This window comes from Zalophus californianus, chromosome 3 (genome assembly GCF_009762305.2).
Source record: "Zalophus californianus isolate mZalCal1 chromosome 3, mZalCal1.pri.v2, whole genome shotgun sequence".
NCBI classification, from domain to species: domain Eukaryota; kingdom Metazoa; phylum Chordata; class Mammalia; order Carnivora; family Otariidae; genus Zalophus; species Zalophus californianus.
In genome coordinates this window covers 163,350,342-163,422,430 of record NC_045597.1, presented here as the reverse complement: position 1 = coordinate 163,422,430, position 72,089 = coordinate 163,350,342, and the positions used below count along the sequence as shown (strand labels likewise).

The window sequence follows — 72,089 nt, the reverse complement described above, 5'->3', positions numbered from 1 at the left end:
AAGTGGCACTCCAGTTCCTTATTTGGGGCATGAAAAAGTTCCAGCACACTGTCAAAGTCACAAATTTGCTATCCTATATGTGTGCATTCATATCTGCCTAAATAGCACGCATCTTCCCCTTCTCTCAAATGTTTTCATGCTTCTGTGAGTCAGATCATAAGTTCTTGGGCCAGACCCAACTCCCCTGCCCCTCTTTTTTTTTCCTTTTATATTATATGTAGTACTTGTAATCCTTCCCAAACACCCAGAGGCCACCCAGGTGTAACATATTTGTGACTGTGGTAGTTGTCTTTCAACTCACCTCCCCCAGCATGACCCCAACACTCCTACAGACCCTCATGGCTCATTCTCTCCACTCCAGCTAGGGCAAACAGGCACAAGCTCTACCTAATTTATAAATGACTACACTCTGCAAAGACCCATCTACAGTCAGAAAACAACCTTGGGTTTGATTTGAGTGTGAAAACCACATATTCACTTGTTTGTTAAAAGAGTTATGAAGATGTATTAATCACTTCAATTTCTGGACTACTCCCCCCACCCAGAAAAATGAAGAAAAGAAAAACAAGTGGGAAGGAAACCTCATACAGTATTATTTCATGCCTTGACACCAAAGCTCATAGACTTGTAGAATCTCTGAATTAGAAGAGATCTGAAGGTCACGATGGTTTAAGCTCCTAGCCCACAGTGAGACAGACATGAGCACTAGTGAAAAGAGAGGATGCTTTGAAGTTGGATGAAATGGTTGGCTTTGGCACTTCTTGAAACCTGGGCTTAGATAAGTTACTTAACTTCCCTGGGTCTCAGTTCCCTCAACTGAAAAATGCTGAAAATAGACAGTGTTCAGGTTTATCATGAACACAGAAGGTTATATATTTAAGATGTTTAACATTGTGCCTAACACCAAACAGATGGTAGCTATGATCTTATTTATTTACTTAATTAGTTCCTATATATTTGACAAATCATCTTCACTTTAGAGATGAGAAACTCCTTGCTTGCCTAGTCAGCCCTTTCCATCTTTGGAAAATTGTCTAGGAGTTAGTTACAAAGTATGTCCTTAATGTTGGGGTTGCCAACTGCCCAAGGAGGAAGACACTGGGGCTGGATGGTAGCAAGGACTATATTAAGGACTAATAGAGGAGACTATGGATTCAGATAAATAGGAAGAGAATATAAAAATTCAGGCTCAGTCAGGTCAGCATGTGCTCATTAGTCCTCCTACACATGCATACCCTACCCTCAAGTCTCCTAGGCTTATTCACAGAAGGTTGAGAGAATTTGACTATGTAGTCGCTAGCAAAAATGTGAAGGGGCTGGCAATGGTAAGCACTTTGGAACCTGCAATATCCAAGCAATTCCTAGCACAACTCATTCTCTTAGGTAAGTGACTTGCCTCCACAGGTAAACCTCATGGGGAAAAAGTTTCAGATTCACATCTAAGAAATTACCACAAGTCATAGGCACCGATGACTTGCAACAAGTTGAAAGGGACCACATAAAGCAAAATGATGTAGAATGTGATCCTGGAAATAAATTCCCTGGGTCTGAATCCTTGACAACCCACTTAAAATTTCTAAGCCTTAGTTTCATTGTGTCTAAAAGGAACAAAATAATAAAGCCAATCACATAGAAAAGCTGTGAAGATTGGATAAAACCATGTATATAATGCAGGTGCTACAGTGCTTGGTGCTTGTAAGCATTCTTTAAGCATTAACCACACATTACTATTCAAGATTCAAATATTAACTTCTTGAATGCCAATATATGGAAAGCTACACATATATACATGGCATTTGGAAAGAATTTAGAGGTAATACAGGCTACAGAGATACTGAATGCAGATGAAGGATTCCCAGCAAACACTGATATTATATTTTGATATCTTCATCAGCAAGCTTAAGAGAATATAGTGTTATAGTGATCTTACATAGCAAACTATCCACCAAGTCAAGTTTCCTGATTCCAAATGTTATACCCTTTCCACTTTGCCATTCTCTGTTTCACTGCCCCTCCTCCCACCTTGAGATAGAATTTAATTCTCTTTCCTTTGAAAATGGGTTGGTCCCAGTGACTCACTTCTAACCTCTAAGGCAAATTGCTTCTGCTCAATCTCTCAAGGGATCCTTGCCCTGGGCCTCCAGCTGCCATACTATTAGGAATCCTAGGTCAAATGGAGAGGGTCCATGTAGGCCAACAGCCTCCAGCTAATAGCATCCCCCAAAATCCTAGCCAGATACCAACATCAGCTGCCAGACTATATGAGGAAACCTTCAAGATGGAAAGCCTTGGGAAACTTTGGAAAGTCTGGAAGCTTTCAAGCTTTCAAGAAGCTCCAGAGGCCCAAATGAGGATCACCAATTTGATCCCAGTCAACCCTCAAACTATAAGAAATAATAATAATATATTATTGTTGTTGTGTGACATTAAGTTTGGGATGGTTTTTTACATACCAGTAGATAACAGAATGAAAACAGGGGTACAGAGTGAGTAATACCACCTTTTGGTACTATTGGTAAGTGTAGGCAACAACCCTCAAAGGACCAGTTGATCCTATGTAGGAAATAGCTCTGTCCACACATAAAAGGAATACAGTGCAAGCTCTGATTATTTGTCTCTGCCCCTCTGATATGAAGTCATCCTGTGCATTTTGCACTGAGAGAAGAATCGAAGAGCTTGCTTTGCAGAAAACAAATCCTGTTTAGTGCATTCCTTTCTATTCAGCACATAGTGCAGCAAAAAGTCAGAATTGGACGGTTGAAATGACCTTTCTCCATACTCTAAAAATAATGAATGCTCAGGGCACTCTGTACACATCCGTATGTGTGAAAGGCGACCAGAATCACTCTCCAAGCCAAGATTCACTGCTCTACCCAGCCCTAGATCCCCTTCCTCAGCACTACCATCCCACCTCATTGCTTAAGGATCTTTCACCATCTATGATGTTCTCTTATTCCTTCAGCTTCCATTTCTCCCTTTCTACTACTTGCCCTGTTGTCTTAAACAGCTTAAATCTTTGCCTTCTTACAAGAACAACAACAACCAAACTTTCCTTTATCTAGTTATTTTCCTCTTGTTCACCAATCAACAAACATTTGAGGGTCTGCCATGAACCAGTTAGTACATAGTGTGCTGAACTTTGGAGATACCATCAAAGAGCTCCCAGACCAATAAAGGAGCTCAAGTGTCAAAATGCTGCTCTTCAGAAGGAAATTTCTTGCCAGAGGTTCCACTCTCTTGATTTCCCATTTTTCCCTGCCTGATCACAATTTTTCTTGCTAGGATTTCACTTCCAGCCCCACTGTTTCACTGTAAGTAGTCTTACCAAGGCCCCAATTGCTAAATCCAAAGAGCTGATCCCATCCCTCATCTTACCTAATGAACACTGCTGACCACACTGTCAGACTTAGAACTCTCTTCTCCTTTAGAGTAAATGTAATCCTTTCTCTTCTTTACACTGAAATGTATGAAGTACCTGTATTTTTAGCTCAAAAAATAGTCAAATAGCCAAGAAAGAAAAGGATGATAGTAGAATACAGGGAATTATTTTAGCACAGTGAAACTATTCTGTATATTATAACGATGAATACACATCACTATATATTTGTCAAAACCCATGGAATGTACAACATCAAGAGTGAATCCTCATGTGAACTCTGGATTTGATTGACAATGATGCATCAATGGTGATTCATTGATTGTAATAAATGTGCCAGTCTGGTGGGAAATTTGACTTTTTGGGTTTGGAACTCTCCCCAGATATATGTATATGAAATCTCTCTCTACCTTTTCACCTCATTTTGCAGTGAGCCTAAAACTACTCTTTTAACAAATTGTATATTAATTTTTTAAAAGTCAAATATCAACAATTTCACATGGTTCAACCTAACAGTTCTACTCTCTTCCTCTCCAGAAGTTCCTTTAGGTCTCTGCAGGTTTTCTCCCTCAGTCTTTTTCTTAGCTATTGGCATTCTCCAGGGTCCTGTGTTTTCCTTCTCACTCTGAAAACACCACAGGAAAAAGTCTTATGTCCTGAGGATCCTGTATATCAGGCTGCAGGAAATCCTTTTCCACATCTCTTGTCCTATGACCACAAAATGCTGGATGAATGCCATGAAAGGTTGTAGGTTGCACCTCTGCCCATTTTAGATGCAGACACTGCTTCCAAGTTTTGAGGAGGATTGAATGCCAGAAACTTTCATCAAAGGAAAGAAAAGATCATCCTTTAAATTTTTCCTCTCAGTATAAATTCAATAGACCCTTTTACAAAATATCACTTCCCACTACTACTAAACATCCTTTTTCTTATTTCTCCTTCACTTCCAATTTGTGATTCCAGAGGTGTTCACAAATTAGCACATATTTGTAATAAGTTCACATAATATTTTGGAATGTTTTGCAATATTAAACAATTTAAAAGACTCCAAAATTTGTATATCTGTAAGCCTAGACAACATGCATGAAGATTTAGGTTGACTCTTCATGATCATAGGTTAGGTTTCCTGGGACCAAACTCTGAGACTCTGAAATTATTAGAGTTTTTACAGGGGAAAAAAGAAATACTCAGTAGGGAAGAGCAATGAAGGAATCAGGATTGAACAGGGAGAAACTGAACTGTGATGTAGTTGTAGTTAAAACAGAAGCCTCAGTCAATATTATTAGAAGTTCTGGAGCAGAGATGGTTGGCCCTTCTGAACTGTTCAAATGGTGGAAACTTCAAATTGACCCACCACTAACAAAGGCTGTTTTAGGGGAGAAGGTGTAACTTTGGGTAAAACAATTGCCTTCAGCAGAGAGCAATTCCTAGAGAGGGCACCAACAGAAGCAAGCACTCCAGTCACTCAGAAGTGAAGGGTTGGTCCTGCAGAGAATCTGGATGGCACATTTTAGCACCCACCACATTTACATGGACAACTAAATGGACATTACGTGGTAGAATTGCAAAGTATACAATATTTATAAAAACATCAAACCATTTATTTAAATCTTCAAAAGAAATAAATAAAATAATTTTATTTTGATAATTTTTTTAATTGTCAAAAGAAAGCCTACAAGAATGAGGCCAACATGATTGGAAAGAAAAATGTATGCAAGCCAGAATTTTGGCCCAAAACACAAAAGTCATATATGACTCATTGTTTGTATTTGGCACTATATGAGATATGACTTCAAATATGTTGTGGGTGATAACTTTCTTTGAAAAAATTGAAAGATTATACAAATATTTTATGAATTTGCCAGAAGACAGAAACCTTCATGAAACAGTAAATTTGACTTTACAACTGCTTTTGAGCACATGATGGGAATGCCAACTAGATACTGTTAAAGTAATTAGACTTACCTTAGACCTTAGAATCCATTAGAAGAATGAAGTGAAATAACAGAAGATCCTCGAATAAAAAACAAATTGTGGTCTTGTTAAAAAAATGAAATTACTTCCATACTTGTTCTGGCTACAGTTATTTGGTATGGACTATTACTTGTTATATATTACAAAAAGAAATAGATTTAAGTGTAGATGTTTTCTTTTTAAAAGAATTTAAAGTATTTTTATATAAATTATTTTTCTAAATGAGAAATAACTACATGTGAAAAACACAACAAAAGTGACATTTTTAAAAATATAAAGAGGGCGCCTGGGTGGCTCAGTTGGTTAGGCGACTGCCTTCGGCTCAGGTCATGATCCTGGAGTCCCAGGATCGAGTCCCGCATCGGGCTCCCTGCTCAGCAGGGAGTCTGCTTCTCCCTCTGACCCTCCCCCCTCTCATGTGCTCTCTCTCTCTCATTCTTTCTCTCAAATAAATAAATAAAATCTTTAAAAAAAATAAAATAAAAATATAAAGAAATGGATATGAAGAAGATCCACCCATAAGTTATCCTGAAACTAATTTCTCTACAGACTATTTTCTGATTATTTGAGATCAAGGCACAATCTCAATTTAGACAAAGAATTACAATGAATTACAATGACTATAGATAAGTTGTCTCATTCAACATTACAGTCAACGATACAAAAATTGTGTTTAAAATCTTGATTATAACCCTTATGATTTGTGCTGAAATAAAAACAAGAAGAATAAATTTTATGACATTAGTATATGATAAATTTATAAAACTCTTTGCTAAGGTATAACAATACAGAAAAGTGCACAAATCATATGTGTACAGCTCAATGAAGTTTCAGAGCAAATAATAACCAGCACCCAGTTCAAGAAACAGAACATGATATGCGTCTTAATTTTATTGCTCATCCAGACATCTCAACCCATTAACAGAAGACCCAGCCATGTGTGACAAATTCAGTTGCCATTGACCAATGCTAACTCTTGGTCTTTACACATATTTTTCTATTTTATCATCATGAAGGTATATTTGTACCAGTAGGGGAATAGAACATATTTATTAACACTTTGTTGTCTTGATTTATGATGTTTAGGTATTTAGTGGGGCCTCCATCAGCTGGTACTTTATCCCGAGCTCCATGAAGATTAGGGCTTGGTCTGCCCATGACTTCTAATTTTAAAGGCCCTCTGTTTAAGACCTCCTTAATGCTCTGTACCCTGCAGGTCCAGGTGCAGAGAAGATTTACCTATCCACATACTTCTCCCCCTGCTGCCCCATTTAAATTTGTTTTATGTTGTTATTCTATCTCATAAATTGTATTCTTTTCTTCATGGCACCTACCTCAATCTGTAATTATGCATATTTTTGTAAGTTTATGTGTTACTGTCTATCTCCCACCTCTCTGAAAGCTCCATGAGGTAAAGCAACTTGTCTGCTGTTACTATTTTATACCAAACATGTAGCTCATAGAAGACAATAAATACGTGTTGCAAGAATAAGTGAGAAAATTAATAAACTATAGATTGATGCCTGACTCAAAAATCTATCTCTGCCAGCCCAGGTCTGACTCCTGAGTGCTACAATTCTGTGTCCAGCTGCCTCAGAAGGCATCTCTACCTGGATTCCCAAAAACATGTCAAACTCAACATATCCAAAGTGAAATTCATCATCTTCCTTCCCCGCGAAAATTACTGTCCCCTCCCGCATCCCTATCTCAGAGTGTAAATACCACCTGGTGTAGCACCTGTTAGCACTCAAAGAGCACCCTCTCCCTCCCTCTAATAACCCTAGTCAGCTGCCATCCTAACCTTTCCAAGTACGTTCCACTAACCCCACGCCCCATCCCACCTTCTTGCCCCAATTACTACAACAGCTACCAGAGCACCCTTCACATGTTAGCAAAATTATCTTTCTAAAATTCTAATCTAATTAGGTCCCTCACACGCTTAAAATTCTTCCAAAAAATTGGGAGGGTGGGAGTTAGTGGAAATGAGCTAAATTCTTCATCTTTCACTGTGGAGAGTCCATAAGTACTGTTAAGTTTGATAAATCAAGATATATGAACATAAACATATTTATTATGAAAATAAATATAAACTAAAAACTGAAGACTAGAACTGTAGGGGAGGGGACAAGGAAGTGGAAGACTTTTAGTTTTCATTTTGTGGCTTTCCATAATGTAAAGTTATTAACTATAAATTATAATAATTTAAAGTGAAGATATATAGATATTTTTATTAGCTTTCCAGTGCCTTTGAGATAAACTCCAAATTTCTTGGCATGAGTTTGTCATAATATGATGTCAGCCCTGCTGCTACTCTCAGCTCTTACACTCTCTCACTTTTAACCTGCTCTCCAGCCACTCTGAATTCACATGCTGAATTCCTCAAAGGCACTGTGCTTGTGTTTTTCTACAAGTTGGTCTCTCTACCTGAATGTAAATCTCCTCTCTGTGTTCTGGCTATCTCCCTTGTCCTCTATGATTCAGTTGTGTCATGTGCTCCACAAATACTTTCCTGCGTCTCCCCAACTCTTCCCATGGGTTAAATGGTGCTGCACCCTTGAGCTCCAATAACTCCCTATACCTTGTTTATAATAGATCAAAAGACATGGGAAAGGTACTGTATCTCCCATAGCCTGGAAGCTTCCTGAAGACAGGGGCTATATCTAACTCCTGTGCCAAGTTCAGTGCAGGCACCAAATGAGTGTTTCATAGATACTGATGAATGAACAATGAAACAACAGCTTACATCTTTCATCACTAAAATGAAGGAGTTACAAGCAAAGGGCTAGTTTCCTTAAAGGGGTCTTACATTAAAAGACAATAGTCCAGCTGAAAGAAATGAACAAAAAATATGAGTTGACAGTTCACAGAAAATGAGATATAAATTACTCTTAACCGTATGAAAAGATAATGAATCGGATTCATAAAAAAGGAAATCCAAATTAATTCAGTGATGAGATATTATTTTTAAACTATCAAATTGGCAAAGATCGAAAGTGTTGATAACACTGTATTATTGAGAATAAATAGGATGATAGCCTCTCTCGAACATCGGTATGACGTCTCTGCAAAGCAAGTTGATAATAAAAGTTAAAAATGCAAATACTCTTCTTCAAAGCAATTCTACTTCACATGAGTTTGAAAAGATGAGTATAAAATAATATTCATTCCAGTCCAGAGCCAGATCTGAAGCTCCAGTCACAATCATCTTTCACTTCTGAATTTGAATTCTGTATCACTTAATTAGAGCTTAGTATTTACTGTTTATGACCAGTTATTTCCCCAACCAGATAGTAAATTTCTGAGGTCAGGACAATGTGTTAAACCTCTCTGTCCGTCTCAGTGTCTATCACTATAATGAACACATGTGTCTTCAGTTTGCATTCTTTTCACAGGACACAAGACTTCCTCCAGGAAATCCCAAAGCCACTCTAGAAGTTAATGTGTCATCCCAAGGAAGATCAGTCTTACCTGAGTAGCCACTGCCAGAAGCTAAAAGAGACTGAAACAATCAGGGCCAAGCCCAGTAAATCTACTTTGACCTTCTGAAAAGATTTCATTAAAAGAAAGAGGGTTTTTTTTTTCCCCTAATTTTAAGCCACTGGTCTAAATTAATAATGTAATTTTTTAGTTTATATTTTTAATAAAGTATATTTTGATTTTTTTAATTTAATATATTTTTTAAATATTTATTGTTTTACACCTACTATGACCTCCCTCTCCTACTCGTCCCTGGAATTTAAGGAACATTAAGAAGTACAAGAATAGAACGAGACTACTCAGCTAGAAGAATCTTGAAAGACTGTTGTGTAGTATCCTATACTGCAAGGAAGTAAGCCAATGTTCCTGTTCTTCACATATATATTTATATATGTGAAATATATATATATATCTGAATATATATATATAGTATATATGTGTATGTGAAAATAACTACAAATTTCCCAGACTCCTTCCAAGAGGGGCTCCTTCTCATCAGCTCATATAAGAGAAGGAAGAGAAGGAGTACGTCTTACTGATCTCCTGTGGGGGTCTTGTATCTTCTGCTATTCTATAATCTATAACCCCCCAATAGGCAGTGTGTTCATGGAAGCAAGCTTCCCAAGTTTCACATGTCAGCAGATCTAACTACTATCCTGAGTGTGGTAGTAACATTTAGTTATTCAGAGTTATCAGAGACTAATTATTGAGCAGATCAACAAGATAAATTGAGTCAAGTTCTGGGTATCCACAAGTAATACAATCTATGAGTATTTATGAACATCAGTAAGCATGAAAATGGAGTTACTTGTTAAATGCTTTAAGCTTCACACAATAGAAAATCCGACTCAAATACCTTAAATAATACAGCTATTTATTGTCTCACATGACAAGAAGTTGAAGATAGAAGAGCTTTAGTGTTGGTTCCATCTGCAGCTCAATAATGTCATCAGAACCCGGGTTCCGTCCCTCTTCCTGCTCTGTCTACCTCATCATGTTCTTCTCAGGCTAACTCCTCTCACAGTCCTAAAATGACTGTTCCAGATGCCGCATACAGACACAACACTCTGTAGCAGAAAAAATACTTTTTATTGCCACAGACCTCTTTTTAAGAGCAAGGAAAAACTTTCACAGAGGGCCCTTAGAACATACTACCATGGTTATTGGTCAGAATGTTGTCACATGTCCCTGCTTATAACAGTCACTAATGAGAAGATAGGACCACTATTACAGCTTAAACCAATCATTATCCACTCCCTGGAACTCCCCAGAAGCACATGGTGGGTGCTTCTGAACACAATTAGAGTTCTGTTTGTTGCCAAGGAAGGGGAAATGGGTATTGCTTCTGAATGTCTGAACAATGTCTGAAAATGTATACACTAATAGAATACATTTCACCAATTTAAGAAATGCAAAATCTTTATCAGTAGTCTCCAATCTTCCCAAGGCTTTTCACAGTAGCTAGTTCATCTAATCTGTCAAAGACCAAACCAAAAACAAAACAAAACAAAAAAGACGAAAACAGGTTGCAGATATTTATGAAATGAAAGATATTCATTCATCCATCCATTTATTCATTCAATTAAGAGCACCTGAGCACCTATCATATTCAAGATAGAGTTCACCATGGGAGACTAAATAATATAAATTTTATATCATCAAGAAATTTATTATTTCAGGGATGCCTGGGTGGCTCTGTCTGCTAAGCCCCCGACTACTGATTCTGACTCAGGTCATGATCTCAGGGTTGTGAGACTAAGCCCGGCACCAGGGCTCCATACTGAGCATGGAGCCTGCTTAAGATTCTCTCTCTCCCTCTCCCTTTGCCCATCTCCACTGCTCACACTTTCAAAAAAAAAAAAGAATTTTATTATTTGGAAAATGACAAACTCTAAAAATGATGTAATAGTTTCTTATGTTATAATGTGAAAGTTCTTTTTAAATTAAACTCACACAAAAAGCCCACAAGTTCCAAAAATTTTTCATGATTGCTAGCCTAAACTTATGAATAAAATTCATTATTTTCTTAAGAGAAAGTGATGGAAATTTTTGTGATAAATTGTTGAATTTAAGAGTTATAGGAAACTGTAGGTTTATTCAAGTAATCCTTATTGACAAATATCAAACATAAAATATTTATATCTATAAAACAAGAATGTGATGATGGGCAAAAACTCAAAACAATGGCATTTATTTGGGGAAGATTATCCTGGCAGAATTATAATAAGGAATATGAAAGCTATTATAAGTATCAGACTTGAGGTTATTTAGTCTAAACCCCTCATGTACTGATAACTATAAAATAAGAGTAGTTTCTGCCATTAACTAAAAAGTTCCAAGGACATCCCAAGAACTAAATCCAAACCTAGTGTTCTCCAGGTCACAGATTTTTTTCTTCAGAGATCTGAGCCAGGAAGTTTCTTCTCACATTACTCCTAAAAAACAATCTCCTCCTCAACCCCACCAAGATGTATTTCAGGAAAAATCAACCAACTGAATTAAACTGTGCAGAAAAGACTAAAGGAGGGACCCAGGAGAGAAATTTTTATGGTATTAAGAATCATTCCACTTGTTTGGTTGATTTTTAACTCTTGCTCATCCTAGATAATTCCTGTTTTGAGAATGAGGATCTAATCTTTTTTATAAAGAGCTCAGTAACCAAGTGGCAGAGAAGTAAGCATTCTGTCAGCACCTTGGTAGCCCCTATGTGTGGGCATTAGAGAAAGGTGCCCTCTCCCAGTGGACATAGCTCTTGCAAGTGAGTAGCTTAAGGGGATCCTACTGGATTTTGGCCCCCTCCAGCCCCTTGGCTCGGGGCCCTTGTGAGCGGCATACAACACGTAAGTGTACACAGTAGTCCTGCATGATGGAGAAGAAAATTCTACTTAGAATTCCTGAGGCTGTTCATGCAGACCCAAACTTGAATGTCATAAACAAAGTCAGGATAAATTCATTCTGCCAGAATCTTTATTCATTACTGACATCCTAGACTGTTGGCACAATGATCTTAATCATCTGACCTTTTAGAGGCAATTTCCTGATCTTGGCTGGACCAATCAAGCTAAATGCTACATTTGACCCTATTTTTAAATTGCTCAGATGGTGTGAATGGGTGTGTGGCTTGGGGTGCCCACATATGCTGGACTGCTTCCAGGAACTATTTGTACCTTGGGTGTAACCAGCAGCTGTAGACGGGAGTCAGGAGTGGGGATGAGGGAATGGTAAGGGGTGGGTCAGTGCCCTTCTTATCTGAGTAAAACTGATTTCACCAGTTACCTGTGAAAGTCTGGATTCCAGGGAGGTCACCCTTGGTCACCCATAAAATGGCAGCCAAGTGCAAACTGAAAGCACAGGTGATGGGCAGAAAGTAGGAGGCTAATTCTGAGACAGCTGTTTCTGACCTCTGCTGCGCCCAGCCCATGTTGGATATGACTGTGCAATGTCTGGAAGGGTTCACAGGGAGAGTAGTCCTGTCCATTACATAAGACGAGGCCATGTTTTTTGCCCTCTGCCTGCTGTGACTCAAAATTTACTTTGTTTCCTTGGAGATGAAGAGGATTTGATGCTTAGAAAAGAGCAGAAAAGCAAACATGACTTGAGAGAAGAGTAATCACAATTCCCAAGATCTGTAGGCTTTTAGCAATAATGTGCAGGGTCTCCATCATTCTGAAACAGCTTCTCCTCTTCTTTACTTATAATCTCCCTTTCCTTCCACCTAAAATGCCTTTCCCTCCGATGAAGTTTCTTCTTCCTTCTTCTCGAATGATCCATGCCCTTCTTTCAAAACGGATATTTAACATTCACCACTCCCAAGATGCCTTTACACACATCCAAACTTGATGGCTTCCAGCCCTAAAAATGCAGATGGTGGCTGGAACTCAAAGACACGCTTGTAGCTAAAATGGTGGCTTGGGTCTAAGTCAGCAAACTGCAGCCTGCAGACCAAATCCAGCCCACAGGCTGCCTTTGAACAGCCCATGAGCTCAGAATGGATTTTATGTGATAAATGGCTGTGGGGCGGGGGGGGGGGAATCAAAAGAATACTCATATTGTGTGACCTATGCAAGTTATATGAAACCCAGATATCAATGTCTACAAATAAAAGTTTGCAGGAAGGCAGACGTGCTAATTTGTTTACGTATTGTCTACGCAGCTTTCACACTCCAGTGGCAGGAGTTCAGTAGCCACACAAGACTGTGTGTTTGCAAAGCCTAAGCTAGTTCCTCTCTGGTCTCCTCCAGAAAAAACCTTGTCAATCCCTGATCTAAGACATTAACTGTGCTAAGAAGGTTAAATAAGAACATCTCAAAGAAATAAATTTCAGGCAAACCAACCAACCAAAGCTATCAAACAGTCACATGAAGGTGTGAGCCCATAAAGAATAAGTGGTTATCCAGAGGAAGAGCAGAGTGTTTAAAGAGAAGAAGGAGAAGGAGAAGGGCTAGACGAAGTCTACATTTTACACTTGGCAAAGGAGGAGATAGTAATGCCCGTGTTACTCGCTGTCACGTCCCCAGGACCCCACCTACTTCTTGGAGCTGAGCAGGTGCTCATGAAGGAGTTACTGAGTGAATGAAGGTGAAGAGAGGAGGAAGCAGCATTAAACAAGTGAAACAAGAGTTGCGTGGGGTTGGGAGTGGAAAAGGGTCCCCAACAGCAAGCACAAATGTGTCTACCCTTGTATAATATGCCACAGGTTCTCAAGAGTTCAGAGCTAACACACCATTTGGAAGCTAATGTATCAGATGTTAAGTATGTGCCCAGGAGACATGAAAGAAATGACTTCATTATAGTAACGGCCATGATGCCCATTCGAGTCCACCTTTTCCACTCCTTCCTCCATCACCAGACAGTCACATATTTAGTCCGGAGACTAAATTGAGACTTGGAGATTAACAAGGGAAGGAAATCGAATATAAAGCTCATGAAATAAACAGCACCACTTGTTGATCTTTGATTAACTGGCTCTTCTTTCCGAAACAGGGCCTCTTTTTTTTTCCTCTCTTTGCTTGCAGGTGACACCCACACATATCCTTCAGTGTTGGCAGAGATGCTCACTTAGATAACAACAGGAGTTCATGCTGCACATTTTCATCTTCATGTGTCATCATCACCAAGTAAAACCACAACTATAGGAAAACAAAGCTGTTTGCTGCTCTTTTGTCTCAACTGACATTTCCAGCCAGCTCTCACAACTTGCTCTCTGGAGCCAGAGAAGCATTTAAGTCTGTCATTGAGATAGAACTGTCAGATGCAGTGTGAGGAGAAGGCAGGCCACCCTTGCTCTGGGATAAATTCCTTCTTCTGTGACTTTTTGTCCCCTCGAATTCCTGGCACCCCAAAACCTTTCACAGTTTCAGCTGGCAAATAGGATAGGAAACGGGGCTTGGAAAGCATACAGTCCTGCCTTCAGAGTGGCCTCCAATACCTGGGTCAGCTTAGAAAAGACAAAATATTCTTGGATCACCCATATTTCATCCCAAGCATTTTTCAATTATGGATCCCAAGTGTCCACACACCCTGAAAAGAACAAAAGAAGCCCTGAGAAAATGTGCTCTGGACAGTGGTCTGGGTTTTTAAGTACTGAGAGCCTGTGAATCTTTGAAGGGAAAGCACAGACTCCTTTGGGACGCCAAATCAGAGAAAGTTGTGAGATTCACCCACTCAGATTTGTTCCTGAAGAACCAAACTTCTTTTGAGGACCAGGAAAACTGATAAAAAGTCAAGAGTTAGGCAGTGCCTCAGTTTAGGAGACACAGATAAGTTACCAAACAAGGGTCTGTTATGACTCCCAGACCATCATTTTTGCTGCTGCTTAGTGTGATGGTTAAGCGTCCATTATGATAGATCCAGAAGTTTCTTTGATTTTTCTCACTCATCCATTATCTTGGTTACCGGCAAGATGAGAGAGGAGAAAAGGTACTGCTTTAAAAGAAATCCCTATGTTTTATCAGACTGGAGAAAAAAACGTTAATTCAGGGCTGCAAGCAATTACAGCATTCACATAGTTACATAGCTAGAACATGGTGGGAGGTCTGTTAGGTGAAGTTATGAAGTTTGAATTTATTTCTCTTTGAACTTGGGTTTCAAGGTACTAGAACTTTTTTGCAGATCTAGGTTACACTATTTTTATTAGCCCAACAAAGGAGTGCTTATTGAGCAGATTCATTTAATGGCTAATTTTGATCAATCTTGTCCCTTTCCGATTGAATTGTTTTGTCCAGTTGAATTCATGTGTGACTAGCTAAGTTCAGTCTTTCTTGGAGTAGAATGACACATATAAGCTCATCTTTTTCAAGTTTACCTTTATTTAACTTAATGAGCTCCATTTAACACAGAAGAGTCGCTTTGGAGAAGTCCTCATGGCACACCTACTTGACTTCAGGCCACCTTCAAAGCACAGTTTGCAATGAAATAAATAGGAGCTGCTATGTAAATTATCAGACCAGCTCTCTGTCTCTTACTCAAGGGCCTTCCCCTACCCACAAGCTCTGTGTATGTGTGTCTGTCTGTGTGTGGTAATTAACGTGTCTGATTTGAATTTTCAACTTACTCCAAGTGCCACAATTTTGTTCACTGTTGTTCTTTTATTTTTAAATTATTGCAAGCCATTAGAGTGTTCAGTTATGAGCATGACAGATAAAGAAGCTGAAATTGTCTGTCCCCAGCATTCTCATCTTTGAGCTCTTTTTGAATCACAGCCAGGCAAGGCATTTATAGAATTTGTTGGGGCCAAAAAAAAAAAAAAAGAGAGAGAGAGAGAAATGAGTAGCAGTTCAGTAGTAAGATAGGATGTAAACTACAAAGGCAACATTTTTAGAAGTCTTAGTCTAAAGTAATGTTTAAAACATAGTCAATATTCCATTAAGAGTAGATTTGAGGACTTCAGTGGAAAATCAACTTAGTCTTGACTGTGGCTTATTTAGCATGACTTTTCAAGATGTTTCTTTCTAACAGTATTGGTTTTCCTCACTGCACAAAAATTTCTAAAATGTGAATGAACTTCCATCCGTCAGTTTTCTTTCATCAATTTTGGTTGTATATATATGTATTACCTCCTGTTTCACTGATAAAATGGATTTTGGTACTTATTAATAGGAAACTAGAAAACAGAACTGTCTCTCTCCTTCTCAGAGTGTGATTAGTACATTTAAACTGACCATTAATCCATACGGTATATGAAATTCATTCATTCAATCAATAAATATTTATTTCATGCCAGGTACTATTCTAGGCACTGGGGATATGGCAATCAACAAAGCAGACAAAGTTTCATCTCTCATGGAGCTTACACTCTAGTTCGGGGAAACAAATAATAAACAAATAAATAAGTAAAAAATCTAGTGTAAGAGAGGGTGAAACGCTATGGAAAAAAAGGCAAGCCAGGAAAGCATATAGGGTTTGGTGGGGCAGGGCAGGGAGGTGGTTAACTAAGGTAGATGGTGACATTTGAGCAAGGGCCTAAAGGAAATGAGGGAGCAAGCCAGGTAGATATCTGGGGAAGAACGTTCCAGACAGAGGAAACAGTATGTGCAAAAAAAAGCCCTGAGGTGGGAACATGTCTGTGATGTTTGAGGAGGAATATGTCAGAAAGTATGCACATAACTATAAAGATTTCCTGAGCCTCAAATCTCAAGAAGTCACTCAGTCCAAGACTTGAGAAAGTCCTTGCCACGGTCCTTGACTTGGGTTAATTAACAGGTCTAAGGCAGTGATGACCCTGGTTCTGGGTCCATCACTGCCACCATCTCCAACCTCCAGCATGTACCTGAATTTAACACTTTGGCATCAATCCCCGGATAGGCTGTGGTTCCTATCCAGCATTGCAAAAAACTGGAATGAGGGATCTGACATCCATTTAACCATCAACATCCCCATTAAATTAGCCATGAGAACTAGTGGTTTGGTTAGTGAACCCAAGGGAATGATGGGGTCAAGACTGAAGTCTGATCTCTCTCATAGAGCATTCACATCACACAGAATGCACACATCCTAGAGCTATAAACCGTTGGTTTGATGAGAAATTGTGATTGAAAGAAAGTAAACAAACCAGGAGTGAACCTTGCTTGAAATAAAATTAATATATGAAAGTTTGCTTTCTTTTTTAAAAAGCTAAACTGGAGATTTATGGGAAAAAAAAAGATTTATCCCACACCATTTTTAAATAGCAAATTTTCTCCAGATTCATGACCAAAAGTCAAGTATACTTGCTCTGAAGGACAAATACTGAAGCACAAATTAAAAATAGGCACATGGTAGTTCAGTAATTTTACCACTGAATACACAGAATATAATGTACACTTGGTCTCTTTAACTTGGCATGCTCAGCCCAAAATAAGTGAGCTCACAATCAAAAATTATAGAAATACTATTAATTATCAGACTCTTACAATAATAGCAGCAAATGACATTGTTTTCTTCATGATTATCACATCTGAAACTGTAAAAGCATTGCTCCAACCACTGTTTTTAAACCATTTCTTGGCTCATACTAATAGTGAAAATGGACTTCCCTATTAACATTTCTACTTTGGTTCTGTTCAGAGTGAGTAAGAGAAATCTAAAGTGTGATTCATCTTTAGTAAACTTATTTTTCCCATCAGAAAATAAAACCATTTTTTTACCAAAGATCAAATTTTTCCATTTTTTAAATTTATTTTTTGCCATTGCTCTTCATAAAATTCTCTAGCTCTATCATTATCAAATCCAATCTAGTAACTTGGATTAAAGAACTCTGTGTGCCAAGAGGCTGGTGATGCAGCACATGAGCCAGTATAAATTCAAGAGTTCTTTGTCACCCAAGTTCTAATGAGTTTGACCTTCTTTGGATTAATTATATTCATAGAATGGAAGCCCATTTCAAAGTCGACCAAAGTACAATATTTTCTGTCTGGAATCATAGGATTCCCCTCCCCACATCACAAAAAAAATTAAAGAAGACTTCTTTCTATACATAAAAGTGGGAGGCAGAACACTGTACATTTCATTACAAGCTAAAATATTCCAAAACAGGAAAATGGTGGAAGTTAGAAGGCTCTCAAATTTTATAGCACCTTATCCCCGGGTAGTGGGTCTAAATTTGTGTTACAGTATTCTCTCCCTTCTTGGGGCATTTTTTTTTTAATTTTTATTTATTTACTTGAGAGAGGGCAAGAGAGAGAGAGCACAGAGGGAGAGGGAGAAGCAGACTCCCCACTGAGCAGAAAGCCCAATGTGGGACTTGATCCCAGGACCCAGAGATCATGACCTGAGTTGAAGGCAGATGCTTAACCCACTGAGCCACCCAGGCACCCCCCAGTTTAATCTTTATACATTATTTATAAGGCAATAAACATCATTTGTCAGGTATGGTACTAGTGCCAGGGACAAGCAGAAAAAAACAAAAGACACACTTGGGCCATGCCCTGATGGAGTTTATACCATAGCGACAAACAATTATGATCATTACCGCCATTTTATAGTTGAAGAGTAGAGTCTTAGAAAGTCAGTGATTTGCCTAAGGCCAACTAGAAATGGGACTTGAACCAGATCTATTTTAACTGCTTCTAAAACCTATACTCCTCTAACATCGGAGTAAATTGAAGCACTGAACAAATTGTAAAGGCAGCAGTAAAGCTGTTCTTCAAGGTCCCCAGGCATATGCCAGTGGACCCCAACTGGAGGCAGAAAAATATCCATGGTCATGACAAGATCAGGTCTTACAGGGTCAGGCTTTGCAGGGTATCTTGAGAACTTTGATGCTGTCTTAAAAGACACACTCCAAAATAGTTTTCCATGTCACTGGACCTCCAGGGTAAACATACAGCTGAACCCACAGAGTTCTGGAGCTCTGAGCCCAAAGTATATAAAGTTGCTGTAAAGGAATTTTCACCATGTCTCCTTCTGTCTTCTGGAAATCTTCCACCAGATGTTGGCCCCTGCCCCTCAGTACATTAGCAAGAGTCACATGATTCCCTTCTCTTCTCCTCCTCCAGAAGAAGTTTCTTGGGACTCATCCCCCATGCCCTCATGAACACCCACACCCCATTTTCACAGTATCATCACTGCTCTGGATGCGCTTTCAGTGTCCACACGGACAACAAAGAGACCAACCAGCCAAACCTGAAATAGAGGGAACAGAAAAGCCCCCTATATGATTTAACTGGAATGATCTGCTAAAGAAGTAACCCTTCATTTCCTGACACATCCTTGGTTTGGGAGGACTATTTTATTCTTTTCAAATTATATTGTGAATACTACATTGAATTCCCATCCCAAGGAGTAAGGAGGGCGATACTGTTTGCCTCAAGTTGCTTCGAAGGAATTCCATTGGTCAAAATGACTAAATATGACCAGAGTTCATCAAAAAAAAAAAAAAAAAACATGTCTATATCTTTTTAAACTAAAACAGTATTAAATAGGAACTAAGTGGCTCATTTCATGAATGAGAGACAGTGTTTTAATGATTTTTCATTAAGTAAGTCTCCCTCCCCTCTCCCCCACTCTAACCTATTCCCACCCTAAACCCCCATTTAACTAAAAGGAATGAGTTCCTAGCCTTTCTTCTCCATCTAAAGAGTCCCTCCATATCACACTTCACTTGACCACAATGTTCAGGTGAGTGAGAAAGGAGTGAAATGGAAAGCAGATTTCAAGGGTAATAGAATCCACGGCTCTTTTGTTTTCTACTGCAACCTCTTAAGTCAATAAATACATGGCAAGTTGGAATTTGGGTCATGGCACGACAAGACAGAGCCTGCCACAGTAATATTCTTTAACTTCATTTCAGAGTCTCAAAATAATGTTATTTGGTCTAGTCATTCAAGAAAAATTGGCATTGGGAGCTTAATAAGAGCCCATAAAAGGAGCCCGTGGCCGGCTGAAGACGAGGCAGGTTTTTCCTATCCAGAGCAGTTGTGTTGGGCAGATGAAGAGCTGCCAGCCGGCTCGCATCTGGATAGGCGTCCATGTCAGGAGCGGTATGCTGCAAAGTCGCGTGCTGGGGCATAGGGTTGGTAGTGCCTTCGGGTGGGCCCGGGCCTCCGGGGGGTCATGTTCATGTAGTCACTCTGAAGGATCCTGCTTCTCTTATTCTTCATCTGCAGAAAAGAGAAGGGTCACTGTGAAGGGGGTCAGGGAACAGAGAGACATAGAGTGGGAGGAGTTCTAAGACTTGCGGGAACAACTACTCAGAACATAGACCGTCAAATGAAGCTGAATACACCTGAATTCATTGAGCGCCTTGGACCCGGATAGTGCCTAATCAAACCTAACTACTTTGAACTCCTCTAAATTAACATGCAAAATCTGAATCAAAGAAAGTTTTTTAGATAATGTACCAATGTTATCCTCAATGCAGTCATTTGAATTCCAAAAGCATATCTAATTAACATATCCACTGTTGATATGTAAATACTCTTGAAGGCCCTTCCTCCTTTGAAAAAGTTAAGCATCCCCACTGCAATCTTCTTACATCTGTCATTTGCTTAACAAGCCATTTTTCCATCATTAATCCAAGAGGACCTTCACCCCTCTAGAGTCTGAAATAATCATAAATTCATAGCCCTGGAGTCCAAATTAGTGGAGAGGTATAATTCAAGACAACTAGTTACATTCGTATTCTCTGACGTGTATGTACGTTTCCATAAAGACCATAGTGTCACTCAATCTCTGTTCCTCAGATTCAGCTCCTTCTGGATGAATTTCTATCAGGGGTGAGGGAAGTAGCGGCAATACTAAAACCCAGAGCAAGAGTTACACGCACCATGAATCTTAGCATAGTTTTGACTGGAGGTTAGGAGCATCTTTCCTGAACCAAAGTGATGGTAAAATTTACATGTTTGATAAAAGACCCATGAAAATTCTAAAAAATAGCTACCCAGGTTTCTGAATTCAGAATTCCCTTTAGGGAAAAAAAAATGTCTATTTCTTAACACCTGGCCTGATGCATAAGTAGATACATGCCACTTGAATGACATGAACCCTTGAACAGGTAAGTGAGCAGGTGACTTTTGCCCTGGCCTTATTTTCATGCACTCCTCCCTGAGCCCTTCACACCTTCCTTGTCAAATGAACATGCGCAAGTGTTAAAGAAAGGCTTGAAAAACACTGGCCTCCACATTACTAAATCCAACTAACATGTTTTCAGTCCTTATCTTTTGAATTCTTGGCGGCATTCTCTATTAATGATTACTCTCGCCTTTTTGAGACACTGTTCCACTTTGCCTTCCATGAGATGGTACCATACTGGTTTTCATCCTACCCGTCTGGCTACTCCTTCCCTGCCTCCTTTGCAAGCTCATCCTTCTCTAAGTAGCCATTCAGTGTTAGAGCTCCTCACAGGCCTTCTCCTCTATTCACTCCATTCTCTCTAGGCAAACTCATCCCCATTTGCAGTTTCAATTACCACCTATTCACCCAAATTTATATCTCTGGATGAGACCTCAAAGGTACTTCAAACTCAACATGTCCAAAACGAAACTCAGATCCTCCCCTAACGTCTGGTCCTCTCCCGGTGTTTCTATTTCAGTGAGTGCCACTGCCATATATACAGTTGCCCAAGACTTCCTAAGTCTCATCCTTGACACCACCAGCTCCCTATCCCTTGTCCCAGGCAATGTCTGAAGGCATTTTGTGTTGTCACAACTGGGAAGAATGTTATGGCATCCAGTGTGTAGAGGCCAGAGCTGCTGCTAAACACCCTATGGTACACAGGGCAGTCCCCATCAACAAAGACCTACCCAGCCCAAAATGTCAATAATGCCAAGACTGAGAAATCCTGATCTAAGAAGTCTGATCATGAAAAGGAATGGAATGAAAAGAAAGTAATGGATACAAAATATGGGACCAAATTTAGAATGAATATTGTTGGATTGCTTGACCCTTCCTTCTTGCTCATCCCCAGAGATGACCAATAATTTGAGCCTGGGAGACTGGAAGGAAGCTGTTCCATCCATAGATATAAGGCAGGACAGTAGGAGAAGTAGATTTGTAAGAGAAGTTTACAAATCCAGCTTTGGTCATTTGGGATTTGAATGATGGATGGATAATCCAGCTGAAACTAAGAAGAGGACAGTATTAAATAGACATAACTGGGAGATTCATTCAAGAGAGGTAGCCATGGAAACACAGTGGATGAGGGAAGTTGCTCTCCAAACATCGTGGCTCTACATCCTTTCCATAAATAAGGACTAGAGTTCTCTTGGGCACAGGGTTATGCCAGAGCAGGAGAAACTTCTGCCCCCAAATAAATGTGGAAAGCTGCTGCTGATACCCTGGCAAGCATTTTAGTACTTACTCCACCTCTGAGGACTCCCCTTGCCAGACTCCCAAATGGCAGTCTTTGCCTCCGGACACCGAAATACAACTATAGCTGGTAGAGAAGCCCCAATAACGAAGATGTCGTGGGTCTGAGACTCTCCGGGTTGCCCAAAGACTCTGAAAGATCTGCTCATTCAGCTCCCATGCTTTCCCTCATGCTGTTTTCAGATGGTGGATTTAGTCCACTAAGCTGTAAACCCAACAGTGGGATGGAAATGACACATGCATGGCTGGGAACACAATCCAGAACCCACAGTGTCTGTGTGCACCTGCATATATGTGTGGAGAGGACTCGCCTTATGTGTCTGTGCGACTGGGTGCTCTATTCTGCCCCTTCCCCATTCTGCTATGTCTGCTAAAGATGTGGGATTTCAGGACCACTCCTCCTTTGCCCTTCCTCCACCCCCACCCTCACCCGCCTGTTTCCTGGAAGCAGCAACAAGACACAATTCACTTCAAGGCACAGTCTTCAAGAGCACACTGGATTTAAAGGCAGATACCACCTATCCACACACTGTCCACGTTCCCCACATTGTGACTGATAGTGGAGAAGATCGTGTTTTCAAAAAGGCTCCTTGAGACTAAGAAAGAGAATAGGTTTACTAGCTCAGCTGAGTGAGTGGAGGATTGAGTGACAGTAACAGGTGCTGTTCGGCAGCAGCCTGGCACAGGGGAGCACTTTATTTATTCAAATGCCAGCAACAGGTCAAGAGCTGGGCTAGAATGTGCAGCTGCTCCCAGGAACCCACTCAGCCTACAACCGCCTGCGGTAGCTCATCACAAGCCCTCAGGGAGTTCCGGAGAACAACAGCTCATGCCAAGGCATAGTGCTGACCAGCCAAAAATAGGCTCCTGGAATAGGACCCAGGAAATGGCTAACCTCTAGGGATCCCTAATGGCCTGGCTGCCTTGTTCAATGAGGTGCTGGTGGCTTAAACAGTAATAGCAGCAAGAAAAGATGAGCCAAGGGGAAAAATGTGATGTTATCTTATGAAATATAGACATATATTTATTTCACACCCTTTTGGGCAGAGAGTACAAAGACCTAGGTTGAGATGCAAACCAAAGGGTTCTTACTGGACAACCTAATTGACTATAAGAGGCCACAGAAGATAAGATCATGCCAACTACTGGCTCTTCCTAATTCACAAGGAACCTATGAAACAGAGTAAGACCAAAGTTAAGTTTTCTCAAGACAAAGCAAGTAGTACCACCAAAGAAAAACCCGTGGTATCTATGATGTTTCCAAGTTGAAAGTGAACTGTATAAATTCACTGAAAATGAGAAGTGGCTTTTGTTCCTTTGGGTGATTCCCATCACTGAGCAAATTAGTGCCTGATTATAGTAACTGATACTCTAATGTGTATTTACAATAAGTTTTAAATGATGAGCGGTACCCTTCTGGCCACTGAAAGTTAAAGTAATTTTCAAAACGAATTCCTGGAAAGCTGGCAAATTACACTGACGTAGGTCAGCATATTACAAGGGAGCACCTGTCATGGAACTGTACCCATAAAGCCACTACACCTATATTTCAGATTAAGAAGTTGAAATTCCCAAGGGATAAAAATAAGGACTAAGATTCTAAATTCTAAAATCATTGGCAAACACCACAGAGGTTCAAAGTGGGAAGGTACCTTGTATGAAGACCCCAAGATCCAGAAAGATGAGGGACTCAACTGACATCAGAGGAAGAATTTAAGCAATATTTCTCTACATAAAAGGCTCCCAGGGTTGAGCAACTTGGAAGAGGCAAGACAGGTAAATATCAAGTTACTATCTAGTATAAGAGATTTCCAGGAATAAACAGCCACTTTGTTCCCTACCCTACAGAAGGGACAGATGAAGCAACAGGCAGCCTAACAAATGTCTATCTGCCCCTAGAGTCTTCCAAAATGTTAGAAGCATGTGGGGAAAGATTGAGAGGCAAACTTTGGAAATAGGCCAACAGAGTTTACAAGGATCTCAGGCAGGACACGTGAATGCCTCAGTCGGTTAAGCATCGGACTCTTGGTTTCAGTTCAGGTCATGATCTTATGGGTCATGAGATCAAGCCCCATCTCCGGTGCTCAGCAGGGAGTCTCCCTCTGCCCCTCCCCACACTCACACACTCATGCTCTTTCTCTCTCAAATAAATAAATCTTTAAAAAAAGTAAAATAAAAGGATCCCAGGCTGGATCTATCATTTACATGACTGTGAACCCAAGGCTGCCCTCCTCACCTCTACCCACCCAGCCCCCCAGCACCAGGTCTTTAGTAAATAGGACAGTTTCACCTCGTGTGGGTTCCAGAAATCACTGACCCATATATGGATTAGTTAAATGTGTAGAATATGCCTTAAGGGGCACCTGAGTGGCTCAGTCAGTTAAGTGGCTGCCTTCGGCTCAGGTCATGATCCCAGGGTCCTGGGATCGAGTCCCACATCGGGCTCCCTGCTCAGCAGAGAGCCTGCTTCTCCCTCTCCCACTCCCCCTGCTTGTGTTCCTGCTCTCACTGTCTCTGTCTGTCAAATAAATAAAATCTTTAAAAAAAAAAAAGAATATGCCTTAAAGATATGTTCATTTAAGTCCTTAGTTTGGCCTTTATGAGGGTTATCAATTCATCAATTTGATAAGCACTCATTAAGGATTAAATATGCTTAATACCAGATGGACGGTGAATATCAAGAGAAATGGTCCTTTATCCTTGAGGAACATACATTTCTTATTAAAGAAATGACTCATACATGCATCTAACTTATAGTAAAAAATTCAAAGACAACATGGAATCAATGCAGGAGATATTCTGTCTCACACTGTGTACATGAGAAAGGGAGATTTCTGAGTAAGGGAAAGATCGTTGGTAAGGGAGTCCCATCTTAACAGTGGATATGGTCATCAAGATGGTTTCAAAACTTCCAACTTTGAAGAAGGTAAAGAAAAATACACCAAGTTCATGACATGAACATTTGCACAAATTGGTAAACTCTAATTCAGTGCTGAGAGCTCAGAAAGTCTAACTCCCATTATGGTTTCATCATGACAGCAACCATACTTGGCCTCACAAAATTCAACTGCTTCAGAGGAGATAAAAATATGACTCAGATAAACAGACCTAGTTTCTTTGCTAGGTTTGAATGCATAATTTCAGTAGCCAAATTTCTCACAATTTTTGACCCTGAACCAAAATTGTTCATTGGTTTCAGTGCCTAGATTCCCAAGTTGCTTAGATTTTTATATATATGTATATATTAAAACTATTTTATACATCATTATGATATTGCAAAATGGGAAGAAGAAAAGTAACTGGCCCTAAGACTCCCACCCCCACCCCACTCCCAATTTACCCATTTAGCTTCTTATTCTGCCTGGCCACCTAATTAGTGCCTTCTGGAAAATTGAATTCACATTAGATTTTCATCTCAGATAAAGTTGAACAGGCTAAAAGAGAACCTACCCAAACCTAGCAAGGAAATAACAGCAATAATAATAACCAGCACGTGTTAAACAGAAAATGAACACATGGGCAAAATTCTTGAACATGTTCAGATTACATGTGCAGTGGAAAAGTTACACAAAAGCAGTGTTGCTTCTCTTACCCAGCAAGCACAAAGAGCCACTGTTACTAGCAAGCTATAGAAAACCAGGACTCCACCAACCACCACCAGTACCCAAAATGGCTTAGAAGATTCAGGAGTCGGCTGTGCTGGACAAAGATGTTTCTCTGAAAAATAGAACAGAGTGGGTTAAACAACATGGAAGTGGCACTTGAGTACATTTCCTTCCTTCTGAACATTATAGAAGAATGGGAAAGGGATCAAAATATGCAAAATATCACTAGTGTAGAATGTGTAGGCTTCCTCTCTGGGATTGATCCAACCCCACCACTGATCATAACCTAGTTTTCAAGACTGCCATTGAAAGCCATTACTTTAGAGCAGTGCACTGGTAGAGTTGTATGTTACCTTTCACATGGATAATGGTCCCATTGCTCTTCTCATTGTCTATGTAAGGAGGTGGATACATGACCTCAATTTTGCAGAAGTAAATATCCGTTTGGTTAACAAACAACTTCCGGAGGTAGAATGTCACTGTTTCATTGCCCAGTTTCCCATCACAATCGAATCCTGTACTTGAGTAGAACTGAGGCTGATGAGAGTAATTTCCATTCACAACACAGACTTCCACAGCACTATCTACTCCCTTATAAAGGGATGCCCGGAACTCCTTTGAGAAGAGGTTGTGGGTATACTTGCAGCTCAGGTTGACCTCATTGTTGTATACCACAAGCCTGGGCAACTGCTTCACCAAAATCTTGTTTTCTGAAGAAGGAAAAATCATTTGCTTAGAACAAGGGCGTGAGGACTTTTTTTTTTCCTGAAATCAAAACAAATTAATTAACAAAATAAACAGATCTCCAGTAAAGGTTTTCTCTTGGCAGATGAAGATGCGGGAGCTCTTTGGAAGATAATTATACTGAGAGTTTAAAAGTTTGCATTTTGATATTATTTTCATCCTCCTTTGAATGGAATGATGGAGCGTGTTTTCACTTGGAGGGCAGAATGTGGCCTTCTGTTGGCACTGAGCACCACAGCTATGCATTTGGAATTTTTGAATCTGTGCTAAGATTCCAAAGATGTCAATCGTGCATAATTGCGTATCTTCTTGATTGAGTGGGATCCTTGGAAATGGCTTTTTAACACCTGATGTCGATACACAAATAGATTTGGTTTTAAGTTGTGATACAGGCTTTTGTGAAGTAATTAAAATGTTTTGAAACATTTGGACTTTGTTTGTTGGCCATTCCAAGAGTAGGATAAAAAGTAAGAGAAGACATAACCCAAAGAGTTGAACTTACATTCCATAGCAAATTCTGAGAAGAGCCTTCTCAAGAACTTCACATAATCATTCCCTTAAATCACAGGAAATGGAAGAGCTCCCCCTCTACTCCATTTTTCTACCTCCATGCTATTCCAGTAAATGATCAAAGAATCTGGAGACCATCTAGTTCAGTCTCTTCACAGTTCTCAAAGCAAAGAACCTGAAGCTAGGTACTCTAACCTACATGAGGAAGAGAACACATCTATTCCATGTTGTTTCCCACTATATCCCCATTGCCTGGCACATGACAATATATTCCTTTTTTTTTAATGACTGTGTGAGGCCCAGAAATATTAGATGATTTGTCTAAAATCGCTGAATAGATGGTGAGCAAAACTACGACTAAAAACCCAAGTAAACTACAACCACCTGAGAAATAGACCACTTAACCATTAAGAATCAACTTCGCAAATTTCTCTAAATTCTCCTTTACTCTAAAACAATGAATTTCTCAAAAACAATGAATGGTTTTGTGTCTCTGATTCAAAATTTAATACAGACCCCCCAAAAATTTGCTGTTATTTGGGGTTATGCTAACAATTATCTACCTATTTGCATTTTTTAAAAAAGGTTTTTTGAAACAACACCCATACTGAAGAGCCAAATAAAATAAAAATCTATTAAAATAAAACCTCCAATTTAACCTGGATTTGCATTCAAGTGCTCAGGTGTTTTGTTTTTACTTTGGGAAAAAGGAAGATGCATAGAACTAAGTTACTAGTAGTTTTTTGTCACCTGCATTGTTCTCAACTCTGGCTGTACATCCCAGAACTTAAAAAAAAAAAAAAAAAAACCTATGTCCAGGTCCCATTTCCAGAAATTCTGATTTAATTAGTCTATGCTGGATTGGAGAAGGGATTTGTATTGTTTCTTCTCATTTTTTTTACACAACTTATTGAGATATAATTCATGTACCATAAAGCCACTCCTTTTTTTTTTAAGTTCACCCATTTAAAGTATACAATTCAGTGGTTGGGTTTTATTTTGTTTTCTTTGAGTATGGTTGACACACAATGTACCACATAGGGATTCAACAACTTTATAGTTATGCTACGCTCACCACTGTGTAGCTTCCATCTGTCACCACACAACCACGTTACAATACCATTGACTGTACTCCCTATGCCGTACCATTCATTCCCATGTCATACTTATTCCATAAGTGGAAGCCATATCTCCCACCCCCTTTCACCCATTTTGCCCATCCCCCCACCTTCCTTCCCTCTGGCAGTGGTTTTTTATTAAATTCACAAATTGCAAATGGATGGTCACTATCCAATTCCAGAATATTGTATTTTTATTGCCCCCAAACAGAAATCCCATACCCATTAGCAACCACTCCTCATTCCTCCTTCCCTCTAGCTCCTGGCAACCACTGATCGATTTTCTCTCTCTATGGATTTGTCTATTCTGGGCATTTCATATAAATGGGCTTATACAATATATGGCCTTTTTTGTCTGGCTTCTTTCACTTAGCATCATGTTTTCAAGGTTCATCTCTGTTGTAAAATGTATCAGAACTTCATTCCTTTTCATGGCCAAATAATACCTTGTTGTATGTATATACACCACATTTTGTTTTTCCATTCATCACTTGCTTTCACTTTTTTGCTATTATGAATACTGCTGCTATGAACATTGATGTGCACATTTTTGTGTGGACATATGTTTTCAGTTCTCTTGGGTGTATACCAGGAGTGGAATTGCTAGGTTATATGGTAACTCAGCTTAACTTTTTGAGGAGCTGACAAACTGTTTTCCAAAGCAACTGCACTATTTTACATTTCTACCAGCAGTGTCTGAGGATTCTGATTTCCCCACCTCCTTGTCAACACTTGTTATTGTTCACTTTTGTTACTATAGCCATTCTGGTGGATATGAAACAGTATCTTATTGTGGTTTGATACGCATTTCTCGAATGACTGATGATGTGGAGCATTTTCTATATGCTTTTTAAGCATTTGTCTATCCTTTTTAGAGAAATGTGTATTCAGATCATTTGCCCACTTAACTGGGTTGCCTTTTAATTATTGAATTATCAGAGTTCTTTACATATTTTTGATGCAAGTTCCTTATCAGATATGGGATTTGCGTATATTTTTCCCATTCTGTGGGTCATCTTTAGTATTGTCATAAAAATTCCCCCCTTTGACTCTAATATTTAGTGAGGGTTGAAAATCACGATCGTGTAACAGATTTCTCAAGCTGACAGTGTATTAGAATCAGCTACAGTTTTTAAAAACCTTTGATTCCTGGGCCAGTTTAATCAGAATCTCTGTGTATAGGACCCAGACATCAATATTTTAGTTTCTCAGGAGATTCTAATTTGCAGTCAAGTTTGAGAACCAGTGATTTAACAATTGAAAACTCATTTCTTATCCTCAATTCCTAGGGTCTCCACAGGATTTTCCAGCCTCATCTCCTCAAACCCAATCCTCCCAGTTAGCTGGACTGTTTTAAGTTAACATCCCAGCAAAGTACTGTGTGCTCATTGCTCTTTCCATACTTTGTCAACTAAGTTCATGGCCTAGAGTGTCTCTCCCTTCTCAGGTCTCAAAATGATTACTATCTGTATCACTCATTTGCCATTTGGTCAGGTTCTACATGTGGAACACCTCTTGTTTCATATGCTTCGAGCTCTTGATTTGTGTGCATTTATTTCCTCTAGACTTCCAGTTTCCAGGTCTTCTTTGAGCAAGGACAATCTGTTATGTTTCTTTGTATACTACTGTGTGAATGATAGGATCTCATTAAATAATCAATAAGTGAAAGGTGGTAATCTGTGTCATTGTTATCAGCAGCTAGGTCTGATTACCATCTCATTAAATCCTTATTCAAAATTTGTGTCTCAACAACATTAGCTTCATTTATCATTCATTCAAACACCCCCTAAAAGCACTGAAAAGCACATGTAAGAACCAAAAAGTTCAACCTGTCATGATAGGGAAATTCAACTTGTTTTTTGTTGTATTTCATTTTGCTTGGTTTTATTCTTTGTTTACTTAGAATCACTGGTCCAGTTCTGATTAAAAGAACCAAACCTAGCAAGAAATGCCAACATCTCCCCCTGCTTTTCAGGGAGTCCAGGTCAGGTGTTGGTGTTTCTGCTTACTGAGCCCTCCGGGGATTGTTTCTGTTCCTAATTATTGGGATTCTGTGTTAAGGGGCAGTCAAATTCTTCCTGCTCTGCCTTTGAGAGCTGACATAAGGGAAAAAATGAGCATAGGACTTCTTTGCTAGGGCAATAAAAGGGAGCATAAACAGGAAAACCAAGGAAAGCTGGAGAGAAACCCTGGATGGTGACTGGGTTTGGCTTCCTTTTCCCAGCACCCACAGTGAGGTAGAGAGAGGGGAAAGAGATGCAAGAAGGAAAAGAAGCTCTAGCATCTATACTCCAGTAGTTTGCTGAATATGTCTGATATCACTCAGAATGTGACACCCTCCCAGGATACACACAGAAGAGAAAAAAACCTATTTCCCAAAGATGAACAGGGCTCAGTTTCTATCCTTGGGCAGCTTACAGTTTGGTGGGAAAGAAAGGTACATAAACAGCTACTTTTAAAATAGTGCCACAGTGATCCGCACAGAATTTCTGCAGGCAACTGGAGAACCAGCTAAGGATTTCTGAAAGTGACTGCGGACGTGAGTGTGGAAGTATGCATACATGTATTCAACAAGTTTATTAAGTAAAAACCTAGCAAGATGAGTTTTCGTGTCAGGGGGTGAAGTGAAGTAGAAGAGTGTGTGGTGGAGAAAAGGGTGTGAGGTGGTGGACTACGGGGAACACAAGACAAACAGAGAAAAAGAAGATTCTATGCAGAGGAGATGAGGAGGTGAAAGAGTATGGCAGATGTGGGGGAATTACAGCTGTCTCTGTTTTGCTGGTACATGACTTGTAAAAGACAAGACTGGCAAAACAAGCATGGTTCACAGCTTGGGCTCTCCTGCTGGTGATGAGCACCTATTGAAGTATCTTAAGCAGACAGGTGATTTCATTTTATATATACCACTTTAGTGAAAAGGTGGAGGGTAAATTTAAAGGGCACGAGGATGTAAACAGGGAGACCAGTTAGGATCTAGTTGTAGTAGCCTAGGCAAGAGGTGATAAGGGCCTGAACTAGGATTACAGAGAAGTAGATGAGCTCAAGAAATATTTACAGGTTAAAACTGGCAGAATTCAGCATTGGCTTAGATGTGGTGAGGGAAGGAGAAGGAGGAGTTAAAAATGATTATCCTCAGGCCGTACACACCAACCGGTAAGTAATCCTGTTTTTCTTTTGCCTACTTCTCTTCTTCACTCATTATGAGAAACTGAGGTGATGTTTAGACATCTGGGCTATGAAAAAGACATTCTTCCAGCCTAAGAGACCACTGCAAAGAATACAAGTTACCTCAAAAGTTCCTGGGAACACAGTTGACTCCTTGGAGCTTAGTTCACTGTTTTCTGTTCTCACAAGGGAGAGGTGGTGGTCTTTCTCTCCTGAATCTGTTTTTCCTTCACAAAGCATAATATAGTGAGATAACTAGAAGATAGACTTTCCTTCTGTTCATCCATGGGGCCTCCAAATTCAAACCTCAGCATGGTTAAGGGGATTTCTCTGAACCCATTCTACCTCAGCACTACAAATTGAGCAATCTCTCAGAGAGGAGCAATCCGAGATCTCAGGGTCGTGACTGGCTGTTACATATTCGGTATTCTCCAGGTTGATGGCACATCCAAAACTGCAAAGGGGAAAGAAAAGTCCTTTTTTGTGTGACTCCTTTTACTAAAATTTGTTGGGAAAGAGCTTGAAAAATATCGATTACATGACCATTTGATGAAAAGAGACGTCCAATGTATTTGTCAACGTTTACTTTTTTCTGTCTTCCATGTGAACACATAATTTTAAAGCTAGGTGCTATGCTTGAAGTGGTTTGCCAGATATGTGCTAGTGTGTGGCAATGGTCTCCTAGCTTAGGGTTCAACCCAAGTTAAGGACTGGCTGATAGAACTTCTTGTTTTCAACATTAATATCCTGATAGCCCTTGGTCCCACCTTGGTTCATGTCAATCATGTAGAGAAGCCTGAGTGAGAAACCATCTCATAGGACTTCAAAATCTACGTCTGCTTTGAAGACACACTAAATGAAAGAAATTCACTTGTGGTGGCAGAAAAATATTACCAATTTATCTAAATGATATTGAATATATGTGGTCATTATAACTTATGGTAGACACAATACTTATTTTTTTCTTAAAATGGAGCATTGTGAAAATGCACACCCCTTACTCTATTGGAGTGGAGTATTAACATGGATAAGTCACAGCTACCAATAATGGAAAGATCAAATGATATTTGGCTTTGAAATGTATTTTTGGTTCTCTGAGTTTCAGGGAATCCACAGGACTTCAAATAATTTAAGAACACTTTGTAAAATTTAAGAATATATCAAGACTCAGAAGACACTAGAGAAATATTTAGCTTCCCTATACTAACTTGTACTTGAGTCCTTTCATGCTAGGAGTGAAGAGCACCCTTAGGTTAATTTGGTCTTAGCAGACCTAGCCTTTCCCTGTGGATATTTGGTTTTCCTTCTTGTAAGTAGTTAGGCAAGGTCCACCTAGGTCAAACCTACAGCATTAAAAGAGAAACATTGTCAGTCCATCAATTGTATTTGCTTCTGGTATCAAAAGATTCGCTTGATTGACATTTCTCTAACTGAATTGACAAGTTGTTTTGATGATGAATTTAGTGCTTTGCTTTCAAAGCCTTTCCTAGCAGCTAAATCAGCTAAAGGTATGGAGACAGGAAGCTGTAACCTCAAACCTCTTTCCCTCACAACTCCTTAACAACAGGCAACATGAAGGGTAAGATTTGAGGTGAAAAGGTACTTATCTGCTCCCTATAAGTAAAGCAGTGAGAGCTAAAAGATTTCCCACAGATAATCTGTGAATCTTGTGATACAGTTGACTTTTAGAAAATTGGAAGTTACTTGTACTTCCATGATATTTGGTTACAAAAAAAAAAAAAAAACTTTCCCTTTTTGCCTGTTGTAAATGGGTCCATTACTATTTTAATAATCAACTCTCTGCACAGATGGAGTGGATAACCATCTCTCAGGTGTGGTTCCAAGCACCAGAGAAGGAACCCTGCCCCTGAAAGGACCCTCCTCACCAACTCTGTTAATGCTTGGATTTCAAAAGAAGATGAAGCCTAAAAGGCAATGTGGAAAAAACATTGACTTAAGTTAGTAATTGTGGCCTACATTCGTAGGGCTACAAAGTGCTTTTTCCTATTTTATCTCATATAACTCCATATTAACCTGTGAAGTAAATAAATAGGACAGTCATCTTTATGCCCATTTCACAGATGGGGAAACTGAGGTTAAAGAGGTCGAACAAGTTACTCAAGTTTATAGGACAAGTGACCTTTATGACTTGGCTCATGCTTCATTTCTAATTATTCTTTCCCTCTGTTAGGTTGCATCAAAATTTCAACACAATTTCAGTGATTGATTCTAGATCTTCTCAAAGTTGGACAGATAATTGGATGGTATTAGAAGTGAGAGTTAGGAAAATACCATTGAGTAGGGGAGTAAATGGAGTGGAATCAGGACAAAACTAAGTTAAAATTCAATTTTCTCCACCATTTTGCTGGAGTACCATCCTGCAAAAAGTGCTCAGCTGGAAGGAAACTTGAGGTGACCTAAGCCAAAACCTTATTTTATAACAGAGACAGCAGAAAACAAAAAAAAAAAAGTAATTTTTTTTAAAGTAAGGCCACACAAATAATGGAAGAGCTAAGGTTTTTTATTTATGTTTCTAGGAATAATGTTTGAAATCATGAATGTTCTATTCAGAAAACCAACTTTGTGTAGTCAGCAGATACACTTGATTTCATGGTCGTATTTACAAAAAGTATGTTTCCAAACTTTCTTTGGCTATAATACATGTGTACAAAACATTTTGCTTATGATTTCAGAGACTTCCTGAAGGTTATAAATGGATCCCAGATAAGGCCTACAGACAATACCATCACATGAAGGGCCTCTTATAAATTATTTCAGATCCACAACCAACCATTATGCCATCTCAGCTCTTCTATTTCAGCTTGCCCAGGTGTGTACGAAACACTTTGAACATGAACATTAGTCAGTACATAAAGTCACTTTTCAGTCTAAACCTCATTGGGCAAATTCTTAACCTCAGGACCTTTGTGAATCACGTATATTTATCACGTTTAATTTATGATATGCCATCTTTCCTTTTCTCTATCATAGCACCATAGAGAAACAGAAAGGCACCTAGAGGTTAGTAAACCAGAGAGTGGAGTAGACAACACTCAAGACTGACATTTGCATTGAGATGTTAAGGAAGCAGTAAAAGGAGATATGATAGGTCTTTAATTAGCAATGTGACTTTCTTTCAGAACCTCTTAAGAACTTTATTGGGTTCCATCTCTGCACATCACAATCAGTTCCTTTTGCAGCTTAAAAATCAGATCGTAAGATCATAATCATGTCGTTTCCTTTTTTAAAATTCTGACTGAACAGAATTTAACATGTCAGGCAGGAACCAGAGAAAATGAAAGCTTTCTATTTTCAACCATCTTGCCCTGCGGTGTTTGCGAACACACTGTGAAGGTGACACTGGTTTCCTTGGCATAGAGCACCTCCCTCCTGACCACAGAGCTGGTGAAGTTACTGTAACTTTCCTCTGAGTACATTTCCTGTTCAGGCCTAGGATACCCTTCAACACCTGGCCATCTGACCACTTGCTCCTTTCTGGGCTCCATAAGGCTTGCTCACAGGCCAATCCAGTGTTTGCTCAGGAACCTGTGAGACAAATTGTGCTTTCTGGGAGGAAAGTGGCTCTTTCCTCTGTCTGTGGCTCTGGTAACTCTGGCTGGTGGCTCGGTCTCATACAGATGTGAGAGAGAGGAGTAAAAAACACTCATCAGACTTTCACCATCTTCTTTGAGCTAATAGGAAGATAAAAACAAAGCTATGAATGGCCTAGCATACCTTAAATGGCTCCAGACTCTCTGAAATTAATGATAAAATGGGGGGCAGGGAGTAACACACATTACATTTTCAAAATAACTTTGTGGTCATTCCATCTAGTTTTCTAATGGCTGTCATCTTGAAACTCTCCCATTTTCACAAGGAATAAAGATTTAAGGAAAGCTCCCCCCCAAAAAAAGGGCTTTGAAAAAGCACGTGGAGGGTGCCTGGGTGGCTCAGATGGTTAAGCGTCTGCCTTTGGCTCAGGTCATGATCCCAGAGTCCTGGGACTGAGTCCCACTTCGGGCTCCCTGCTCCTTGGGAGCCTGCTTCTCCCTCTGCCTCTCTCTCTCTCTGTGTCTCTCATGAATAAATAAATAAAATCTTTAAAAAAGAAAAGAAAAAGCATGTGGTATATACATATATGTGGTCTCATTCAGGATCCCAGCCGAAAACAAATGGTACACTCAAAATTGGGCAATAGGAGGAAGGTGTATTTATAAAAGGACTGTTGGCAAGGGTGTGGAACCACAAGGCAAGTGCTAGAGACTGTAGCTCATGGCAGCAGAGTTACGACCACCCTTAGGTCTAAAAGGGCATGAGCAGGGTGAGGTTACCAGAGCCAGAAGGATTTTACTAGGAAGGCAACAGGAGATGTTGAAGACACCTGAGTTGAGAATAGAGTGGTAAGTGCCCCTGAGGGAAGGTTAGCACAGTAGTGCAGATTGCACTCACTAGAGAGAGGGTAGAGCGGAGGCAGAGACCAATGGGGAGGCTGTTGCAATAGCTTTGATGTGAGCTCACAGGGCCTGAGTTGCAGAGGTGGTAGCTAGGATGGAAAGGACAGACACAGAGTGGGTACTTGGTTGTGCTCACTGATGGTGAACAAGAATCAGAAATGACAGAGTTTGTGGGCTGGGTGAGGATGAAAGCAGAGGCATTGTTGACAAAATTAAGTAAGTAAAGAGAGAACATTTGTTTGGAGAAAAGCTGTTGGGTTGAGTTTTTGACACACTGGGCTTGAGGGGTGGCTAAGGCATCCTGAAGGAAAGGTCCAGGAGTTAGGTGTGTTGGACGAGAGCTCAAGAAAGTCAAAGATAGATGTATATGTCAGAATGTCATCTGTATTAGGATGACAGTTAATAGTAAGCCTGCCTAAAGCCATTGCCTGTATTATCATCCATCCCTAATGCTCAGAGACACTGCCCAGCAATGAAGGGTATAAGCACTCTAGAACTGAAACTTCCTAAACATAAAGCAATGTAAATGGGTGTGATGTGACCAGCCCCTACAATTCAAAGGTCTACAATTGTCCTCTCAGCACCTAATGCTAGAAGGATAATCTAAAAGGCCACCAAGGCAGAGCACCTTATATGAAAGCTGCCAAAGCACTCCCAAATATCCAATTTTATTACCCTAAAAGGTCGCCTATAATCCAAATAGTAAGTAACTAGGGCTTTATAGCTTTCTACATAAACAGTATGACAATAATTCAATCTTAATCTCCAAAGAGCCTGCTCAGGGCCACCTTGACACGTACAGAAACTTCTAGGCAAATGTCATGACTTGGAAGTTTGAAAACTTGAGGCAACTTGAATTGTCTTGTTAAAACTGATAAAAGCCAGCATTTTTATTCCATGGAAGAAGCATTTTTAAACCAGAAATAGACCTGAGATGTCTTCAAGTCCAACCCCCTCACATATCAGACAAGGAAAAGAAGGCCTAGAAAAGCGTTGTCACATTTCAACAGACTGAAACTCCTAATCGCATCCCCTCTACCTTGAGAAATCAGTGACTTTAGCTTTTAAGTTTGGGGAAAAAAGGGGGGAGGGGGAATGAGGGGTGGAAAAACAGACATGGCCTCTCCAAACCTAAGGGCAAGCAGCTATATCCTTGGTCCAAAAAACACAGGGAGATGCTGAGATTAACTTTTCTGACTGGAAACTGGAGCCCTGCCCATGATTTTGGGCAGGATTGATCTGAACCTGTGACCCTCTTGTTTTAGCCATGAGCTGAGGCCAAGCCAAGCCATACTGTACATTTTTGAAGGCTCAAGCAAATTTAAAATAGAGATGGGCTAAGTCTTCAAAGTCAAAGTATATATTATTCAGTGGCCCTTGTTGATATAGGTTTAATACTAAAGCCTGTTCTGAGACTATGAAATATATATATTTTTTAAATAAAAGTTTTTAATATCAGGTATGCCAGCATGTAATCACTCATCTACCCCTGCTCCAGCCTAACATCATTTCTCTGCCCCTATAAATCTCTTCTCACCCTCCCCATTCTTCTTAGAGATTTGTCCTCCTCTCTCTAATACTCCCATTCTCTGTGCTCCAAATCTCTCTCCCCATATCCTGGTGAAAACTGCCTCTGTTCTTTATTTTTCTCCCTCCTCCTCTTTTATTTCCTAATGGCCCTCTCTCCCCTCCACCCCTTCAACACTAGACACACACACACACACACACACACACACACACACACACACTCACTCAAGAACAGCACTTTGTTCCTCCCACATCTCAAACATAATAAAGTCACTCAGTTTGCAAATACTTATTACATACCTACCATGTACAAGGAATGGTGAACGTTATAGGTGATAGAAGTTCCTAACTGTCTTCACTTTACCTAGAATTTCCTCTCTTTACTGTCTCTATTCTGTTCTTCTCCACTTTTTCTTGACCTTTTGAAGTCTTATCTTCTTTCCCCACCATTCTGTCTAAGCTCAAAAGTCTCAACTGGCCTCCTTTGAGTGAAAACCAATAGCCTTCCCAGGCCACTATTCACTTCTTCCCTTATATAATTAATGCCATGAAGCACTGTCTCTTTTTGAAATTCTTTCCTCCTTTGGCTTTAGTGATGTTCTATCAAGGCTCTTTCTCCTCTTACCTCTCTAAACACATTCTGTCTCCTTCACTGCTTCATCATCTCTTCAGCTGACTCCTAACCAAAGCAATTTTCCAGATTCAGTTCAACTCTCTGCTTTTCTACAGTTATACTCTCTCATTTCTACTAGCCATCCATTCCCATGACATCAGCCTTACTCCTAAGATGAGGATTCCTAGATATTTTCTTCTACCCAGATCCCATAGCTTCAGGTTTATGCTGGACATTTTTCTGCCATTTCAAGCCTTTACTTCAAATTCAATGTGTCTAAAACTAAACATTATTTTGCCCCAAAACTCAGTTGCACAACATCTTGATTTCAGGTGGTAATACCACCATTCCTCTATTAAGCCAAAAACCTTGACATCATTCTTGATCCCTCCCTCTCTTTCACAAACCAAGTACTACATCCTGGAATTTTATTTTTCAAGGATCCTTCAAAATAGTCACTTCTTGCTGTTCCCACATTTGCTACCCAAATTCTAATCTACTACCCCTCCTCCTGGCAAAGTGGCAGAGTGTTACAACGTGATCTCCTTGCCATTAGTCTCTATACATTCTAGACCATCCTGCTTCCAAAAGCTTCCGGCTGCATCACAATGCCTTGAAAATGAAGTCCGAACTTGGGGTATCAGTGTTCAGTCCTTGGTTTGACCTGATTCTACCCTACCTTTCCACGCCTCCACACATTCAGTTCTGGCCAAGAACACAGAACAATATTCCTGGTTTAATTTCTTTATTTGTATTGCTTCTCCCTCCTGAAGTAACATGGAATTGGTAAGAATATGAATGCTGGAGCAAGTGTCTGGATTTACTCACTTACTAGCTGTGTGACCATAGGCAAGTTGCTCTATTTGCTCCATCATTCAGTTTCCTCATCTTGCAGATAAAATAACCATAGCAACCGTTTCAAAGGATTTCAGGGAAGAATATATGATTTAATATAGGGAAAACCGGGGAGAACAGTGCCTGGCACATTATAAGTGCAAAATAAGTATTAGCTAGCAATTATTATTAATAACATCATCCATTCAAATCATATCTACCTTTAGTGTCCAATTCAATTCCCATAAATGCTTACTATTCTATATTAATATTACCAGAATATTGATGTTATGCTTCCTCATTTTAGTACTAACTCATTCATTTCCTTCCTCAACAAATATTTTTTAAACACCTATAATGCTTCCAACACTGTGCTGGAATAAGTTATAACTTCACTGTGCTGTGAAGTTATAATGATGAATAAGACATAATCCTGCCTGCAAAGAGCTCACAGTCTGGGGGGAAGAAACAGAAGCATCAATGCACAATAACAATTTTGGGAACCCTGAGAAGGAAGGAAGTCCTTCACTTTGCCATTTAGGGTCTGGGAGAAGACTTCTTCAAGTGAGGAGTGTAGGGGACATTTCAGATTACAAGCATAATGTATGCAAAGTCATTAAGCCATGAAAGAGCAGGGGAAGTAACCAAGAGTTAGTTGTCTGTTTCCCGCTGCTATATCGTGTCATGTAAGGTCTTCTCAACTGGATCAAAAAGTCTGTGGAAGCAGAGAGAACTTGGTTAATTACACAAGTCAGTCCTTATACTTCTTTTCCTCTTTTTATATTCCTTCAGACTCCAATTGGGATTAAAATATAACAGAGGTTTAACAAGTCTTTGTTAGATTGAGTTATACTTGCATTGGAACTCCTCTTACAAATCCGTAATAAAGACTGAATACCCAGGGAGAGCTTCCTCAAAAGAGGTGAATCTTGCACTGTAGTCATAAAGCGAAAGATGAGCAGGATTTGGATAGGTGAAAAGGGGAAAGAGGGAATTCCAGGAAGGCTATAGCATCAGAAAGGTCATAAACGCAGAGCGCAGGGAAGTGAGACTGTGAAGAAAGCTGCAATTTGGGGTTTGAGGATCTTATATTAGGGTGTGAAAGAAGATTGATTGGATAAGCAAGAGGGGTTCAGCCTTAGATCATCCAAAACATGCCAGGAAACACTGCAAAATCACCTTTATATTAGCATCTTCAAGGAGCTGTCAACACAACCTCCTTTTCAATAGCTTGAGAGATACCTAAGTTCTTGTCCATCTCATGTCTGTGGTTGAACTCACCAGTTCTATGGATGCTGCTGCTTATAACTGTTTGCCATAAAATAAATTACTACAGAGAATCATTCACAATGATGCTAAACTGAAAGAAAAAAAATTTAGAAAGATCTCACAATTCTCATTTTTACTTCTTTGAAGCTCAAACTGGGTTTTTGTATCAGTCATAGAACCTAGAATGGCACCTAGAAGATGTTAATAAATACCTATCAAATGAGCACATGAATGAAGACCTGTCTTGCTAAAGTGTAAGAAGAAGGAGGCAATTTATAAAACAGGAACCCAGTATTTTAGAGAACAGTAACCTAGTAACACCCTGTTTTAGACCCCCTGGGAAGCTTCAGTAAAAGGAAACATTCTTCTCATGTGTGCCCATTTTTACCCAGTGCCTATGGGACAGAGTCTGCGGATCAGAAATGGAAACTTCCCGGACCCAATATTCCTAAAGATGGTCTTAAATTATGTAGTCTTATTAGTAGTAGTGTTCAAAATCAGAGAAAGTCATCAGGTTACATGGAAGCTGCAGACACAGCCACAGCAATGTTCTGACACTTCATCATCTGTAAAGTATCCCTAAGCAATGAAAAAGCACAACCCTCTACCTTCTCAGAAGGTGTAAAAAAAAAAAAAAAATTAAACACCCACCTACATTCCTAACAAGGGAATCTATGTCACTGTTACAATGTAAGACATGTCAATAATGCAGATTCTTGTATGAATGAGTGGGTGATGAACAGGAATTCCTGCCATAATCAATACATTACGTGGTGAATTGTGAGCCACCAAGTTCACTTAGTTACTGCAGAAAAGGGCCCCTGATTAGATCAGAGGTCAGAGTGAACTATGAGTGGATGACATTTCTGATACCATCAGGAACCATTAACACAGTTACCTTGGCAACCAGAGTCCCACAGATAATGAAGATGATGACAAATGAAAAAGATGACAGTAATGGTGATGCAGAGATAAAGTTGCAGCTCAAAGTTAAGTAAGAAATTCTCCACCACAGTGCAGGTTTTCATCCAGCACCAAAAACATAAACATACATAACCTGCATGGTGACACACAGACTCAATCAAGATGTCTATGACCTTAATATTGAAAAACCTAGGCCAAAGAAGTCTAAACTCTCTTTTTCACATCCTTTAACAAATGACCAAGTAGCCCTTGACCCCATCCAGTGCTCCTCTCTTCTGATGTTCAGAGTCATCAAAATGAGAGTAACAAGCAAGAAGTTAGACACCTGCTTTGCAGCCACTTCCCCATGGAGCCTGTGTTACCTTCCCTCCAGCTTCAGGGACCCATTCTCATGCAACAGTTCTCAGTCTGAAAGCTCTGGGTACCATTTTTTTTTATGACTACGCCATGTTAAGACCAAAAGAGGCAAGAAATCACCATAAAAGAGACACAGGTTCCTTAACACAGCTTCAAAAACCAGAGACCCCGTCAGTCAGTCACAAAACCACCCAGATGTCATTTTTTCCCAGAAGTTCAGCTAAACCATCTACTGAGAAGAACAGTGCCGGCCTCTTTGAAGTTCCATAAGTAACAAATTTCTTGAAGAAAAAGGCAAGCAAAAATTTAACCAAGTTGAAAGGGAAAAATGACAGATTTTATCCTTTTCAGTGACCTGCTACAAAATAATGTGCTTTGAAATATGGCCTGCCCTCTGCTTTGTGGACAAGAAAGTTTGCAACCGTGTCTCCTATCGCTGCCTAGGCTAGTTAATGAAGAGCTATTGTTTTAGAGATAATAAACCACAAACAGAATTTTCTTCTAGGATATCGGTGGCCTAAAACTTTTCATTTTGTAAATGTCAGCACCCTGCCTACGGGAAATACTTGGGGGAAAATATCCACACATGGTAAAAGCTGAACGGTAGTCATGTGGCGTGTGGCTTTTGTCCACTCATGAAAATAGAATGAAGACATTAAAAGGGAGGATAGGGGGCGCCTGGGTGGCTCAGATGGTTAAGCGTCAGCCTTCGGCTCAGGTCGTGGTCCCAGGGTCCTGGGATAGAGCCCCTCATGGGGCTCCTGGCTCAGTGGGGAGCCTGCTTCTCCCTCTCCCCCTGCTCCTGCTCTCTCTCTCTCTCTCTCTCTCGATCTCTGTGTCTCAAATGAATAAATAAAATCTTTAAAAAAATAAAAATAATAAAAGGGAGGACAGTTTAAGTCTTAAGAAAAGACAATGAGACTCCCACCCCCACCCATAAAAAAGTTTTAATGTGAGAGCTTCAGAGCTACGATCACAGATTCATTTCTCTTTCTAATCAGTCTGTGAAAATGACTCATTCTATTTCTTGATATTGATATATTGATATTGATTTTACGGTCCTTACTATAAAAGTTCTTGCCTTTAAAAAAATAGAAAGTAATATTCTGTCTTAAACAATATCTATACATTTGAAATGCCCATCGAATTTACTTCAGATAACAAAACACCCAGCTGATTTTTTAACAGTCAAAAAAACCAGTCTTCCATGCAGCGGATGTCATTGCAGATATGGCAATTTGCTGATTACATTGCCTTTTCAATGCTCATCTCTCTCCCTCTCTCTCTCTCTCTCTTACTTTTCTAAGCCCAGACTCATGGCAACGCTCCCCTGTAAGAGGTCAATTACTTGCCATTATGAACAACTACCTCAAAGGGGGCGTTTGCTGAACTAAGAATGAAGTCTTTAATTACCTTGCTTTGCTGATGAGTTTTTATTAAATGCCAACCATCTTCCTGCCTTCTGTGCCTCTCTCAGAAAAAGAAGCGCACGCCAAGGGAAATGCAGAGCATTGGAGAAATCAATCACGTTCGAACTGGCCATTTTGACAGTTTATTTGCTGAGGTTTGGGGAGAAATGAAAAATCCTCTCGTGGAAAAATAAGTGGCATTGTCCTGATTTTTATCTTCATACTGGATGATTAGCCTTGCTGAAAAATAACCAATATGGGCTGAAAAATCTATGAACAATGCTGTCTATTATACGCACACTCCTTCTATCATCAATCACAAATTGGTTCCCTTTCAAAGAACTGCAGTTCTAAGCTGGACTCAAATCTGCAAATCCAACAAAATCCTCTCAATTTGTGGATCTCAACTGCACAAGTACTCAAATCTGGTAGGAAACATGTAACTTTAGTAAAGGAATTGTCTAAGTGAACATTTCCTCATGCTTCCTAAATTATACCTCTCTAAATTAGCCATAAAAATCTTTCTACAGCGTCATTAAAATCATGAAAACTCAGGTTAGGTTGAACCTTCATAGAATAAGCATTATTTTAAGCTATGTTGCAAGCCAGTGAATTAGAATTTTTTAATTAGTGGGAAAAAGGACTGTTCTTCCTTTTTATTTTTCTCTTTGTCAAAAAAGTTTTTATTTAAATTCCAGTTAATATACAGTGTAATACTGTTCTTCCTACACACACACACACACACACACATACACACAAACCTCAACACAGACATACCAGAAATCTCTCTTAATGCTAGGAAGGACAATTACACTGTGACCAGAGAATTTTACCTTATCTATAATTTCTTCATGGAGGGCAAATACAGAAAGACAAAGAGCATATGGCAGGTTTTACACCATTGATTAGAATGGACCATGCATTTTTTGTATGTTGTAGTTATTTTATCTCATAAGTTTTCTTACTGAGAGAAGCATTTCAAAATTGCCTTCTTTACCCCTTTCCTACTTCATTAGATGGCCACTCAGCATCAAATCTTAAAAGTCGTTACGGGGGTGAGTTGGCATTCACAATGTAGACGTATCTCAAAATAGAAAACAAAGGTCCCACATGTGTGTATCCTTAGCAGGGTTTTTAGCTACCCCCCTTTCAATAAGTGTTCTCAAGGAAAAATATAAAGCTTGCGTCTTACAAAAACATCTTCCAAAGAGATTCAGTGAGTTGACGACAGATGGATGTCCACAGAGCACATCAGGAAAGTATTCTGTGTACAGATACTTAAATAGTTTCTGTGAGAATGAGCTTCTCCTTTCTTTCTGCCTATTCTGTGTATCTTTTATTGTGTAATCAATTAAGAAATTTAAATATCTTTAAAAATCAATTTTAAAGATCCCTTAAAAATAGAGTTTAAAGACCTTTTTTAAAATAAATTTTAAAGATTCTTTTAAAATATATTTGGTAGCTCTAAATGCTCGGCACAAGATACTGGGGCATAACCTAGCTGACCAGCTTCTGTCTTTCACTGAATGGGTATATTTTATAAACACACACAGTTTATAAATGTGCTCACTGGCACAGAAGGCAAGAAAATAGATGGGTGTATATGTAACTATTTCACTTGTGGCAGGTTGGGAAATTATATCCTTTGGAGCCCATGCACATGATGTTAAGAATAATAGCAAATAATGCAGTCTCCACACCCACCAAAATAAATGAGAAAGAAAATTGAAGATTTTCTTATTCTTATTATTCTTATTTAAATGTGCTCATTAATCAGTACAAATCTTGAGCCAAGTGAGACACTTCTCTAACTCTGGGAACAAGTTAAATAAACACCTGTCTCCAGCCCACCAAAGCAACAAGGTCTTTCTGTTTGGAATTGTGATTTTCCAAAGACGGTTTAACCCTGGATGTATCTGGAGCTATGAAATTATAAACCATATCACGTTAGGTGGAATAATGTCATGGTCAAGGGCATAGGCTGAAGAGTTAGATTAAGGTGGTTCAGACCCTGACTCCCATAACTAATATCTGTATATCCTTGGACAAATTAACATCCCTACCCCTTGGTCTCTGCATCTGAAATGGAGTTCCATTATAATGGTGTTAGGTGTGTCCTCCTCATCATCATTTAGAACTTAAGGGATTTTAATCTAAGATAACAGATTTCAGCCAATTGTAAAAGAAAGTAATTTATTGGCATTTGTATTGTGCCACCTTCTGTAATGACTCCAAAATTCATTTTGACACACTCAATTCAATTTGAGTAGACGTCGTAACTACAACTAACATTCATCTTGCAAGCCAAGCTCTGACTGTACTAAGCATTTCACACAGATTATTTCATTTTATCCCCCCAATGACCTTGAGATAAGGTTATTACCATCTCCAATTTATAGAGAAGAAAACTGAGGCTTAGAAAGTTCACATACTAGTCTAAGCTTAGCTAGTAAGAAATGGATTGGCGATGTGAATCCTGTCAGTCTAAATCCAGAACTTTCAGAACCAACCTACTTATAGCTGTTGTCTTAAAGTTTTTTAAAAAGCATAATTTTTATAGCTTCCTGGGACACTATCAATTAATAGCTAAATAAATCTTATTTAATTCCAAAGAATGTTTGTTAAAATATTATACTGTAGACTGAGAATCAGTGAGTTTCTTAATAACAGGCTGCCATGTTAGAGCAAAGCTACATTTCAAATGTCCACATTTCATAAGTCATCTGAAATTTAAGATGAGCCAAGCCAACCAAAGACTTGCAAAGAAAAACTAAGAAAAGGAAAGGAATCAAAAATGTTTACCTGTTACTTGAATTGAGGGGAAGAAGTTGAGAGCCAGAAGCAGCCTGAGGATCATTGTGCTAATGGTGGGCCAGGGCTCCAGCCCCTCCTCCCCGAGGAGCCCAAAGTGTGAGGGAAATTGAAGATGCACCTGCCAAAGCCCCGAGCGTCTCCGTCATCCACAGCCACCACCAACTTATTTCCCTCAGGGCACATGATCAAGGGACTCAAACCACAAGGCATCATGACTGCAACATTTCACACAGGATATTACATTGTTTTGATGACTTTAGACTTTTCTTCTTCTTTTAAAGACAAGCTTTTCTTGTCACTGAAAAAGAATGTCAGTTCTCTATGATGGGCTCATGAGAATTATTCTCCATACACACGTATCAGAGCTGTGAAAATAGGGGCTTAAAATTGAGCAGGAATTTAAGGGCAGACAAACAAAGTATTCTAAAGGAGGAAGAAAGCCAGTCACAGAAGAGAGATTTTCATAGCATGGGGAGAGACTGTGTCAAAAAGACAACAAGAATTACATTGAGGATTTGGGAAACATCCACATCAATGTGGGAGGAGTTATAAATATTAGGAATTGAACTTTTGTGTGAGACATAGGTAGTCCTATGGAGCTTTTAACACACGCTGCTTAGTTTATACTGAGCTTCCCCTAACTCACTTCCAGGAACTGTGAGGAACACACCCCACCTGCAAGCGCCAACCCAGTGAGCACCTGGAGGGGGTTTCTTGAGCAAAGGGAGAGTCCAAAAGCATGACAAGGAAGTGTTCAAGGTTAAGGAAGAGGCATGAATGCAGGCTCCATAGCAGGCTCCCCAAGGCCAGCAACCACACCTCTGCCACCCTCTTTGGTGGGCCAGGCCTTCTGCATGGAGTCATCCCACTGGTGGGACCAACCCTGCTCTCCTCATCTGGTATCCAGGTCAAGATCTTGTACTCAACGGCTTCTTCAAAACCTTCCTAGTAATTTTTTTCTCCTTCCCTGATAACCTAAGCTTTATATGACTACCCTAATTTGGGCTGTTCTGTATTTTTTTAAGATAACTTGCATGGGGTTTTATTCTGACTGTTAAGGTAGGATATATTTCACATAGAAAATTTATTAGAAGATACATTTTACCTTTTTAAATATTAAAAATAATTATTAAAGCTCCCTCATAATCTTACCACCCTGATATAAACCTTGTTAATATTCTGGCCCATTGCCTTCCATTTGTTTTTCTGTCAAGATTTTTACATATTTAATATCATGTTTTATTTGTATTTTTCAATAGATATATACTATCATCTGTTACACCTTAAACATTTTCTGATGACATTTAAGTATTCTTTATAAACATAACTTTTAATTGATATATAATATTCCATCCTATAATTATGTCATAAATTGTGAGTTGTTACCAGTTTTTTTGCTATTTTAAAATGCTACCGTGAACATCTCTGATGATCTAGCTATAGGTGGAAGAAGTCCTCATGTCTCTTCCTCCTCATCTGATAAATGACAGATCAGAAGTATTTTGTCTGCTGACAGACCCTCTTTGTCCTCTATTTGACTTGTCTCAAAAAACAGATCTTGGTGACCCTTTTGTACTGACATATCCCTCTGCCCTTTGGAGCAATTTGTCCTTGGAAATGGTTCACTTATACTTCTGAATGAAAGGTAAACGATAAAGTCCTGTTCCCAGTCCTGGGGAAGATTCACTTCTCAAATTTGACCCAGTATTCCTGGCTCTGACCCTCTATGTCTTACCCAGGGCTTGATGTCTTTCCAGGGACAACTTTTAGAAGGCAAGGTGCCCTTCTCTAAAAGATAATCCCTATTACGGAGCCACCAGACTACCCACATCCACAATTTGAGGCTCTGAAACTCGTTACACAGTTTAAGAATATGTACAGTAGAAACAAAGACTCCCCAAACTTTCCTATGATTGATAACAAAGGCTAAGGCATGAGTTAATAACTATCTTCAAGTATATTAAAGATGACTGTATAGCATCTAGTTAATATTACATCTATGGCAGTGCTTAATAGACTCAAATTAGGTGGAAAGAAATCATGCAATTATCTGGTCTAACTCCTTTATTTTGCAGAGGAGGAGGCTGAAGCCCAGAGAGGTTAGATGACTTGCACAAATTCACAAAACAATGATTAAGTGTGCTTGATTTCACTACTTGACCAACCTTATTTGGGTTTCATTCTTTAGAATAAAAAGAAACACAAACTTTGAATGTTTTTAACATGTATCCCACTAAAGAAGTAAATCACTTCATTAGAATCCTTTCACATTTCCTCCTGAAATTCAATAGCATTCACATATACTAAGAAGTAGAAATGCTAGAGATAAAATAAAGGACCCCATTTCAGCACAGGGGGACAGTACTGAGACCCTACTACATTTCCCATAATAATAGCAAGTGCTAATGTACCAAGCCCTTTAAACGCCTAATCTCATTTAATACTCACACAACCTGTAAGGAAGAGGCTATTATTATCCCCATTACACAGATGAGAAGACTGACCCTGAAAGAGACGTAGGAAGTGTCAGGAAGGCGTGCAGCCAGGATTAGAACCTAAATCTTTTGGGGCACCTCGGTGGCTCAGTCAGTTAAGCATCCGACTCTTGATTTCAGCTCAGGTCACAATCTCAGCCCCACATGGGGCTCTGCACTGACTGTGGAGCCTGCCTAAGATACTCTCTCCCCCATCCTCTGCCCCTCCCCCCCCCCCGGCTTGCACACACCTTCTCTCTCTCTCTCTCTCTCTCTCTCTCTCTCTCTCAAAACAAAACCAAACAAAAACCTAGATCTTTCCAACTTGAACTGCTATTCCCTAATCACAGAACTTAACTAACTCCCTACTTTCAATCCTCCCCAGTATTGTAAATTCCTTCAGGATGAAAGAATAGGGAATGTGCATTACCTTTCTGTTGCAAGGCGTATTTAACAAGATGTCTTATTACAGCCTGTGTTTAGAGCCTGTGTGACTGGAGTATGGAGCGGAAAAGAGCTAGTGGCACAAAATGGCACAGAGGAGATATAAATCAAACTGTGTTTCATAAAACTGCACCTGTACTTTTCTGAAGAAATTCCAGATTGCTTAAATCCACACATGGTCTTGAAATGCAAGGACATATGCATCATGATGAAATAAATGATCTTAATCAATCAACAAGTATACTGACGTCCCAACTACATGGCTTGTCAGAAAAAAATATAATACAAGTGACCAAATTCTATAGGCTATTTTAAACATAATAGGAACTAAGGCTGGGGGTAAGAGCCTTGTGGTGGGGCGGGGGGGGGGGGGCGGCACAGAGAGTCTCAGAACATATAAGATTGTGATATAAGACATATTTTGGTCTTTGTCCTTGGCTCCTACCAATAGCTCCTAAACCATTTGTAACTTCCTAATCAATAAAGGTGCTGTTTTACTGCACCTTTACTGCACTGTTTTACTATTTGAGTCTTTGACCCTAGTTTCTGACACACAGCTCCTAAATCCCTTGGAATTCCTGAGTGATAGGAGCATCTTATATTCTAAGAAGACAACTTTGATGGGTTCCTGGATAGCTGTAGGATAGGAGCTGGTCACCAGAAAGATCAAGCCATAATCAAAAGCTTGGAACTTTGAGCCCCAGTCCCTATCCTCTGGGGAGGGGAGAACAGTTAGAGATGGAGTTAATAATTGATTATGCCTATATGATGAATCCTTCATAAATACCCCTGAACTACAGGGTTCAAAGAGCTTCTGGATTGGTAAATCTATCATAAGCTAGGAGGGGGGTGGCCCCCAACTCTACAGGGACAGAAGCTCCAACACTTAGAATCCTGACCTCAGTCTATATATCTCTTCATCTGCCTGTACATTTGCATCCACTATCATATTCTTTATTATATAATAAACAGTAAGTAAGTGTTCTCATGAGTTCTGTGGGCTGTTCAAGGCAATTTATTGAACCTGAGCAAGGAGTGGTAGAAACCCAGTTTATAGGCAAGTCAGATGGAAGTACAAGTGACAACTTGAGACTTGGAATTGTCATCTGAAGTGAAGACAGTCTCCTGGGACTGAGTCCTTAATTTGTAGGATCTGACACTAACTAAACAGTGTCAGAACCGAATTGAATTGTAGGACATCCAGCTGGTGTTGGAGAAATGGTAGATATGGGGAGAAAATCACACATCGGGAATTCCAGTGGCTAAAAGCACAGGATTTGAGGTCCTGTGCTTGGGGGTCAAATCCCAGTTGGGCCACTTTGTAGCTATACGATCCTAGAAATTGGTAGCCTGAATTCTTCATGTGTAAAATGGAGATGAAAATACCTTACTCAATAAGTTGTTCATATCTCACAAAATGTGTGAATTTTCCACCTTAGGATAGAAATAAGATTTAATGGACCTCCATTTTATATTCATTTACAATGGGCTGAGTAAATGTTTGTTGGATCAACCAAAATGGATCACTGAATATATGTTCAACATATTTATGTAGATTGGTTTTTCTTCATAGCATGAGTACCACCAGAACTCTGTTTTAGAAATTAGCATAGTATTCCTCCTTGGTGCTCAATGCTTTAATAATAACATATACCAGTAAAAATAAAGTATCATTGAAGAGTGTGAAGAATTCTAGTTGTCAAGCCAGTCAACCATGCGAAGCCCTGTGGCTATCTCTAACTCATATAGAGCAAGTCTACCAGGATAATATCTTCTTTGATCCAAATTCCAGAAACTTGCCCTTCATTTTAGTTTCTAATTCTCCCCAAAGCTCTGACTTACAGAGGTTCAAAAGCTCACATGGTGATTGTAGGAAAATAATGAAGCCTGAGATTCTCTCTATGAGCTGTATGGTATCACCCCAGCTGTTGGTATGAAAAACTTATTCAAAAAAATAGACAAAGATGACATGAAGAAAGTCACGCATATTACCACAAGCCAGCAGGACCAAAGCCTGAAAAAAATTACGCCTAAAAGAAATAAAAACAAGAAACAACTGCCATATTTGCTGACTACTCCCACTGAGTAAACAGCTTTACAAAAAGATCTTTCTGCATGAACAATCTAGAAGGTTTTATCGAGGATTACATGAAAAATACGGTAAAAAAAAAAAAAAAAGTAGCCTAAAACAATTAGTTAGAAAGGCAGGCCTACCACTCCAAGTGGTCAAAACTGGAGCTAACATTTCCTGGAGGCTTTCTGCTAGGAGCTGTTGTAGCTAAGCAGAACACATACAATATCTCATCTCATCTCCACAACAAGCCTAGAAGGTGGGTACTATTAATATCTCCATTTTATAGATAAGGAACAGAAACTTAGGTTAAATAATTTACCCACAATCACACAGTAAGTAGCAAATCAGGGATTTGAGCTTGACTTGGTCAAGACCCACGTGTCATGGTAGAAGCAGATGAAATCCTGGTCAACCAACTTGAATATGCAATTGATAGTGCAGTGGTTAGGAGCAAGGTTCTTAGAGAGAAATGTATCCTTTTTATAGGCTCATCTGACCTTTAGCACCAACTTCATAAAAAAAGCAAAGAAACAAACAAAAAAATAGACTCTTTTTTTAGACTTTTTACTATTATATTCAATTAGCCAACAACACCAAAAAAATAGACTCTTAAACACGAAGAACAAACTGGTGGTTGCCAGAGGGGAGGTGGGTGGGAGATGAATGAATAGGTAAAAGAGATTAAAGAGGTACAAATTTCCAGTTATAAAATAAACAAGTCACAGAAATGAAAAATACCACATAAGGAATATAGTCAATACTATTATAATAATGTTATATGGTGACAGATGATGACTACACTTATCTTGGTAGCACCGAGTAACGCATAGAATTGTTGAATCAGTATGTTGTACACCTTAAACTAATATAACACGTTAATTATATGTAAAAAGAAAAAAGGATTCAGCAAGAATTCTATGTGACTTGCAAAGTCTTCCTGCGGTGAGGAGTATGTTCTCATTACTTCCCTGCTGACCCAGCCAAGAGGAAGAAACAAAATGTGTGTAGTTTTGACATCATCAGTAAAGGAATCCACCGTGAGGAGACCAGGAATCTATGTACCACCAGCAAAGACACATTGTGAACCTAGGCAACGTTAACCTGAGCTTTAGGTCCATTTCATGACAATAGGTTCATTCACTTGGTAATCTGGGGGAAAAAAAAAAGCAAAAGGGGAGTGGCAAGTCCAGAAATTATCAGCCACCATCATGAAAGATTGAGAAAGACCACTACCAATCAGATTCTGGCTAAACCATTATGACCATGTAAATTGAAAGGTTTTAGGACCCCAGGTATTGTTATGAGGAAGCCTACTATGCTGTTCTCAAATCTTATTATTCAGAAAATCAAATGGTTTCATGGAGCCATGTTCTTTCAGTCTCCTAGAAGACCAGCTACCTGCATTATACAAAGGTACCAACGGCCCAGAGTCAGGCTGGATTTTTGATTTTTTGAAACCACTGGGACGTTTGGATATTTTCTAGTAACAGGAATGTTAATTAAATATGACTGGGGTTGGGAGGGCAAGGTAAGGAATGTATTTCACTCCACATCTTGTATTAAACCTGATTTGACCCTCTTCTATTCCCTACTGTGCAATCAGCAGAATGGTAAGGAGGAAACCTCTGACCTCTCCAGGAAGTGCAATCTTGTCCTGGCCTTGGGAAAACTGTGATGCCTGGTTTTCCTCATTTTAGAAAAAAAGTTAAGGGCCTTCATCCCCTCACATGTTTTTAAGCACAGAACCTCCAGGAAATTGAACTGTTCACTTCAACACTATTTTCAGTCATCTCTCATGTTACTGGGCCCCAGGGGACCTTTCCCACCCTCCCCTCTGTGGCATCTCCCTTCCCCCTACCCCTTCCCACTGGTTCCCACACTCACTGAATAAGGAAGGTCAATCTGAATACATCTGTCCACATCTCTGGAATGCCACAGAGGAGTAACAGCTGTTGACCTCTGTTCCAAACACATGATCCTGTTTGTCCCAAAAGTAGCTTGGATGAACTCCTGCTAATGTATACAATCTCGACTTCCTATGGAGAATGTAGGCCCGAGAGAGTATATTCCTCACACGTGCTTTGGTATAAAAACAACCTGCTTTCAGGTACTGGATCCTATTATACTAATAATAATAGTAAAAATTATAAGAGCAATTGTAGCAAAAATTTATTAAACATTTCTTACACCCCAAGTTTTTTAACTTCTCATTTTTCCTTTAAGTTTTAGAAAAAGCAGGATTTTCCTCTAAGTCACTACACTTCCACATCTTCATACACACACACACACACACACACACACACACACACACCCCTACCTTTACTAACCTTCCATGTGTACGGGTGATAAATTGAAGATTTTATATTTTCTCCTAGAAATGTTGGTGGGGGGCAGGGTGGAAAAAGAAAGGTAAAGAGAAAAAAAAAAAACTATAACTGAGACGGTACAAGAAGCCCAACAGTAAGGGAGCAAGAATGCTATATGGTGACAGATGGTGACTACACTTCTCTTGGTAGCACTGAGTAATGCGTAGAACTGTGGGGAGCAAGGCTACAGTCTGAGGCAAGGTCCAGACAAATCTAGTATTTAAGACTCCATCCAGAAAAATCCATTAATACCACAGTGTGTATGATGTCTTTCATACATGGTCTGGAGGAAAATTTCAGACTAGTTTAGTTTAGTTTCTGTTATATGAGAGGCCATATATATATTATATATATTTCATATATATGTGTGTGTGTGTGTGTGTACATAGGCTGCTCAGATTTGAAGTGACTAAAAGCTAACTCCTCATTTTCTTCATTGTGGGGACAGAGTTTATATTGGAAACACAGGGAAATCTCATCCATGTCAAGAAATCTAATCTACTCTGATTTTTCATGCTTATTGTTCATTGTGTGAAGTTTATCCAGCTTTGCTTTGCCAAATTGTTATAGGAATTTCCTAGAGAAATGGGAATTATTTAGTGGGCTTCAAAGCAGAACAAACAGGAGTAGGAAATCTATAGTGACCTTGAAAAGGCACTCATTCACCCAATAAACCTATGCTCGGTTCCCCGCGATAGAGAAGGCCTTGTTTACGCCCTGAAGGTCCAGGGGAGACTCAAGTCTGAAAGAAATCCTGAGGAAGAAGCTCCTAAGTTGCTTAGAGAAACTTTTCAGGGCAGGGATGCTACAGTTAGAAGGATAAACAAAATGGGCCCAATCAGCAACGGGGAAGAATGAGAGCTTCCTTCTGGGCAAAGTATATGCTACTATTTGCAAAACCCCAAAAGTGCGTGGCTTATTTAAGGAACCGTAAGAAGCTCAATGTGGCCGGAGCAGGAAGAACACTGAGGAAAGGCAACGGAGGTGACAGGAACTCAGGGCAGTCATGCCACAGTAAGAAGTTTGCTCTTTACTGGGTGTTACACGCAAACAAAATCATGGAATGCTACATCAAAAACTAATGATGTAATGTATGGTGATTAACATAACATAATAAAATTAAAAAAAAATAAAAAAATAAAAAGACCCTAAAAAAAAAAAAAGAAGTTTGCGACTGCCATGGTAAGAAGTTTGCTCTTTGTCCTGAGAACAGTCTGGGTCAGCATGCCTGTCTGGGCTGCCAACACAGATTTAGGAGCATCAGCATGCTGGGTCCAGGCTTTCAGATAGGTTTACTCTCTCACATCAGTGCCAGTTGATTGATATCCGTTGCCCAAATCACAGTGGTGAGCGGGATTCCTGAGACCGCACTCGGGTTCAGTAGGAGCATGGGAAAAGCCGGGGGAAGGACAGAAACGGCTCTCTGTGGCTTCCTGACCAGGATTAGAGTAAAGCCATAAACACAGATCAGATTGCAGTCGACTCTTCCCCACCTGTCCCTTAAATCTTAGCATTTCTCCATGGTTGGGGTTTGAGGAGGCTAACAAATTATTCCCTTCTACTTACTAATTCAGTTCTAAATCAAGTATGACTGAAGAAGACCAGTGGAGACACAAATATTGCTGCTGGAGTACTACCCGAGGACATGCCTAAGTCGGGCAGCCCCAACAAGCACCCCGGAATCAGGCACTCTTACCCACCGGGCAGGGCACTGCTAGAAAACCGCAGGCCCCATATCCGGGAGTAGAGTCTTGACCATTAAGCTACCACTGGGGCCAGAGCAGAACACCACTCTCTGCAGGCAGATGAGTCCCAATCAGGGGGACAGGAGGCAACAGGAATCAGAGGGAGATGTGAGGTCAGGAGGAGGGTCTGGCTAAGGTAGAAGATACAGAGATGCAAGCTTGTTTCCACACTCAGGCGAGGAAGACCCCGCAGGAAGAAAGACTGAAGAGGTAAGACAGGATCATTTGCAGGGGGAAAAGGAAGAGAGTGATAGGAAATAGGCCTAGGTCATAATCTAATACCTTAGCATTAATTAAAAAGGAGGATACTTCCATATGACCTCACTGATATGAGGAATTCTTAATCTCAGGAAACAAACTGAGGGTTGCTGGAGTGGTGGGGGGTGGGAGGGATGGGGTGGCTGGGTGATAGACATTGGGGAGGGTATGTGCTATGGGGAGCGCTGTGAATTGTGCAAGACTGTTGAATCACAGATCTGTACCTCTGAAACAAATAATGCAACATATGTTAAGAAAAAAGAAAAAGAAGAAGATAGCAGGAGGGAAAGAATGAAGGGGAGTAAGTCAGAGGGGGAGACGAACCATGAGAGATGATGGATTCTGAAAAACAAACTGAGGGTTCTAGAGGGGAGGGGGTGGGGGATGGGTTAGCCTGGTGATGGGTATTAAGGAGGGCACGTTCTGCGTGGAGCACTGGGTGTTATGCACAAACCATGAATCATGGAACACTACATCAAAAATAATGATGTAATGTATGGTGATTAACATAACAATAAAAAATTTTAACAAAAGGTAAAAAAAAAGGAGGATACTTCTTTGAGACTAGCACATTTGTCTAGGACAACAGAAGTTACAGCAATCCAGATGAATGAACGCTGGCGGGGCACCTTTCAGTTCACACACATTACCTCCTAGAAACCCTGTGTAGGAGCCATTATTGTTGGTTCATTTTATAGATGAGAAGACCACTAAGTAGCAGAAAAGGACTGGAACACACTGATCTGGCTTTGAAACTGATCTTGGGGAAGTTGAATTCTCTGATTCCTTGTTCTATGCCATTAAACCATCATTCCATTAAGTCATCTCTTTAGAAAGCGCTTCCACCAGGCCATAAATCAACAGGAGAGGCATTTTCAGAAACCATCCTTCAGTTTGTGTGGTGGAGAGTGGAGGATGGGAGCAAGTGAATGGCCTCTTAAGCTTTAAATTCAATTTCTAAAATCTCAGAAAAAGTAAACAAACATTTCCTTTCCCCTCACATCTCTCTCTCTTTCAAGATGCAGAAATAGAGGGACACGTGGGTGGCTCAGTCAGTTAAGCATCTGACTCTTGATCTCAGCTCAGGTCTAGATCTCCAGGGTTGTGAGTTCAAGTCCTGCATTGGGCTCCATGCTGGGCATGGAGGCTACTTAAAAAAAAAAAAAAAAAGGCAGAAATAGAACTATTTTAATTTCAACAAAGGGGCATAAAAGGACTTCTTATCTCTGGGTGCCACCTCAGACTTTTGGGAAACCAGGCTGACTTCTCAGGGCTTGCTGTCAGTGCGTTGTCTCTGCTGAGAAATTAGACTTCCTAAAAATTGCACCTCTCGGGTGGCTAAGCCGTGGGAGGTGGCAGACTGGCTAATAATTTGTATTGTGAGTGTTTGCAGTGTCCCCTCTGAGGACCCTGATGCTACAGCCCAAGGAAATAGGGAAGGCTCAGGCTGACTGAGTGGGCTTTTTCCAGGAAGTCAGAGTTGTAAGATTATGTCTGCCCTTTTCTGGCTCTCTACTTAGGAAAGGGTTGTGAAAATGCATTCTTTGTACTCAAGATTATGGTCGTATTCCCTCCTCTCTGTCTTTAGTCTACCTAGATCAGTCCCTCTCTTTTTATGTCTCAGAAACTCAGTCTGCACAAACATGGAGTTGATGAGTACTTATTGCCTCAGTCAGAAGACAAAAACATTTCATATGAAAGTGAACATGTGGACATTCGGTCCCCAATGTTCCTATTACGTCCAACCAGCAAGACTGTGTCCATGAAGTCTGGCGGTTCTTCGCTTTTTTTGTGTCAGGGACCCATTGGCGATCTGGAAGCCCAAAACCCCTCTCACAATCACGTTTGAAATGCAAAACAATTAAATACATAGGATAGCAAAGAAAACCAGAAGTACTGAAATGCAGTTTTCGAATATTTTTAAAGCATGATATAGTAATAAATGTGATTCATTAACACATTAGATAGCAAGACCTAGCTATGGCATGATAACCACAGTAATGTTCAAGTAGTGATACGTATAAGTGACATTTTGAGATAGCCGCAACAACTATGGGATATGAAAATATCTGTGATTTCAACTGATGACAAACTCACAAGTACTGCTGAAATTACTGTGATTTGTTGTCTAAGTATATTGTTGCATGCTAAATCTCAGCTAGAAGGGTTAGTGAAAACAAAGATGTAATTTCTTTCCTGCCCGAGATTACATCAGACCCTTGGTTAAGAACCCCAGAATAAGCCAGGGTATCTGGCTGCCGTCAGCAGCTCATCTACCAACCTGTGGGTCACACACACACACACACACACACACACACACACACACCAAGCACGACATGTCCTGCAATCTCAACTGGAATCTGGCAGCATCTTAATGACATTCAAAGGAGACTTCCCAGATGTCTCAGCCTGAAAGATCAAGGAAACAGAAAGTACAAATAACATTAGAGACCTCAATGTCAGCATTCTCTTTAGTCCCCAGTTGCCAGGGCTGACCGGGTGTGGATGGACACTCCTAAGCACGGTTTTCTCGTGTGGGCCTGATACTGGGCCAGAATCATAAGCTCTACAGCTCCACCTGTACTTGTTGTTCTCCTGCATTTTAGATGAATTCCAACTTTCCATTCTGCCCACTCTTCCTCAGTAGGGTGAGACATACAGCGCTGAGACTTTCAACACACAGTGGAAGGACCGCACTCAGGCTCAGACCTCTTTCTCTGCGGGATAACCTCAAGCCCTGAGCACTCTGCAAGCACCCCACATATTCCATTTGATATTGTCCTTGACGGTAGATCAAAAAATCCTTGGAGGACTTCTGCCAGTTAGAGCACATTCCTCCCCCCCAGCCCCCCACTCTGCTGCAGACCCATTTCTGCTGAAACACCCATTTCTTTCAGACATCAGGTTGTTCACGTGAGCTTTTTCCTCTGCCTGGAATGTTCTTCCCCTTCTCTCTTCTCCAGGTTTGCTTCTCCTCCTGACAGTCATTTCTGGCCACTTTAGATAAATTAGGTACTTCTTTCCTTCCCTACCTCAGTATCCAGTTTATTTTTTAAAATGCCCACAATGTATAATTATTTTATATATTTGTGCTTTTGTCTATCTCTTCCATTAGAGACTAAACTTCTTCAGGGCAAGGACCACATTAGGCTTGTTCACCTTTATATCTCAACACCAGTGCAATGCCTGGCACATAATAAGCGCTCAATAAAAAAAACTGGTGAGTGCATTAATCAGTAATGAGCGCTCCCTTTTATAATGTACAGCTCTATCATCTGAAAGGTCCACACAGAGCTCCTATAGCAGAGCGGTAATGGAAGGTGAGGCAGAGTCAAGTGTCAGATGGTATCAATTCAAAAGCATTCCTCCGCTTTATGGGGCAGAAGTGGTATCCATTTGGCCTAGTTTGACTGTCACCTGTTGATCCAGTTGCCACAGTTCACTGTACTTGCTATGCCAATATCTAACTGGTATGGATAATTCTGTGCCTTACTTCTCCGATCCCAGGGAAGATGACAGTAGGAAATAGAGTTGTTTAATCTCTGGAACCATAGTGTTTGGCGTCTCAGGGATGCTCCAATCCTAGCTGGCCAGGCACTCCTTCGGAATAGTAGTCCCCTCCCTGAAATTCACTTTCTTTACAAGCCACATCTTCATGCACAGATGACTAGTGAGCATTGTAGTCAGTGATGGACCTGTTAGTGTGGGCTGGAAAAGACGAAGGCAAATGAAGCATGCCCTCAAGTGGCTCAAGGCAGACAAGTAAACCATTAGCAACTGGTACAAAGTAAGCTTCTGCTTTTACATTGAAAGGATCAGAGAGCATTATCTTGGTTCACTTAGACATTCTTTTTCCAAAACTGTCTCTAACACTACTTAAATGGACCAACATAAGGGCACCAGAGATATGTTCACGTGTATGTGTGTGTGTGTTTACTTTTGCTATCTCTCACAAGATCCTAAAGTGAATCTCCCTCCAAGGGGCATAGGAACCAGACTTTACCATTCCACAAGATTACTGTTGCTTTAAGGGAATGTCTGGAGCTGCCCAGCCCAGTAAGTACAATGGAACATTTTCCTTGGAATTACCTCACTCCCAAAGACCCACACAGGAAATAATTATTTTGGTAGTCGCCAGTAAACAGTGAAACACACTTACTTGAAAAATAAGCTCTTTTTGACCCTGCAAGACAGTGGCTTCACAAGCATAGCTGAGCTTAGTTTCTACCCAAATTCAATAATTTTGTACGTAGATGGTGCCTTATTCTTGGATCGTGGGTTCCCAGATCCAGGCCACGCTTCAGAGTTCTGCCAAAACACTACAGCAAACAGTGGTTGCCTTGTGTTTCTGGCTAAAGAAGAATGTAGCATCAAAGAAAAATTAGATTTCTTTCTTGGGAGAGAATATGGAAATTCCATGGATGTCCTAGCAACAAATTCAAACACTATAGTGTCTGAGAAAGTACTCCTGCTCTTATAGACATCAATCATGGGGAGTGCCAGAGAAATATGGCAACGTTTGGAGTAGTGACAGTTCTGGGCAGGATTTTTGAGTCTAAGTGAGAAGTACAGATCTCCACTCTCTATTCTAGCTGAGGCCTAATTACATAGGCCTTTCTTTTTCTATGTAGCCCCCCTAAGAGGCAGCACCTGACATGAATGCTACAGAGCTCTGAGAAGAATCACACTACCTGTCGAAACAGATGAATTGCGATAACGAAGCGGTGTTCTCAACTAAAACTGACTCTAATCTACTAAAATCCAAAGTCACTGATTTAGGATAAAGTCTTGACTGCTTCGACAGAGATGTAAAATCATAGTGGTTTAAACACAATTGATGGTTTTTCCTCTCTCAGCTAACTTTCTGGGAGTAAGCAGTCCAGGACTGGTATGACAGCTCAAAGCTCAAGGTCCAGATGCCTTCTATCGTGAAGTTCCGCAATCCTTGGACCCACATTGGCCAGGATGGATCACCCTCACACCAACATCATAGGCAACCAGAAAGTATGAAGAAAAAAAGGGGGCCTGCCCTTTCCCTTTAAAGGCACAAACCAGAAATAACACCAGTTCTGCTTATATCCCATTGGCCAAAACTTAGTCGTATGACCAACAGAGCTTCAAGGCTCTTCCCAGCTACATGTTAGGGATTCTGTTACTATGGGGGAAAAAGGGAGAATCAATATCAAGAGGCAGCCAGTGGTTTTCTACAATTGTCAATTTTCATGTCAATCCTTTGATGATGGATAAGTCATCAGAAGACACAGCCTCTTTTCCTCAAAGCTATTGCACTGTGCCACCCTCCAAAATGAGCCCATTTGTCAGACCACCCATGCCAGTATGGTACACCGGTAGGCCTAAGGAAGGAAAGGCCACGAGAGTAGAATCCACCACAGGTGCACTTTGTGTGGTGGTATCTGGCCAGATCAGTAAGCAGGGCTATATCTCCTCCTGGGAAACTCCTCTGCTGATGGCTCTGGTTGGTTCTGAGTATTGTCATCATTTATTCTATAAACCAAAGACACGACTTTGGTTACCTTAAGACGCAGAAGTTATCCCGTGGTTGTGAGGATCACCTTATCTCATTCTGGCTTCTCTACAGCCCTAGTAGGAAAATAATGTAGTCATGAGTCCGGGGCACAAAGTCTCAGGCAATTTCAGCTCTGGACAAGAGGGAGGATTTCTCCAAACTTGAAACTCTGAAAGAGTAACCTAGAACAAGAAAGGGTTCCATGCTAACCTGGACTTTTTTCCATGAGCTTCTGCGGTCACACCAAGAAATGGGTTGTGAGTAAAGGAAGTGAGGGATTATTGATCCAGCCCTCTTCCTGGGTCATTTTGGAGTGAGACTCATGGACTTCAAAAGGTATAGAGAATTCCTGAGCAGGGACTTCCCAGAGATTTTCATTCATCAAGGAGGAAAGAGTGAGGAAAGAGTGAGCTGAATGGATTAGAATCCCACCTGGTGTTTATACCAAACTGCAGGATATGCTTAATATCCTGACATGAATGGGCTATCACTTGGCAGCAGACAACAGCACCTGTTTACAGTATGCGGTCTGGTCATATAAACTTAATGATATTCACTCCAGTATCAAGGGATATAAAAACCAAAGATATGGATGCTCAATATCTTAAAGATAAGCTGTGAAGTGACTCATTAAGCGGGGCCCAATTGAAATAATGCCTCCCTAGAGGGATGATATCGAAAAGTGAATTTGTTGTGCCTTATTAGCAGAAAATGTGATATATTACTACTAAATTATGATAAAGTCAGAGCCAACAAAAAAGTCTTTGAGCCGAGAAAATCCCACATTAAAAGAGAAAATCATCATCATTTGACATAAGACTTTAAAGTATGAAAGTACAGCCAATTACAGTGGATTTTTTAAAGATTTATTTATTTGAGAGAGAGAGGGAGAACGGCAGGGGGAGGGGCAGAGGGAGAGGCAGACTCCCAGCTGAGTGCAGAGCCTGACTGGGGGCTCGATCCCAGGACCCTGAGACCATGACCTGAGCCAAAGGAGATGCTCAACTGACTGAGCCACCCAGGCGCCCCTACAGTGGATTTTAGTGATTTTATATCGCACACGTATCATGGCTGATTATATAATATAGTTGATACACATGTATGTATGGTATAGGATGATAGAATCCTAACATCAACAATTTTAATCACAAAACTATTCCAACTTCCAGCTGAGATCTCTAGTCAGGGAACATTAGGACATCCTCTTCCTGTTTCCGCCTTGTCCAAAATCTGGAACAGAACTCTTGGAAGGGATCCAAGACGGCAGGAAGAAATTATTTTAAGTGCTGTTATGCACTTAAGAGGAGAGGCAGCAGGACAACATAAATGGAGCTCTATATCTGTATCCGTGTATAGTAATAATAAAGCATGCCCTAAAAAGACTCCGCTATGTTAATTTCTGGCAATGAACAAGGGAAATTGCACAAATGTCATGCACCCAGGCCTGCTCAGTCACTCCTTCCTCTGCTCCCTTAGCACATGGCACATCCCTCCAGGAGCACTTACCTCATCCATTACACTGTGACGACTTGTTCACAGGCCTGGCTCTAGCATTGGCCTGTGACATGGGAAGGGGTTAAGAAGACTAGCTCTGGGGCCAAACCGCCTGGATTTGAATCCCAGCTCTGCCACTAATTTCTGTGACTTGGAGCAAGTCCCTGAAACTTGCCAAGCCTCATCTTCTTCATCTATAAAATAAATTTAGCAATGGTATCTGTTTGAAATGGTGACTGTCAATATTTCATGATGAATGAATGATAAAAATATATCCCACTGTAAGGTATATCTTCAACCACTACTCGCTGTACTTCTGATTACCTGATTGCCATCCGGGGATAAATCACATCCTATTCATCTTTGCATTCCCAGTATCTGTAGGGTATCCAGCTCCTGAGAGTCTGTAAGTTGAATGAACGAATTAATGAAAAAATGTGGTCAAGAAAAGGCCGTCGCCTCTAATATTCTTAACTCACTCTGCTCCCAGGCAGTACAGAGGAGTCTCTGCCTGGTAAATCTGGGAAGAAAAACTAGGCATGTGCGGCCCAGTCTCATCCCCCTTCTTCTTGAGAAAGAGCTGCCATCAAGGGTTACATGCTGGACTTTAAGCTTCCAGCTCTGCCCTGGTAAGTAGACCTGACTCTTCCCTCCTTATCCTGCTTTGGGGAGAAGAGGCAAATTGCCCACAGGAAGCAGGCATTCTCTACTTTCCTCCGGAAACAGGCTCTCCCCAACATGGTTTGGTGCCAGAGAAGACCGATGAATTCTGGGCTCAGAGGCCCTCACACTAAGTCATTCCCTCCAACCTAACTTGACCAATCACAAACATGCTATTTTGGCTCCCACCTGCCATCCATTTGGATTATTTCCTAGTATATTCTATTTACTGAGCCCTCTTCAAAACCCTAACATTGGCTTAATAACAGAAAGAATTTTTTCAGATTTTTCATTTTTCAGAATCTTAAGGAAGAGCTGCTCTTGACAGGAACTGAAAGCACATGAAACTGGGGAGAATTGAAGAGTTGAAAGAGTACAGCGCCAGTTGTTCTTTTTTGTCCTCTCCAAACCTCGTCTTGGTTTTTTTTCTTCTTTGCTGGACCTCGAGAGGCTGGCCACTTTGGCTGCATCATCTGGACTCTCTTGCCTTCCAGTTGAGTTCCAGCTACTGGAGAAGCCCGAGGGTGGGCAGAGAGTGAGTCTGAGTGTTGATCCTATCTGCCCTTCCCTGACTGGTGAGGTTTGGACAGGAGCTACATTCCCCTACTTACGGCCACAGCTCCTGTTGGCTGCCCTTCCCGTGGCTACGCTCGTGCTGGGTTCTCTAACACCATTTGCTCTGCATGTCCCTTCAGGCCTAGGAGCAGTACCAGCACCCCAACATTGCTAGCTCCCTGGGTGCTTCATCATCTTTGTTAGTACCCTTAACCCTGCCTACACCCCTGTAAAGAGTCCCTTTGTTAAAGTCTCTTCAATGAGGGGTGCCTGGGTGGCTTAGTTGTTAAGCATCTGCCTTCAGCTCAGGCCATGATCCCAGGGTCCTGGGATCGAGCCCCGCATCAGGCTCCCTGCTCCGCGGGAAGCCTGCTTCTCCCTCTCCCACTCCCCCTGCTTGTGTTCCCTCTCCAGCTGGCTCTCTCTGTCAAATAAATAAATAAAATCTTAAAAAAAAAAAAGTCTCTTCAATGAAACCTTTGAGTATGCCATCTCTTTGCCCCCAGGACCCTGACTGGAATAAGTGATGAAGGGGGCACCTGGGTGGCTCAGTCGGTTAACCGTCTGCCTTTGGCTCAGGTCATGATCCCGGGGTCCCAGGATGGCTTCATGTACTGGTTCCCTGCTCAGCAGGGATTCTGCTTCTCCTACTCCCTCTGTGTCTCCCCACTGCTCGTGCACTCTCTCTCTCTCTCTCTCTGTCTCAAATAAATAAATAAATCTTAAAAAAAAAAAAAAAGTAACAGAAAGACCCTTTGGAGATGGACACATTGGGCATGCAGAGCCTGATGTCACTAAAGAAAAAAATTACCCTTCTTCCGATTATACCTCACCTAGAAACGTTCTGATAACTTGGCTTTCCATGTTGTTCTAGCTAAAGAAATAGAAGACCCTGGTCAGGCTGTCTCTACCTACAGGTTCTCTGGATGGTACAATATCTCCTCTCAAATCAGAAGATTGTTATTGTGCTTTATAAAAATAGTGAATGGAAAGTCAAAGGGAAGTGGAGGTGGTAGAATTAACTTAGTTTACTTTTAGTTCTATGGAAAAAAAATCACAGAAATGAAGGAGTGACATCATAAGATAAATAACTCTAAGATCAGCGTTCAAAGATAAAGAATCTGAGGTTTACCAGGCACAAGCTTCTGCAAATATAGCCTCTACATGAACTTGGGCATAGACTCAATTTTTGTTCTCTAACTAACTTATTTCCATCTGCCCTTTTATATTTCAATGTGTTTGCCTATTTACCAGCGTTTACAAGTATAGTCAATTTCTCCCTGCCTTAAACTTCAATGCAAGAATGAATTCGGGCTCACAAGATAGCATCAGTAAAGATCAGCACTCTGAGAGAAGGCAATAGCCAAACAATAGTTACTTTTCTGCAAAAAAAAAAAAAAAAAAAAAACATGAAAAGCACAAAAACAAAAATCCTCAGTCCAGCATTTCAAACCTTTCACAATCCAAAGCCAACACACCCAGTTAACTCGCCGACCTCAGAAATACACCACGCTCCTTTGTGCCATTTGTCCTTTGCTCATTCTATGACCCACACCTGCAACACCTTCCCCATCCCCTCTGTCTATCCTGACCTGACTCTTCAACCTTCGACACACAGGCATAATTCCATTGCTCCACAATGCTTTTCCCAGCATGGCAGACCATAGTGTTCTCTGTTTTCTGAGCACCTCCGGCACTTACTAACTTGCCACTCACCAAATTGCATGTCACTTCTTTATTCCTTGAGCCATTTCACTGTCTCCCTCCAACCCTATCCCTGGAGTAATTCTTGGTGATTTCAATATCCTTCCAATATAATATGATCTCTCATAACCTTTTTAATTCACTCCTATTAAGTTGTCCTCTACAACACTTCGGCCACCCAATCCTAACTTCTCATTACCATTGACTGTACCCCTTCCATAATCTCAATTTCAAGCATACATCCTCTAATCAATCAATATTTCAGATGATTCCACTACCTCAAACCCTTCCAGTCAACCATGCCTACCATCTTTTCTCTCCTGCCCTTTGTGTTCTCATGTTCCTCCTTACCCACTTTAAAGACAAGATCCGTTACTATACTCTCTAACTCACATACACCTTAACTCCCTAGACCTTCTCTCCCTCCTTCATATTCCTCTGGCAAAACCTCAAGCCTGATTAAATTCAAAGCCCTACCTTTTATGTACCTGTATTTGAGGATGGCTGGGTATAAGCACACAACCCCTTTGACTGTTCTCAATTTAAATTTGAGACTCTCTTTATTGACTCTTTCTAAAGTATTCAACTTGGTGTTTGTGGAAACAATAATCCTTTCTTTTTGCTTTCATAAGCTTACCTGCTACTTCGTTAAATAAAAACTAAATATAGGAAAAAATACAAGTGGTATTAACAGGTTTGGGAATGAACCAAGTTGTCTCTTAGTAAGCATATAATCAGCTGGGGAGAACAGAAGTGTGGGTTATAATAGTGAGTAGCCTACCACTCTGGAGTGTTCAATGTGCCATGGATCTCAGCCACGGAGTATTACAGAGAGTAAGGAGAACCTCTGTTAATCTGGCAAGTAAGTTCATTGGGGGTCAGTTAAGAGAATGTCTACTGTACATGTACACGTGAAAACTATAGATCCTCTCAATAAGATTCTGTAAATAAGCAAAAGAGGATTGACTTCCTACCACTTTATTATTGCCAATATAGAGTCTATTTGAGCCCAGGCTTGTTAGATTTATAGTGAGGCTATTGAGAAGCCCATCAGTTTGCCTCAGGCTCTTCCAACATTTATTAACCATGCTACCATTTGGGCTTCATCCCATCATGGTCATTTCCTAGTTACTGCTGTAACATAAATATCAAATTCTTTAAGAGAAAGTAGTTTCACGGAGAAGTAGATTATCTCCTCTGCACAACATGAAGATAACATGAAGATGACATGAAGGGCAGAGTTTCTAAACTATTTGTTTTCATTATCGCCCCCAACCCAGGAACATTTTTAGACATTTTTTTCTACTTACTCTCCACCCCATGAAAATTAATATCATACATATACTTTGTATCTGTTTATACAAGCACATATGCTTTTACATTAAAAAGGAATACTTTACATACATACACCCAAGAACCAGTTGTCACCTCCTTGGGAAGGTTATCACACTGTTGAAAATACATGATTTAGGGCATATGAAGTACAAACTATATATGATTTTTTTACATAAAAATTCTGTCTCTTTAAGGTGTACAACACAATAACTTGATATACATATACATAGTGAAACGATTACTATAGTCAAGCTAATTAACATATCATCTCCTCATATAGGTACTTTGTGTGTGTGTGTGTGTGTGTGTGTGTGTGTGTGTGTGTGTGGTGAGAGCACCTAAGATCTACTCTCATAGCACAATTTCAGTATTCAATACAGTATTACTAATTCTAGTCGTCATGTTGTATATTACCTCTCTGGACTCAGTCATCCCACATGATTGCAACTTTGTACCCTCTGACCAGCATCTCCCCACATCCCCCATCTTCCCACCTCGGTAACCCCATTCTAGTCTCTGCTTCTATGATACAATCCCTCCTTGGCTGTTATCTGTGACAGACAGGGTGAACACAGGACCCACGGATTTGGGGGAGGGGGTCTATTTTAATTGTGGCACTGTCAGTAGTGTTTCACGCCTTTATTTTTCATTTCTTTTATTCCATCTTTCTTAATGACCCATCCTTATTCTTACCAATTCCACTCTCGTATTTTTATTAAAATGGCAAGCAATTTGATACCAGACTAGGACTAAAGATCATACTTTCATCAAGAAGAGCACGAGATTAAGCAACTATAGCAAATAAGCCTTTCCTTTTCAAATGGTTAGCAGTTTCCTTGACCAGAGAAATACAGTACCTGTGAAAAATACTGTCCAGTATTACCACACAGCACTTCATGTGCCGCCTCTGCTCCAGGCTTCTTTACTGTCAGTAGCATATGTATCCTTAATTACTAGCAACACAGCCCAGAGGTCCACGTGATAGCACTGGGGGATGGCGGGGGGAGGGAGACAAACAGAAAAAATAGAAAAGACAAGAATGCTGGGCTTTTTTCCCTAATTTATATCCACAATTTTCAAAAGGAGCGATGAAACATCAACTAGTATGTTGTCCTACTCTATTAAAGAGGTCACTTTGCTCCTCCAATGTTCACCTTCTAATACTGATGTTATTTTAAGTAATTTTCTCAGATCTGGAGCCAGAAATAAAAATATGCTGTGTCATGTATAATTATCCCATAAGCTTCTAAGAGTAGTCTTCCTGACCTTTGGAGAGCAGTGCAAATGAGTCCTGTGCTTATTTTCTATGTCTGTAACTATTTATCCTTTCATAAGCTCAATATGCAAGAATGTACACCCTGATTATAGATGTTGGTAATTTTTTGAGCTCCAAAACTTCCATGCAAAACAAGGTTCTGACTCACTAAGTATCAAGACCACTGGGAAACAACTTTAGGGAAAATCAGACTGGTGTTTACCAAAAAGTGGTTTTTGCCATTAGCAACTGAACTAAGCCAAGCAGCTGAAATATCTAGAATAAATATTAATTTTTGCCCTTTTCCCTATAGAAATTATGCATCTTGAGTTTAAAAACTTCATCAAGGCAGGATTATAGAAGGGGAGAGAGGAAGAAAACATGAATTACATTTCTTACAGATATCCAAAAATCCAATAAAACTTTGAATGTTCCTGCTACTTCATGCTAAAATCTTTTATTTCAATATTTTTACCTACATTGTCCCCTTTGGTAGAGTTAGAAATTAGATACCCTGTTGATTATTTTTTTTAAAGATTTTATTTATTTATTTGAGAGAGAGAGTGAGAGAGAGAGCACATGAGAGGGGGGAGGGTCAGAGGGAGAAGCAGACTCCCCGCTGAGCAGGGAGCCCGATGCGGGACTCGATCCCGGGACTCGAGGATCATGACCTGAGCTGAAGGCAGTCGCTTAACCAACTGAGCCACCCAGGCGCCCCCTGTTGTTTATTTATATAAAGACTGTCCTCCTCCATCAGACTGTCTACTCCGTAAGAACCAATGCCATGTCTACTTAGCTCACCGTGACATTCCCATGACAAACACAGGACCTGCACATAGTAGATGGTCAGTAAATTTGTTAAGGAGTGAATAAATTGGATGGGAGGAAGGACATTTTGATTTTTTTTTTCAGTGCAAAATGGTGCTGCAATGACATCAATTTATTTTATTCATCCATCTTGATTTCTTATTTACTCATCACAGAGCTCTTTTGTACCTGAACACTCCCTGGCCCTAAGAGACTCACAGTTCAGAAGGGGAGGCCAACATATAAAACAATTAATCATAGTACACAGGGATACAAGAAATAATACATATCCATGCAAGGGGAGAGAGAGATAGCAATCCAATTGTCTCCTATTGAAATCAGAATTGTGTCTACATCAGGCAACCAGTGAAGGTTAGAAAAAATAAATTTGAAGTAAAGTTTTGTTTTGTTTTGTTTTGTAAGAGGATCATTGAAAATGAAGCCAAACTAAATTGGGGACGTTGTTTATCTAACTCCATTCAGCTCTTAAGAGAAATCTCCTCTGATCCCTCTTCACACACACACACACACACACACACACACACACACATTCACACACACACACACACACACACACGCACTGGGGATTCCTCTTCACATGCACATGCTATTAGGTCTCCTGCCATACACAGTGGGAAGTCCATGAAGCCAAAGAACATGTCTGACTATCCACTGACTGTTATATCTCTAGAGCCTAGAGCTATCTCTGGCACATAGTACAGGTGCTAAATAAATGTTTGATGAATAAAGTTTCCGTTGTGATATATTTGTCTTTCTCTTTTCAAACCAAATTATCTCATTTTTCCTTTCTATAAATTGAAAAAAATAATTCCTTTCTCTAACGAATGTTCTTTGCCTTTTCCTTCAAGATGACTGTTTTTTCTAAATGTTTGAAGACATTATCATTTAATAACTTGAAGCAAATTGCCCTTTATGCATCTACACACAGTAGCGAATTGGACCTGAATTGTATATTCGAGGCTTCTTCCTCCACCATTGCGAGGTACCCCTATATATATATAACAGATATATATAGGACCGGGCCTATATATGTAGAATGCCAGAATAGGTTCCCCATGGCGTTTCTTTTTATCTCTTATTCACATAATTTCCAAAGGATTAGGCTGAAGAAGGGAGCCTTTCTTCTAGAGAGTAGTTAAAGATTAGTGTTCTCAGGGGAACAAGAAAAGTCAGCATTCACTTTCTGTGCCCAAAATTAATTATTACCCTCTGCTTTACTAAAGGGAGGAGGAGAGGATCAAGATGCTGGTTTCAGGCTTGAAGTGTTCCAGATATTTTGCAACAGAAACTTAGAGAGTATCCTGAAAAAGCTTTCAATCATAAGGCACCAAGCTCTGAGGTCAATGAGTCTTGTGTTTGGTGCTTCCCTAGACCATGTGGCAGCCAGAGAGAGATATTTTAAGTCATGGCAAGGCCATGTGGCAACCTCAAAAACCACACCCTTTGAATGTGAGCCTTCTCCACCAATGTGGGGCAAGTCTGGCAAAGGGCAAGAAATAAGGGCTGTGCTATTGGGAGACAAGCCCCAATGAAATGCTGTTGCCTTTTTTTTTTAACGTTGTTATTATAATTTCCTTCTTCTTTTATTTACCAAATGTTATGCTGAAAATTGAAACACTCAGTCAAATTTGGAGGTTTCCAATGTCCAGATGTGTCCTAGATACAGCCTAGATGTCAGGAAGAGGCTTGAATTGATTTAAATATGAGGTATTTTTTTCTCACTGTAGAAATATTTCTTCTGAATTATCCACAGTCTATCACATGACCCTTATAGGAAAGAGGGAAATATAGTTACCGAGGAGGAATAATGTTGCCCCCATAAATACTGGCTAAAGCAGACATGTGATGAGAGAAAAAAAGTTTCAAAGTTTCTCTTAATAGTGTCTTTTTCTCACACACACACACACACACACACAATTAAATGAGTGCTAAAAGAAAATATGAGGATTTTTAAGTACGTATATGTATGTTTAAGTATATATATATAAATGTTTTTTGCTGTTTCAGTTGCAACATATAAGATGTTATACCATTATATACTAATTTTAACAAGTGATATAACTGAAATCTGCTGGAATTTCCCATCAGTTATTACACCATCTAGAAACAAGGATCTCCCCTAGTTTCCTTAAGTTAAACTAACTCAGACTGAGGAAAGGAGTACCACTTGATTTGTCCTGAGACAGCTGCAGATAGAGCATCTCTGGATGACCTGGGTTATAGTATCAGCTCTGTTACTTACTACTCACCTGGAAAATAAACCAAAGACTATCTCTAAGATTCCTCCTAATGCTGGCATCCCACAATTCTGTAATCCCCTACAATTTCCCTGGAGGCAAATCAGGGGGGCACTGAGTCAAAGATCCAAGCCATGTCTGCCTAGATACACTATGCAGTTATTTCTTCAGTGGACTCTCATCACTTCCTCTTGAGCCTTGTGAGCCTAGAAAAATCTACTACTTTGTATTTTGGATTTTGTTTTTGTTTTTGCAAGGATGAGCAGTAAAACAATGGAGAAATGAAAATACTGAAATACATCAGCTAATATTTCAAAAAAATTGCAATAATAAATTGTAAAATATTGTTGAAGTTATAAATTTGAAAGAAATCACCATGGGAAGATAATATATAGTAAAAAAAAAAAGAAAAGAAAAGAAAGAAATAAGACTGAGGACTGATTCCCCTTGGTAATGGGAAGGAGGTAAGCATAAGAAGAAAAGTCCTACACTGAGTAATGTATATAATCGTTGAATCATTTTATTATACACCTGAAACTCATACAACACCATATATTAATTATACTTCAATTTAAAAACAGGGTGAGGGTAATAGAAAATAAATGGCAAGTGACTGGACAGCTACATGAGAACTGGAGCTGCAGATTGAGTTAACATTTATCCCCTCTCCATTATGAACATTCAAATACAATGTTGCAAAAATATGCAACACAGAGTGGAGCTTAATCAGAGAAGGAAAGTAAAGACAACTCCAATTGATGCTACTGTTGTCCAAGGGTTCAGAGCTTACATGCTGGGGCTGGGGTCCGCAGAGTGAGAACAGGAGACGTGGTCTAGGGCCTGCATAAGGAGAGGAGTTGAAACTGAGACCACGGCATATATCCAAGATCCTCAATGGGCTGCCCAGTCTGTGAATATTGGTCTAGAACCGCACTAGCTAGTATGGTAGCTACTAGCTGAATATGACCATTAAGTTTAAATTAAATAAAATTCAAAATTTAATTCCTCAGTCACATATTTCAAGTACTTAATAACTACCTGTGGCCAGTGGCTAACACGTTGGAAGGCACAGATCTAAGACACTTTTATCATCACAGGATGTTCTATTGGACAGTGCTAGTCTAGAAAGTCCCTGGCTATCATTCTCAAGAAGCAGCGAGGAAATAGGCTATTTTTCCCAATCTTTAGCAGAAAAACTCTCCTTATAAGAAATTGGTACACCAGGGCACCTGGGTGGCTCAGTCAGTTGAGCATCCAACTCTTGATCTCAGCCTGGGTCTTGATCTCAGGGTTGTGAGTTTGAGCCCGGTGCTGGGCTCCATGCTGGGTGTGGAGCCTAGTTAAAAAAGAAAAAAAGAAAGAAAAGAAAAGAAATTGATACACCAAGCAAATGCCCCATCCAGGTGAGAAGTCCAAATCTGTACTACACATGTGCTGGAATTCCAAGCCAAAAACCTAAGAGTCCCAGCAGAATCAAGTGCAGAACATCTCAGTAGTACACATCCACAAAACACTCTATAATACACATTCGCAACCTAAATCACATAGGGCTCCATAGGCAAAAAGCAAATTCAATCTGGAAATGAGCTCATAATCAACAAATACAAACCTCAGAAAGAATCTGAACAGGCACTTCACAAAAACGGATATCCAAATGACCAAGAAACATAGGAAACGCA

General features: G+C 40.1%; 1 protein-coding gene across 1 annotated transcript; it reads right to left on the bottom strand.

Moving 5' to 3' along the window:
* Positions 1–19,464: 19,464 nt before the first annotated feature.
* CD28 (CD28 molecule) lies at positions 19,465–45,664 on the bottom strand. The gene is given in 5 exon segments (XM_027591134.1): positions 19,465–19,905; positions 25,704–25,828; positions 26,070–26,426; positions 45,443–45,593; positions 45,596–45,664. Coding segments are annotated over 5 exon segments (831 nt in total). The 3' UTR covers positions 19,465–19,776.
* Positions 45,665–72,089: the final 26,425 nt, after the last annotated feature.